This window comes from Mytilus trossulus, chromosome 2 (genome assembly GCF_036588685.1).
Source record: "Mytilus trossulus isolate FHL-02 chromosome 2, PNRI_Mtr1.1.1.hap1, whole genome shotgun sequence".
Classification (NCBI taxonomy): Eukaryota; Metazoa; Mollusca; class Bivalvia; order Mytilida; family Mytilidae; genus Mytilus; species Mytilus trossulus.
In genome coordinates, this window is record NC_086374.1 from 73,839,366 (window position 1) to 73,911,454 (window position 72,089).

The 72,089-nt window shown below is 32.8% G+C and overlaps 5 protein-coding genes across 5 annotated transcripts in view; 4 read left to right on the plus strand and 1 right to left on the minus strand.

Annotated features, from left to right (window-relative positions):
* The window catches only part of LOC134705999 (uncharacterized PPE family protein PPE12-like), a 3,570-nt gene extending 2,125 nt beyond the window's left edge, over nt 1-1,445 (plus strand). Inside the window, exon 2 of the mRNA XM_063564712.1 lies at nt 1-1,445. This exon is cut by the window's left edge and continues 922 nt beyond it. Coding sequence (XP_063420782.1) covers nt 1-1,445 — 1,445 coding nt within the window.
* Nucleotides 1,446-10,799: 9,354 nt separating this feature from the next.
* Nucleotides 10,800-27,281, plus strand: LOC134707989 (outer dynein arm-docking complex subunit 3-like). The gene is made up of 14 exons (XM_063568195.1): nt 10,800-10,908; nt 12,555-12,650; nt 12,812-12,933; nt 14,612-14,689; nt 15,277-15,441; nt 17,299-17,403; nt 18,257-18,379; nt 18,911-19,033; nt 19,474-19,507; nt 23,474-23,586; nt 24,278-24,438; nt 25,008-25,170; nt 25,682-25,819; nt 27,015-27,281. Exons 1-14 carry the CDS (start codon nt 10,815-10,817, stop codon nt 27,228-27,230), a joined length of 1,731 nt encoding a protein of 576 aa, XP_063424265.1. The 5' UTR covers nt 10,800-10,814; the 3' UTR covers nt 27,231-27,281.
* Nucleotides 27,282-29,044: 1,763 nt separating this feature from the next.
* On the plus strand, nt 29,045-30,152 carry LOC134707991 (transmembrane protein 45B-like). The gene has a single exon (XM_063568196.1). It carries the CDS (start codon nt 29,219-29,221, stop codon nt 30,011-30,013), a length of 795 nt encoding a protein of 264 aa, XP_063424266.1. The 5' UTR covers nt 29,045-29,218; the 3' UTR covers nt 30,014-30,152.
* Nucleotides 30,153-36,672: 6,520 nt separating this feature from the next.
* On the minus strand, nt 36,673-46,277 carry LOC134707992 (probable serine/threonine-protein kinase DDB_G0282963). Its single transcript, XM_063568197.1, has 2 exons — nt 46,141-46,277; nt 36,673-41,801 (listed from the first exon to the last, which is right to left on the minus strand). Exons 1-2 carry the CDS (start codon nt 46,199-46,201, stop codon nt 37,909-37,911), a joined length of 3,954 nt encoding a protein of 1,317 aa, XP_063424267.1. The 5' UTR covers nt 46,202-46,277; the 3' UTR covers nt 36,673-37,908.
* A 17,293-nt stretch (nt 46,278-63,570) lies between these two features.
* LOC134707993 (prostaglandin E synthase 2-like) overlaps nt 63,571-72,089 on the plus strand; it is a 10,993-nt gene continuing 2,474 nt past the window's right edge. The window contains exons 1-4 of the mRNA XM_063568198.1: nt 63,571-63,861; nt 66,955-67,170; nt 70,336-70,541; nt 71,101-71,313. Coding sequence (XP_063424268.1) covers nt 63,583-63,861; nt 66,955-67,170; nt 70,336-70,541; nt 71,101-71,313 — 914 coding nt within the window. The 5' untranslated portion in view covers nt 63,571-63,582. The remainder of the gene's footprint in view (nt 63,862-66,954; nt 67,171-70,335; nt 70,542-71,100; nt 71,314-72,089) is intronic.

Genomic DNA, 72,089 nt, shown 5'->3' on the forward strand with positions numbered 1-72,089 from the left:
ATACTGGTAATCTTAAAGGGGAAATCACTAGTCCTGGTAATACTGGAAATCTTAAAGAGGATATCACTAGAACTAGTAATACTGGTAATCTTAAAGAGGATATCACTAGTACTGGTAATCTTAAAGAGGAAATCACTAGTACTGGTAATACTGGAAATCTTAAAGAGGATATCATTAATACTGGTAACACTGGTAATCTTAAAGAGGGTATCACTAGTACTAGTAATACTGGTAATCTTAAAGGGGAAATCACTAATACTAGTAATACTGGTAATCTTAAAGGGGAAATCACTAATACTAGTAATACTGGTAATCTTAAAGAGGATATCACTAATACTGGTAATACTGGTAATCTTAAAGGGGAAATCACTAGTCCTGGTAATACTGGAAATCTTAAAGAGGATATCACTAGAACTAGTAATACTGGTAATCTTAAAGAGGATATCACTAGTACTGGTAATCTTAAAGAGGAAATCACTAATACTGGTAATACTGGTAATCTTAAAGGGGATATCATTAATACTGGTAACACTGGTAATCTTAAAGAGGGTATCACTAATACTGGTAATACTGGTAATCTTAAAGGGGAAATCACTAGTCCTGGTAATACTGGAAATCTTAAAGAGGATATCACTAGAACTAGTAATACTGGTAATCTTAAAGAGGATATCACTAGTACTGGTAATCTTAAAGAGGAAATCACTAGTACTGGTAATACTGGAAATCTTAAAGAGGATATCATTAATACTGGTAACACTGGTAATCTTAAAGAGGGTATCACTAGTACTAGTAATACTGGTAATCTTAAAGGGGAAATCACTAATACTAGTAATACTGGTAATCTTAAAGGGGAAATCACTAATACTAGTAATACTGGTAATCTTAAAGAGGATATCACTAATACTGGTAATACTGGTAATCTTAAAGGGGAAATCACTAGTCCTGGTAATACTGGAAATCTTAAAGAGGATATCACTAGAACTAGTAATACTGGTAATCTTAAAGAGGATATCACTAGTACTGGTAATCTTAAAGAGGAAATCACTAATACTGGTAATACTGGTAATCTTAAAGAGGATATCACTAATACTGGTAATACTGGTAATCTTAAAGAGGATATCACTAGAACTAGTAATACTGGTAATCTTAAAGAGGATATCACTAGTACTGGTAATCTTAAAGAGGAAATCACTAATACTGGTAATACTGGTAATCTTAAAGAGGATATCACTAATACTGGTAATACTGGTAATCTTAAAGAGGATATCACTAGTACTGACAATCTTAAAGAGGAAATCACTAATAATGGTAATACTGGTAATCTTAAAGAGGATATCACTAATACTGGTAATACTGGTAATCTTAAAGAGGATATCACTAGTACTAGTAATACTGGTAATCTTAAAGAGGATAGATCTAAGATGATGTGGTTTGAGTGCCAATGAGACAACTCTCCACCCAAGTCACAATTTGTAAAAAGTAAACCATTATAGGTCAAAGTACTGCTTCCAACACAGATACTGTACACATCTATACTTCCCAAAATTGTACATAAAGTACATCAAATTGGTATTATATATAAGACATTTCCCCAAAATTCAACTGCTTTGATTTTTATAAAAATAAGTTTGAAGAAAATATTTCGTTCTCTTATAAAATATCTTCAGAATATGTTCAGCTGATTCCACCTTTTAAATTGTGACATGTGAACTAACAGATAGCAAATGGACTGATATGTGTATTTAAAACTTTTTGTCACTGGGACAAAGGGCAAATACTTTCAATCTTGATATAAACTGTCACTTCATAATGTTTACATCTTTGAGGGAAACTAAATCAAACTTGGTTCACTCTCTGACAACAAAAGATGAAAGATTTGATTGACTGAAGAATCGATTACAAGTAAGAAGTTTGAAAGTACTAAAGCTGGTAACACAGAAATCCCTTGTCATGCGCGTAGCTACGTTTACGTCAAAACGCCCGGGCGTACACTTGATTTTTGGTTAAAAAAATATTTTAATCTCAATAATTCAAAACGATCTGGTTTAAAGCACATCAGTCTTGTAAATCTTTCTTCAAAATCTTGTAACTGCGAACAAAAGGTGACGAAATTTACTTTTCAATCAGATGGTACCGTATTATATTATGTTTTTACTTTCTGTCAGTCAAAGTCTTAATCTACTTGGAATTCTTCTGACTTTCCTTTTGTTTAAAGCAATTAATAATCAGCTGAGATTCGATGAATGCTTTGAATTTTATCCAAGCCTGTGACATCTATTCTATGTCGCGAAATCAAGAAATAGCGATCCTAGATTTTGTAGATGGCGTCAACATTAAGGTTCAGTATGTGGTCAACTTTTTTTAAAAAACATCATGAAATGTATCCAGAACATAATGATGAATTCATATTTTTAATTTCCCCCCCTATTTTAATGATAAAAAGAATTTATCGGTAATTCGTATATTTTCCCTTTGGTTTTATTTTCGAGTATCAACGTACTGGCTGTATCACTGAAAATATTATACAAATATAGCCTTTGTATGAGGTCGATACAAGGATATATTGACCTGAAAGAAGTATATTGACTGAGGACGAAGTCCGAGGTCGATATACTTCTTTGGGTCGATATATCCTGTATTGACCTCATACAAAGGCTATATTTGTTATATTATTAATTTCCGACCATATTTGTATCAAAATCGTCATTTAGGTTTGTTGGAATTTTATAGATATTACATTTTCTCCTTGACAATAACAACATATTAGTTGTTATTTCATTTACTTTTTTTTATATATCTTATGTATTCGAAGATTTTTTTCGTCAAATAATCGATCACAGATATTATGTGTTTCAAAACGTTAAACGATTTCCTGAAATTCATTACATGACGTCACAAAGTATATCGGTTTTTAGATATTCTAAAAATAACCGTGCGATATGCTTTTTGCCGGTCAATATGCTTTTTGCTATACGCCGTTTTCACTCTACCTTCAAAAATATAGTTTAACATGTGACTATCCATGAACGAATCAAATTTGTTAAATTATACGAATTAATAATATTAGGCAATACATTGTGAGACGTCATAACTACCGATAAACAAAATAATAGGTAGTTTCGTTTTTGATACTGACTATATCATATGGAATATCTCAACTCGCCCTAACGGGCTCGTCTAGATATTCCACATGATATAGTCAGTATCAAAAACGAAACTACCTATTATTCTATATTTCTTTTTGCAGTTAACAAGTAGATACATTATGTGGTTAAAGTTTGTTACACTTCAATTATTTTGTCAAAACTTTATCGATTTTTAGCTCACCTGGCCCAAAGGGCCAAGTGAGCTTTTCTCATCACTTGGCGTCCGGCGTCCGTCGTCCGTCGTCCGTCGTCCGTCGTCGTCCGGCGTTAGCTTTTACAAAAATCTGCTCCTCTGAAACTACTGGGCCAAATCAAACCAAACTTGGCCACAATCATCATTGGGGTATCTAGTTTAAAAAATGTGTGGCGTGACCCGGTCATCCAACCAAGATGGCCGCCACGGCTAAAAATAGAACATAGGGGTAAAATGCAGTTTTTGGCTTATAACTCAAAAACCAAAGCATTTAAAGGAAATCTGACATGGGGTAAAAATGTTTATCAGGTCAATATCTATCTGCCCTGAAATTTTCAGATGAATCGTTTAACCTGTTGTTGGGTTGCTGCCCCTGAATTGGTAATTTTGAGGAAATTTTGCTGTTTTTGGTTATTATCTTGAATATTATTATAGATAGAGATAAACTGTAAACAGTAATAATGTTCAGCAAAGTTAGATTTACAAATAAGTCAACATGACCGAAATGGTCAGTTGACCCCTTTAGGAGTTATTGCCCTTTATAGTCAATTTTTAACCATTTTTCATAAATCTAAGTAATCTTTTACAAAAATCTTCTCCTCTGAAACTACTGAGCCAAATTAATCCAAACTTGGCCACAATCATCTTTGGGGTATTTAGTTTAAAAAATGTGTGGCGTGACCCGGTCAACCAACCAAGATGGCCGCCACGGCTAAAAATAGAACATAGGGGTAAAATGCAGTTTTTGGCTTATAACTCAAAAACCAAAGCATTTTGAGGAACTTTGACATGGGATAAAAATGTTTATCAGGTCAATATCTATCTGCCCTGAAATTTTCAGATGAATTGGACAATCGGTTGTTGGCTTGCTGCCCTCCAATTGGTAATTTTTAAAGAAATTTTGCCGTTTTTGGTTATTATCTTGAATACTATTATAGATAGAGATAAACTGTAAACAGCAATAATGTTCAGCAAAGTAAGATCTACAAATAAGTCAACATGACCTAAATGGTCAATTGACCCCTTAAGGAGTTATTGCCCTTTATAGTCAATTTTTAACAATTTTCATTAATTCGGTAATTTTATGTAAATTTTTACCAAATATTTTTCTCTGTAACTAATGGGCAAGGTTCATTATAGATATAATTGTAAGAAGCAAGAATGTTCAGTAAAGTAAGAACTTCAAACACATCACCATCACCAAAATACAATTTTGTCATGAATCCATTTGTGTCCTTTGTTTAATATGCACATAGACCAAGGTGAGCGACACAGGCTCTTTAGAGCCTCTAGTTATGAAATCTGGTTGAATCGTTTTTGTGATAAATTTATGCAAAATATTGAAAGTACATTTTTTTAATTTGGCATACGGACTTGTCCTTTGGCAATTCACAGGTGGCCTCACGCCCTGTTGTTAATATTTTCTAAATGATTAGTTTAAAAACCTTCAGATATTGACGTGAAATTAAGACAGAGGTTAATATTCAAGATCAAGAAAAAAAAATCTGAAGAAAATATTTGTTTATTTAAAATCCTGTAATGGACTCATAAACGGACTAAAATGAAGCGGTAATCCCAGCCTCGAGAACCACGGTTAATCGGAACTCTTTACGAATTTTCATAATGCACCTTATTATCTGTTCCGAGAACACAGTTACATGTATATCGTAGTGTAATTCTTTTAGATAATGAACGAAAATAAAAAAAAATCCAACCTGCCCTTGTGCGCTTTCTCAATATTTTTTTTACAGAGTGTAGTACAATTTTTGGACAAATTATATCCAAAATCATAATAACCTTCGTCGGCTCTAATTAAAAATATGCTTGAAATCTTTTGACAGCTTCCGAAATGATAATTTTTAACCTTTTTTAGCTGGACCAAATCACTACTTTACTTTGAATTACATGAAACAATTTGTTTTACAGTGTAATTTCATCCCCCTTCTTGTTATTTAGTCATAAAACATGAAGAAATAAATTTGAAAGTAGTATAAAAAGATTGTCAAGTAACAAGGAAACACATTGTTCTCACTATGGTCTATTTTCAAAGTACGATAACTGTGTTCCCGGACCAATAGTCTATGTTCAACTTGCTATTGACTAATTTGTAATGACTGAAATAGCCCCCATCTCGAACCCACTAGGTTTTATAATCTGGATCCGATTGAGGCCTTCAACCAACTCTCCGAGGTAAGGGCGTACACTGAAAAATAATCTAGCTACGCCACTGTTGAGGCTGTGAATCCCACATCTGGCAGGTGCGTTTGACTCCAATCTTAATTGGATATGTGTTGAAGGCTACACTTTGACCTATATTGATCAGAATTGTCTTTTCTTACCAAATGTTGATGGTTCTCTCCAGGCACTCTTGCATCCTCCACCATTAAAAACTGACCACCACAAAATTTCACAAAAGTGCTCTAAATGGTGTTAAACACCAACCAATTTATATCAGTCTTAGTTGCAGTCATGATCAATTGCATTCAGGAATAACAGTCTATAAAGAACAATTTACAGTGCCAATAAAAGGAATTCAAATTTTATAGAGGAATAGTTCCTAGTCATTGCCTGGAAAATATTGTTATTCTCAATTTTATCATCATGTTATTGTAATTAATTATGTTACTAATTTCTGTGGAAACGAAACTTATTTATTGATTGATTTTCATCTGGTATACTTGAGATTAAAAGTTGGAAAGCCAACATGATAAACTGTTTTAGAGGATACAAATTTTTTTTTTTTTTTAATTGTAAAATGATAATATATAAGTAAAAAGCTGCTACTCAATGATCTCCATCTGATTCTTTGGTATTTTTAAAAGTATGAATTTATGTTATAAATAACATTTAAGCATCTTGAAAGTAATGAACGGATGTATGCATGATCAACAATATGACCATTTTCTATAATACTCAAATTTTACAGGAAATGTTAATACATAGTATTGAGTCCATGCATTGTTAATTGTTTATCTTTTAAAAAAAAAATCTCATCACTTGGCGTCCATAGTCGTCATCCGTCGTCGTTTACTTTTACAAAAATCTTCTCCTCTGAAACTCTTGGGCCAAATTTAACCATACTTGGCCACAATCATCATTGGGGTATTTAGTTTAAAAAATGTGTCCAGTGACCTGGACAAATTTAAATTTTGGCTTATATCTCTGAAACCAGAGCATTTAGAGCAAATCTGACATGGGTTAATTTGTCAGGTCAAAATCTATCTGCCTTGAAACTTTCAGATGAACTGGACAACCGGTTGTTGGGTTGCTACCCCTGAATACCCCTAAATTGGTAATTTTAAGGAAATTTTGCCGTTTTTGGTTATTATCTTGAATATATTTATAGATAGAGATAAACTGTAAAGTAAGATCTAAGAAAAAGTCAACATGACCATCATGGTCAGTTGACCTCTAAACGAGTAACTTCCCTTTTAAATATTTTTTTTCAATTTTTCGTAAATTTTTGTAATCTTTTACAAAAAATCTTCTCCTAAAACTACTGAGACAAATTTAACCAAAATTTTCCACAATCGTCATTAGGGTATCTAGTTTAAAAAAATGAGTCTGATGACCCTGCTTGTGAACCAAGATGGACGATTAGGCTAAAAATAGTACATAGGGTAAAATGCAATTTTTGGCTTAAATCTCAGAAACCAAAGCATTTAGAGCAAATCTGACAGGAAAAAATGTTTGTTAGGTCAAGGTTTATCCACCCTGAAATTTTCAGACCAATCAGGCAACCCATTGTTGGGTTGCTGCCCATGAATTAGAAATTTTAAGAACATTTTTGCAGCTTTTGGTTATTATCTTGAATATTATTATAGATTGAAATAAACTGTAGACAGCAATAATATACAGCAAAGTAAAACATACAAATAAGTCAGCATAATTAAAATGGTCAATTGACCTCTGAAAGAGTTATTGCCTTTTATAGCCAATTTTTAACAATTTTCATATTTTTTTTTGTAAACTTTTTAAATTTTTACAAAAGATTTTAACTACTGGGATAGATTCATAGGTTCTTTAGATAGAGATAATTGTAAGCAGCAAGAATGTTCAGTAAGGTAAGATCTACAAAAACATCAACATTACCAAAACACATGTTTGTAATGAATCTATCTGTGTTCTTTGTTTAATGCGCACCGACCATGATGGAGCCTCTAGTTTAAGTGGTTTTAGCTATTAAATTAAATTCTCTTATATGATTTTTTACAAATCAAAATAAGTCTGAAATAAACCATTAACAATACATGGACTTAATAATATGTATCAACATTTTGAGTGTATTTTTGTCTAGACGTCATCTAATTAAACATTTAGATGACCTCTGAAGACTACATATGACATGTTCTAAATTATAAGCAATACAAACATATGTATGCGATCATGTGAAACTTTTTCTCCATACACTCAAATGAGGTCGAATTAGTAACTTGCAAGTATATCATATTTCAGCGATGTTTTTGCGCTTATTTTTAGAATTGGGACAAATTAACTGCTTTTAAAGAAATATTATTTCAGAATTCTGCTTTTATGAATACTTAAAACAAAACAAAAATCGAATTTCAAATGTTTGTCTAAATCATAACTTAATCCCCTTTAAAACATCTCTATTTAGATATGGGTTGTAAGATATTTTCTCTCCACTTAAAAAGATCGATTCATACCTCAGAAGATAAGTAATAAGTTTAATAATTTTACAAACATATCAATAATCATTATACAAGAGATGTTTTAACTTGTCATTTGTTATCCCATCATATGATCTACTTGATATCCTGTTTCTTTATGACAAACAGCACTTCACCCTGTGTTATCTTGACATGTAAAGCTTTGTTATTGTTATTTCAAAACTCACTACCAATACTAGTACTTGAATTGAATTCAAAATGTTTGTTATGAGAACTTGATTAGTCAAAAGATTTTTAAAATATTCAAACCATTCTTTAGTTTGTATATTTGAACTTAGGTCATTGCATTCTTTCTTTTTTTAATTTTATCAGGTTTACAAAAATGTCAGCCTGAATTGATTCTAAGAGCTTAGCCATAGTTTTATTTCTGTTCTGTGCGTTCGTTCGTTCGTACGTCCGTTTGTCTCGCTTTAGGTTCAAGTTTTTGGTCAATGTAGTTGTTGATGAAGTTGAAGTCCAATCAACCTGAAACTTAGTACAAAAGTTCCCTATGATAATTATGATCTTTCTAATTTTAGTGACCCCAATTTAACGGTCCACTGAACATAGAAAATGATAGTGCGAATGTACTATGGATTCAATAGTTTATTAAAGTCTCACCACATACATACAAGTATAAACACAATATAATATCAAGTACACAATATATTATCAAGTACACAATATAATATCAGGTACACAATATAATATCAAGTACACAATATAATATCAATTACACAATATAATATCAAGTACACAATATAATATCAGGTACACAATATAATATCAAGTACACAATATATTATCAAGTACACAATATAATATCAGGTACACAATATAATATCAAGTACACAATATATTATCAAGTACACAATATAATATCAAGTACACAATATAATATCAAGTACACAATATAATATCAGGTACACAATATAATATCAAGTACACAATATATTATCAAGTACACAATATAATATCAAGTACACAATATAATATCAAGTACACAATATAATATCAAGTACACAATATAATAATTTAGAATGCATGTTCCATTCTTAAAAGAACTATGAGAGACTTATATACAATCATAAAACAACAGAATTAAAACATAGTTTTGTTATTTAAACAAAACATAAAAATATGGACACATTCTTGTTCATTATAAAATTATCTACCTTTATTGATATCCAGCCATTTAAAAAGGGGGTAGAACAGAGTGTGTGTGTGGGGTGGGGGGTTCAACTATATGTCCCCAATCAAATGCATTTATCGGCCTAAAAGGGGGGTAACCCCTCCCCCTGGATCCGCCAATGGTCTCATTATTCGCATTAATAAAGTCCTCCGCAATAATATCCAGGAGTTGAACTTCTATAATTTAATATAAAAGTGTTCACACATTCTTTAAAAGTTCTTCCTTAAAAGGGAGTCTGGCTGAGGTTTACAGAATCGAGATTAATGAGCAAAAAGAACAGAACAAAGGATTAAAAAACAAAATGAAGGATAGAGAATAAAAACAGAAAGAAAACAAATTGAAAATTGATCTTAACAATTAAAGAATATCCCAATTCATGGACACCCAATCCAGACCCTCGTAAAACTCGACGACGACGAGAGTGTTATTTTACGACCTTGACTTCGCATGAAGGTCTTGCTCGGTCGGTAAGATGAGAAGAATAAAAAATCAGGTAAACGATATCAGAATTGTTTCTCTCTCTGATTAATTATAGTAGAGAAAATGAAATTTGTATGAATGGAACGTTCAACTTATGCAGTTAATTCTCCAAGCAGCGTTATATAATTCGTGGATTTAAAAATGGAAACTACTAGCATTATGTTCATTCTTTTGCCTGGAAACTCAGAGGAACTGTACCATCATAGTTTTGCTTAGCTTATGAAGTTAGTGAGGACCGAAATTTTTTAACCACCCGATTGATGTTCGTGTTGACTTTGGAGAAAGAGTCTTTTACAAAAAAATGTATTTACAAAGTCGCCCTCTTGACGTTTGTCATTTTCATCTGACACAGGGATAATAGCAAAAGATTACGTCTCTTAAGGGCATACGATACAGTTACAGGGAAGGTAATGACGTTGCTAACGTAATTTGTTATTTTCGCGACGTCAAACTGTGACATATCGGGAAAAGATGCATTTTTCGACTGATTTTTATCATTCAAACTGATTTAATTTGAAAACGAGTTCATGGACTCCTATTTTTCAAAACGGCATTTTGTTTCATATTGCAGGGAGATTATGTGACCCAAATTTTATTAAACTGTAAATAGAGGATTTTTTAAAATTTTGATAAACATGCAGAAATTACCGATTATTTAACAAAAAAATGTTGTGTTTATCTTTTATAACAAAAAAAATATGTCTTTCTTTCGAAAAAGAAATTACGGCCACAAATCTGAATTTTGAGCAAATTCACAAAATTTGGACCTCTTTTAACTCAAAAAGTAGCACATGAAGGTATATTTTTTATTACATATTTGATTTAATCAGGTAAAAAATAGCCTATATGCACATTTTCACTAACTTGTAAATACAGGATCAAAACTGTATCGTATGCCCTTAATTAGCTGCTGTACTGAGGCCTACATAAATATATAAGAGCGTTGTGGTTCTTTTTTTTCTTTTAATTCAGTGATTTATGAAATTATAACAATGAGAATCGAACTATTATTTTAATAAAGATCAAAATTTATGTCCATTTAAAGTATGATAAAGACCCCTAAATGTCCCAGAATTTGTTTCTTTCTCCTTTCATTCATTATTCTTCCGTCATGCTTCCATTCTATATTCATTATGACGTTTGTTATACCGGCATTATTACACCACTTCCTTGCCGACGTCGTTTTATCGTTGTTGTCGCTGCATCGACGGGAGAAGCCAAGAGACGGTAAGTTTCCTCCTCTTTTACGCTATTTTTCAAAATTTTTGTAATAATTTGTTTCATAAAATGACTTATAAAATGGTATGTATAACGTTTTTGGTAAGTGTTTGTTAAGTAAGACTCCCTTTCACTTTAGGAGTCCCTTTTCTTTAGAGTTATGCATATGTTAGGTGATGCTCTAGATTGTTTAGGGTTAGGTATGGATAACGGCAGTTTATGGCAAAGAATTTTTGTATAGCTCTTAATGGGTTGGAAGCCCGAAGAAGAAGAAGAAGGCCATATTTGTTGTGTAGGAAATTTGATATTAACTTGATCAGGAAATTGTAAATAACAGAATTGAAATTACAATAAAATTATTTTTTCAATTTACATTTAGGATAAGAAGAAAATATTTTACATTTTTTCAAATAGGGTTAAATTCCTGTTCATTAGGGTTATGATTTGTTTATGGTTAAAATTATGTCAGAGTTGTTCAAGGTGGGTTTTTGGGGATCTGATCACATCAACATATAATTAAAATAACATAAAATAAAATGGCAAAATAAATTACATTTCCCGCTTAGATATCTTTTGTAATAACTTTTTGAAACAAATTCAAAATTTACCTGCTAGAGCCTCCAACGCTGGAGCTTATCTACTTTTAGGTCAATTACCTATTATTGCACTTCTACACAAAAAGATTCTGATAACGTTTGGTACCATTGCCAGAAGTGACTCTGTCGAAAATGATCTTGCTAAGCGTCAACTGTCTACAAAAGGAAAAAACTCTAAGAGCTGGTTTATTAGGGCTGACAAGATTTTGAAACAATATAACTTACCGTGCGCCTCAGAAGTTTTACTTAAACCAGAGACAAAATACAAGTGGAAAATGAAAGTAAAAAAGTGTGTTGATAACTTTTGGTCCGAAAAACTGTTTACTGAAGCCAAATCAAAACCGTCATTACGGTACTTAAATATCAAAAACTGTAAAATTGGTGTTGTTAATTCTATATGGAAAAGTGCTGGTTCAGAACAAATGTGTATACGTAAAGCCTGTTATAAGATCAAAATGCTATTGGATACATATATTCTACAGTACCACCGTTCAAAATTTTCAAATGGTCAAAAAACTTCAATTTGTCCGCTATGTGAGGAAGGAACTGAACATTTAGAACATTTTCTTGTCGTATGCTCTGCCTTAACAAGTATTAGAGACATTTTTATCTCAAAGCTTTATACAGTTGTTGTACCAAAGATTGGAACCGTTGCATGGACTGACATTTGCGTTAGTAACTCGAAAATGATACAATTAATCTTGGACTGTAGTCGTTTCGAGTGGTATCATATGTTAGAGAAAAATGACATAAATTTGGTGGAATCAATCACTAGAAGCCTGTGTTACTCGCTCCATGAAAAGCGTAGTGTGCTCCTTGAAAGTAAATAAACATTTAAAAGTTGTAAGGTTTACCAAACTCATAGGCTGTAAATAGATAAAATTGTTTAAAGATAATGTATAGTGACTGGAAACAGATGTAAATATAAGGCAACAAAATTTTACTGGATGAACTCCAGGTTCTCCTGATAGAGGAGGGATTTACAGAAGGTAACAGGTAACAGGTAACAGGTACCTATATCAATCGAAGCTGTAAACCTCTTTCATTTTCTTTTATTAGCGATGCCGAGACCGGATATCAGAAATTCTGTGGTTATGTCTGCGTGGACACAACAGGAGCAGATAGATGAACTTCGTGGAAAACTACATCTAAAAGGTAAATTTGATCCTTCGTCAAGAGGTATACAAGTATTTCAAATATAAAAGAAGAAAATCTGTGGAAGTTTTTCGAGTCAATTTCTTTGAAATCTAACATCAACATCTTTTGCGTTTAAAATACAAACTTAAAGTCTAATTATAATGTACTTTTCATTTCAGAGAGAGATGCGCGTGCGTTTTTCGAAAGCTCAGAAGAGAAGAAAATTAAAAATGAGCGATTAATTGCGTCACTAAGAGCAGAAAATAAGAAAAAGCGTGTAACTCTTGCAAAGAGTATAAATGTAAGTTAGAATTAATGAAAGCAAGATTCAAAACTATCAGCATTAGAGAAATTGTTAAACACCAAATAAAACATACCCATGTTTGTTTGTTTTTTTAAATAGAAAGATTCAAAAACAGGGGGGAAATGCGCAACCTGGCTGGATTTCCTTCCAAATTCTCAGACTACCCCCCTATTTTATTAAATGATACCTACTTAACGATGATAAGGATAAAGCAAATGCATTTAATCGTTATTTTTGTGATCCCCTGGCTCTGTTGTTCAATAAGTCACTTTAATTATAATTATGCATTCATCCGTATGAATGGAAAATAGCAAATGTAATACGAGTTTTCAAGAGTGGTTCTCGAGAAATTTTATCAAACTATAGACCAATCTCTCTGTTATCTATTATTGGTAAAACGATGGAAAAATGTGTTTTTAAATATTTATTAAATTTTCTTTCTTGTTATAAAATAATAACAAACTTGCAATCAGGTTTTATGCCTGGAGATAGTACTGTTAATCAACTTATTTACATTATAAACGATATCGCTAAAGCCCTTGCTTTTTGAAAGGAAATAAGAGTTGTGTTTTGCGATATCAGTAAAGCGTTTGACTGGGTCTGGCATGAAGGCCTCTTTCATAAACTAGAAAAATATGGAATTTTTAGCCATGGCGGCCATCTTGGTTGGTTGGCCGGGTCACCGGACACATTCGTTAAACTAGATATCCAAATGATGATTGTGGCCAAGTCTGGATAAATTTGGCCTAGTAGTTTCAGAGGAGAAGATTTTTTTTAAAGTTAACGACGACGGACGACAGACGACGGACGCCAAGTGATGAGATGGCCAGGTGAGCTAAAAATTAAAAAAAAAAATCTCTTCAATCTTGTAAATATCTCTGGCAAATTTTAAACAAAGTATGTAAAACATTTATAATGCTTAGATCAGTATCTCAAAAAGCTTACAGTCCATATACACATATATAAACTATGCACACAACATGAAAAACAAATGCAATTCGCAATAGTCGCAATTCAAGTACATGTACATGTAACTCACTCAAACAGATTGTACGACATATCACTAAAAAATCGCTATATACACGAGAGAAAGTCATGAATAGAAAATGTAATTGAAATAGGAATAGGTTGTCAGGTAGTTCAAGAATTATAAATTTAAGTCGATCAAATTAATAAAAATTATGAACTATTCAGATAAATGATTAGAAGAATGACCATACGAATAAAGTATTCTGAAAGAAAAACATTTCAATAGTAGAAATTATACATTACAAGCAAGAGAAATTGAAATGGACTAGCTAGGTCAAATGTTAAATTCACTAAACCAATGAGACAAAACATGTATCATTATCGTGCATGCTGATTAACTGGACCAACATTAAGAAATAGTAAATGAAAACAAATAAAAGATAATTGAATATCAATTATGCATGTTTAGAATAAATTTCTTACTATAACTACATGAAAATAAACAAACGAAAAAAATAATAGTATAATATATCAAGCTGAATGACAATATAGACCAATCGTTCTTAATAAATGTTAGTGAATGTTTCTCATTAGACTTTTGTTTGTGTATCTTTTTTTGCCATTGGTAGTACTTTTTGGTGCTATAGAAATAGTCAAGCGCGAGTGGCAAGTTGTAACAACGGAAACTATACATATGTGTTTGCAGGGCGATGAAAAAGTTATCCACTCTGTGTTCCAAAATCGGAAAGAAGAACTTCTATCGATGCAGCGATATACCGTCGATGTAAGTTAAACTATATAACCGTAAAACAAGAAGGAAATAAACCCCAACCAAACTAGCAAGGATATATAAGCTGATATATTGGAGAATTGTGTACTACCACTATACCAGTAGTACAACTTGAAAGTAATGAAGTTAAAATGTGTTTGAAATAATGGACGCTTGTCGAATCAATATTTAAAAAAATGAAGTCCATAGTATAATTTTTTTAATAAAAATTCCATTTTACGTAATAAAATTGAGAATGGAAATGGTGAATGTGTCAAAGAGACAACAACCTGACCGTAGAAAAAAAAACAACAGCAGAAGGTCACCAACAGGTCTTCAATGTAGCGAGAAATTCCCGCCCCGGAGGCGTCCTTCAGTTGGCCCCTATACAAATATATACTAGTTCAGTGATAATCTTACGTAATGTATGTTAAATTACTTTTTTATTTATTCCCCTTTTCCTTTATTTTTTTTCATATTATAACATTTTTTTTCAAATGATCTCAACAAAACTAATGTAGAGTATTACAGAAAAAATACAAACAGAGAAACCCCAATAAGGTTTTTAGTACAATAATTTAGTCGTCTATGTGGTTTTCCAGGGTGCTGTAAAAACAATGGACCAGAAAGTGTGTGAGGCCAGTAAACGCCGTAATACTATCAAACATGAGGCTGACATCAAAAGAGATCGGCTAAAGGAACTACAATCAACTCTCAGACAGATGAGGCTTGTAAATACACAAGAGTTTGATCTAGAAAGAAAACAGGTGAATTAAGCTTAGTAAAAATTACCAGTGCTCGTGATTACCAAATCTAAAATAAGGGAATACTGATATATGATTTATCATATATGAGACAGCAATCTATCAAGTAGAACACAATGGGCAAAGCATGAGACTTATATCTCCTTTAGTTCTCAATTGCGGTCAAATTTCAGCAGTGAGATTGAAAACGATTTTGATCAATACAAAAAATAGAATGCTTTCACTTTAGTTTCAAGAGCAGAGATCAAGTTAAATAGTCGGAGTCTTTTTTTATATATATAATTTCCTAAACCATAAATAAGTGTTTGACGTTCAGTACCAAATATTTTATGCGTAGTCGAGACGATTACAAATTAACAATAAATCCAATAGGCAGGTTTTGTAAAGTTGTTAGAAGAGACTAGAAAAAAAAACACCATTCTTACATACGTGAATCTCGACATTCTTAATTTTGTCGAGCCTGCGAATTTTGTCGCAGAAAACTCGACATAGAAATAGTTATACGGAGGCGGCGATGGCGGTGTTAACTGACTTCGTATAAGTTTTATATTTTAGAAGGTTGAAGACCTTGGTGCTTCATACTTTGTATGTAGATGCCTTATGTTACGAAGTTTCTGTCTGTCACATGTCCATTGTCCTTGACCTCATTTTTATGGTTTAGTGACTACTTGAAAAAAAGTTAAGAGTTTTTGTAATTGTAATTTCTCTCTTATTATGAATAATATGATAACTATATTAGGTATAGCGCCTGTTGCCAAATCCATAGTATATAGTATATCATTTTTATTCTGGTATCACCTAAGTTGAACAAAGGTATACAGAAAAACATATTAATTTACATTACATTGCATTGTACATTTGTTGAGGAAGCATATAGGCTGAGTTATTTTACAACGGTATGATCAGTATAGCCGACAGGTTAACATCAGAGACAATCCAGTTTGTCATTTATAATTCTAATCAATTGGCCCATTTTTTGAAGTTTAGATTTCTGTTTTTGGTGCATAATACATTAAATTTTTAAGCAAAAGGTCTAGTATATTTGGCGTATGAAAGGATTGTATGGTGAACATGTCCAACTGGCAGATGTCATCTGACCTTGAACTCATTTTCATGGTTCAGAGGTTATAGTTAAATTTTGTGTTTGGTCTGTTTTTTTCTAATACTATATACTGTGCAATAGGTATACTATATTTGGTGTATTGAATTATTGTGTGGCATGTCTAGCTGACAGGTTTCATCTAATCTTGACCTCATTTTTCATGGTTCAGTGGTCAAAGTTAAGTTTGGGTTTGTTTTTCTTCTTATACTATATGCAATAGGTAAACTATAGTTGGTATATGGAAATATTGTTTTGAACTTAACCTTATTTTCATGGTTCATTACTCAGTGTAATTAAGTATTTGTGTTTTGGTCTGATTTTCTTAAACTATAAGCAATAGGTCAACTATATTTGTTGTATGGAAGGATTGCAAGTTGTAAATGTCTGCCTGGTATGGTCCAACTTTTGGTTCAATGGTTTATTGGTCAATGTATAGTTTTCTTGGTTAAGTCTGTTTCTTAGAAACTTTAAGCAATGGGCCAACTATATTTAGTGTAATGCATGATTGTAAGGTGTACATGTATTTCTTGTTTGGTATATATGACCTTGACTTCATTTTCCTTGGATTATGTTAAGTTTATGTGATAGTTGTAGTAAAGCTTTATATTTAGGACTATCAACATAATATCAATAGTTAGTAAAGAAGGCGAGACATTTAAGTGTGTGCTGACTCTTGTTTTACTACATATGAAACTTTTTATTTTTATTTTTGTTTATTGTTCAAAAACAATTTTCTGAATTTGTCATTGCCACTCCAGGTTATCAGACGATTACAGAATGAGATGGATAAAGCTGGTATAAAATATGAGGCTGCCAGAAACATAACAAGGCGGTACGAGGAAATAATGACGCACATGCAAGAGGTAAAACGTTATTCTAAGCATTGATTGTACAAATAGGGAGATACTGTATGATTTCCACGTATTAAGCAAAATTCAAATGGAGTGGCTTTAAGAAAGGACGACCGTCAACAGTGAAAAAACAAAACAATACCGTAAAAGTCAGCTTTTATTAAAGGCCCCGACATGACTATTGTAAAAAATTAAACAAGAAAGCTAACGGCATAATTTATAACAATACAATTTTCGAAAGAAAAAAATATGACAAAACACGCACCAACGATAGCCACTGACTTATAGCTACAGACTACCGACTTGGGACAAGCACATACAGCATCTGGCCGAGTTAAACATGTGTGTCAGAGTTAACAGTGGTGTAACAGCACAACATAAGAACAAACTGTAGAAATCAGTTGTAACCTGAAAGCTCGGTACGAAAACAACAAGCATAAAAACAATTACACAAGGAATCCAAACAAAAGAACTCGTGTGAACGGAACCATGTTGGTAACGTACATTTTTTTTCAAAGTCAGCGCTGGAATGCAAAATCTAGCGCTATAGATCTAAAATCAAGCGCTGTATATGTCAAGTCCATCACTGTAAATGTACAGTCCTGCGCTAAATATTTTAACTCCAGCGCTGCAAATAAAAAGTCAAACGCTGTAGATATATTCAAAATCTAGCATTGAAGATGTAATGTCGCGCTGATATTAAGTCCATCACAGTGCTGTAGATTTAAAATTTAAAAAAAATGTAAAATCCAGCGCTGTTCATCTGAAAAATCAGCGCTGTAGAAGGGATGTGCGGCGCTTTGGATGATAAGCAAATAATCAATTGCAAACCGATGGCTAACGTTATATTTTACTTTACGTTTAGGAATGTAGATTGTATCCGGCGAGACTAAATGTACTAGAAGAGATCTTTCGTGATGCTAGTACAGAATTAGATGTACTCAAACTCATGAACGAGAAGGCGGTTAAAAGTAGTGATGACACAAGAGTAAGTTATGTATATTAGTAATGTAAAATAACTAATTTCCACTTGATAACAATATAAATGAACGTGGAGTATAGTTCCAGCATTCACAACCAATCCCAAATGTGTGCGTTAAACTACATTCCAACGTACGATCAATTCATCAGCTCAAGTTGTTGAGGTAAATGTCTCTGTTTTGATGATGAAAGTTGCATGAGGTGTTGTAAAGTTCTAAAATTGGCACCAGCTTTTAGCATGACATATTGAACCGTAAAATATGCTCAAAGGCACAACACAGTAATATGTAGAAATGTACACCAATCCAAGGAATAGTTTTATATGTAGTTGGGGTTCATAAATACCGACTTATACACGAAATCTATCTCCTGTTTTGTTGCATCGAAATAGTGGTTATTGCAAAGCATTGGTGACATACTTGTTTCACCAGGATGAGATCGTAAATTGAATGCTCAGTCGTGAAAAAACAGACTTGAAGTTGATTTAAACTTTGGTTAATAATAGACTCCCTTTAATTGTATATCTAACATTTTACAGAGAGATTTAATGAAAATGGAGAGAGAAATGTATCAAGCGAGGAGAGCTCGAGATCAACAGCTCACTGTGACCAAAAAGGAAGTAGAACGACGTAAGGAGCCCACTGACAGGCAAGAAAGGAGGGTGAGTATAATAATCTGGTCGACAATTATTAGAATAAAATGTTTTAATCTTTTGGAGCATCCGAGTGACATCAGGATCTAACTAGGAGTTTGTTAAAGTCTATCTTTAATGGTGCGTTCTTGTTTTATTTTTGTCCAATGTTATTTTTTTTCTGTAAGATTTGATTATTGCCCGTCACTTTAAAGGATCTCTACGACCAATAATACATTTACAGGAACAAGCCTTGTAATTATCAAGACATCACAATGTTTAAATGAATTAAAAAAAATGGAATGTTGAAAAATTATGCCAAAAAAAATAACTACTACAAAGCAGATTTAATCAATTAAATGAAAAAATTAAACGAATGAAACAAACGATACGACGTAGACAATTGCTTAATGTAAGCACAGGATTGGTGAGAGTATAAATATATTTTTTACCACAATTTATTTTTACAGGCAAAGGTTGCTTACGTCACAGACACTGCAGGTGGTAAGTTTTGTATTTATGTTTTTCATAAATATTTCCTGTTGTTAATTTATTTTGAGGGTTTAATGTCGACTGTAGTCCAATTTTTACAAGACAAACTTTTGTAGTGTCCTTTGCAAATCATAAACATCCTAGATCTTTGAAATTCCTTTGGATGAAAACCATGGTAATCAGAGAGACAATTGTTGCTTCTGATTGGTCCGTTTTAAAATGTTTTCTCCGCTGAAACTTTGCGATAAAACCCATTTTGTAATGGCGATTAAGCGACATCAATTTGAATGTAGAGTGATTAAATTGATGAACTTGTAAAGCAGTTAATGCTTTTTAAAAGTAGTTTGATGCGAAATAGGCATGGAATACATGTTTTAACATAAACACATCAACACACGAACAACTTGGCATGTACATGTATCTGTCAAAATACATTGTTGAATGATGACAATTTAGTAATTTTTAGAAGTTAAGGTTCTATTTAGATTTGATAATGGTAATTTGATGCAAAGAGGATACGAACATCATAAATAAATCAAAACGTGACCTTTTTTAATATGTTTGTCAGAATTGTTGTATATTTTATACCTTTAACCTCGTGATAATTAATCCGAATTTGCAAAAATTAGAAGACTTGTCTGTCTGTTAACAAGGAAAAGGAAGAAATAATGAAATGGGCCTGTTGGAAATTCAAATATATTTAAAAACGGTATCAATAATTAACTAATTCTTAGTCGAAAAGATTCCTAATGGACAGAAAATTTCGAGGAATTAGCCAAAAAAATACCATAATTTGAATGACTAAATAAGAAAGAAAAAAAACACCAGTAAAAAAACACTTAACAATATTATAACAAAATAAAATAAGGAAAAACAACTTTAAAAATGAACAACATAAACCCAACCAAAAACTGAAAATGATCTCATGTGCTTCGGAATGATAAGGAGATTATGCTACATGCTATTGACGCCCGTCGTGTTTCCGTAAGAATTAACTCGGCGATGAGTCGCTAACGGTCGTGTCACAATTGAGGAAAACAAGGAATTGGTGGATGCCCTGGCGATTGGAACATATATTGATAAAGGAAGATGTGGTGTGAGTGCCAATGACAATGAGACAACTCTCCATCCAAATAACAATTTAAAAAAGTAAACCATTATAGGTCAATGTACGGTCTTCAACACGGAGCCTTTGGCTCACACCGAACAGCAAGCTATAAAGGGCCCAAAAATTACTAGTGTAAAACCATTCAAACGGGGAAAACAATGGTCTAATCTATATAGCGAAACGAGAAACACGTATAAATTACATAAACAAACGACAACTACTGTACATCAGATTTCTGACTTACATTGACTTGGGACAGGTGCAAACATTTGCGGCGGGATTAAACGTTTTAATGCCGTACCAAACCTTCTCCCTTTTACTGAAACAATAGCATAAAATCACAACATACAAAAAAACGATAAGATATCAATTGGCAGGCTTAACTCAATAAAAAAACGTCAATTAATACACTATGAACGATTAAATTTGATTTCCGATATCTGAATGCAAATGACAATATGTACAGATATTTCTCTATAACGGTTAACTGAATCAAATTGGCGTCCTTAAAGCATTTTCAACCGAATTAATTAAATTTTAACGGTTAAATGTCTTCCTTGTGAATGTAACATAGGTCCCAGGAATAAACTGGAAAATTTGGACAACTGCAAACTTTAATAAATTAACTTTATATTATATTTTAACTATATTCCTAATGCGCCTCCAATTGAGGAAAAGGTTGTGAAAACAAAAGTCTGGGTGTAGTGATATTTGACATGTTTCTTTTTTAACAAGTGACTAAGCTTAACTATTTGTGTTGATTTGGAAAGTAGAGGACCATAGAATAAATGTGTAAACTATGGAGTTTTTAAATGTATTCAAAGTATTCAATTTTCAAAGAACTTATTGTGAAAAGAAAGATTTTTAAGAGCGCCGCGTCACGGAAGGATTTTTTGCGTAGTCTTATTTACGGGAAAATGAATCACACTTCGTACCACAAACATTTAACCACAAAGTGAAAATATCTCAACTTCAAAACGAGCCATCATAAATATCACAAGTTTACGATATGGTACAAGCTACAGAAGAAAACTTTACTATTATAGCCTATGGAGAAACAATTGCTTATATTGGGCAATTTGTTTAACATGGTTAATGATATATTAAGATGACAATTTGTTTAACCGTCTATCTATTAACCTTTTACATTTCTATGACGATACACTAATTGTACAATGTGTGTCGTATTGCAAACCACTTTGACAATAACAAGTTAATCATTTGGACATTGATCCTTTTCCAATATTGATCGCTTTTAATTTAATAAATATACTTGGATGGAGAAGTTATCAGACTTTCATTTCTCATAGCAATTTCTTTCAAATTTTCGATAAGCTATAATGTTTAAACATTTTAACATTTGTATCGTTCTATATTTCTATGATAAAGTGCTTGTGCATAATTAATCGGACTTAGCCTTCTCGAAATCCCATCTAGTTGGTGAGTAGGGGGGCTTATATATTTAATAAATTAACATGCAGTTTTATTGTAAATATGTACATGTATGTTTTTACAGTGTCTCATAAGTCAACTGTTTGGCTGGACATTGATTGAATTTTATGATATTACTTGAATTTATTTGTATATATGTACTGTATCAATCAATGTGTGACACTCAAATAAAATATTTAGAGATTAATACATGGCCTTTTCCATATCGGCCCGGGTATCATCCCGAGACGTAGTCGAGGTGCTGATACGGGTCGAGGGATGATACCCGGACGGATATGGAAAAGGCCATGTATTAATATCTTTATCATACGCTTCCGTAAATACAGAATATTAACACCGGAAGCTGATATACATTTTCTTCCCGGGCCGATACGGCCATATCAGCCTGGGTAGTGACGTCCTTGAGCTGATACGGGGTTATCAGACCGGGTGTGCAAATACGGTTTTTTTCTACAGGTCGTTACACATATATGTAAAAAGCACTGTATTAGGCATGAAGTATATGATAAATATTTATAATTTATTTATTTATATACTTACAGAAGGGGCACTTGCGCTTGTTGGTTATTGAATAAATTAATAAATAAATAAGTATAAGCTGTGTCTACCTGAGTTTACCTGGCAAATATATGAGCGCAAACGTAACCAAAACGGCTGCGCGCAAATGTAATGGTAATGAGAGCAAACGTAATGCAACGGTTATTATTGGTGCTTTACTTTCGGTCAATAATATTAAAAAAAAACATTTCGAAAGCATAATTGAACTTATTCCCGCTAACATGTTTAACCCCGCCACATTATTTATGTACAAATGTATGTGCCTGTATTCACTGGTTTTCGTTTGCTTATGTGTAAGTTACATATTTGTTTTGCGTTCATTTGTTTTGTAAAATAAGGCCGTTAGTTTTCTCGTTTGATTGTTTTACATTGTCTTATCAGGGCCTTTTATAGCTGACTATGCGGTATGGGCTTGCTCATTGTTGAAGGCCGTATGGTGACCTACAGTTGTTATGCCGTCCAAAACGACATTCATACCCATTGCCCGAATAAAAAGTAAATTTGAACTTGTAGGTCTGTTAATAGGACCATTTCAAAATTTAAATGTCACTTTTTAGACAATTTCTCGTGGGGTAACTGATTTTGTAGGAGTTCAACTCCACGTACAACAGTAAATGATACATGTTAAGGTTAAAGTATTCACCACAGCATAGCATTCTCCGATTTTCAATATTTTGATCTGTTAAATAGGAAACTTGCGATTTAGAAATGCACATACCTTTTGAAGCGGTGACAATTACTCCACTCAAGCACAACCGGACGATCCTCTCACGGTTTTCATTGCAGAACCAAATGTTCTGCGTGTGTAGATTACCAGCCGTTATATATTGATATTGATTAGCCGTATATTTTTCTGATAGATACAAAGGCAATGAAATTACAACAAGAAAAGGAAGACCGCCAGGAAAAGATACTAACCTTAGAAGATGCATTTGAAAGGATAAAGTCAGCCATCCACGTGTCCAATATGGATGTGAGTATTTGCAGATTTAATAAACTGATTTCTTCCATATTGATAGAAATATATGGATTTTGAATAATCCTCCCGAAAAAAATTCTAAAATTATTATTGTAAAGTGGTATGTACAATTGGATTTAGTAAATTATTGTCATTTCATTCATTTTTTTTTTAGAATGGATTAACATTATGACTGTCTTTTGTTTCAAAGAACAAGCATTTTATTTGTCGAGAACCTAACAAATATATTAAGCACGAGGAAAGAATTGTCAAAACTTTAAAGTTCTGGAAGGAAAAGGGAGAGGTTAAAAAAATAGCATTATCTACTGATAAACCTCTGCAGTATTAGTTCTGCTAAAAGAGAGTCGGATAGCGGTTATTTGAACCGAAGAATAAAATAACTTGTGATATATCAGGATGAGTAGTAAATACTAGTAATGTACAAGCTTACATATTGTACACGTGCAATAAAAGAGAAATATTTAAAATGTCGATCAAAATAACCCTAATAATGTTTCACCATAAAGCTTGTGCTATTACACGTTTTAGTTTGTTCGTCGTGAAAGGTCTAATAAATACATTTTAAAAACTTTGCTTCCTACCTTCAACTACTGCATATCTTTTAAAGTTGCCATTAGTTTGAGACGTAATTTTCAGGATTTTCAGTATCTTACTTTTAACCATCTTTATCCATTTATCTTTTTAGGACATAGTGTACCGAGTAACTAATCAAGACAATACACGCCATCGAATCTTACAACAAGAGCAAGAGAATTTAGATGCAAAAGAAAGATTAATGGAAGAAAAAACCTCGTTGCGAGTCATTTTTGAGGACCTTAAATTTACAAGTCAGCGGCAGATAGCTAAGTAAGCTTTAAGATAAATAAGTTCACCATAAATTATGGAAATTCATGTGTGTTACTGGATTAAGAGGAACATAAAGAGTGATTTCGATGGAGAGAAATTGCTAATCCTAACGGAGCACGGGATTTTTTCTCTCACACATTCTGGTGAAGTTTGCATTCTGAAATTTAATTTGTCTGTGTAGTGTTTGTTGTCCGTCGTTTATCTGTTCGTTTTTCTCTCCCTTTCTTTTCCCGACGGATGGTTTTATACCTTCCTCTCTTTATTGCGGCACTACTAGTAACTAAATGCGGATCGACTTTACTATTATTTGTAGTATGTCACCCTTCCAAAGTCTGATATAATTCGTGGTTTTTGTTTAGTTCCTCTTGACCAATCATAATTTTTCAGGTCTATTTATATTCCATGCGCGTGTAAAAGTTACTATTTCTTTTTGTATCTTTTTCCGATTAATTTACATTGTATCATTCCCTTCGTCACTAATGAAATTCATTCCTGCATTTAATGAATTATTAAGTATAGCGCATTAAGTGTTTGTATATGTATATTTATCTGTTGATTACTAAATGTAGAGGAAGAAAAATGGTGGAAGATGTACAAGAATATGTAAAGAAAGAAGAGACGTCAAGAGATGATTGTCTGACCGAAATGGCCGTCAACGAAAAGCTTCTTCTCGATCTACAATCTGGTATCGCTACATTGTATGAGAAACTCAAAGAAATAAGGCTGAAACCAGTAAGTATACAAATAAAAAAATCACTCATGCGCATAAATGATCATCACTGTTCATTTCTCTTTCGGAAAAGTTTGCAAAAGCTATTTTGAAATTCTTTTTAAAATAAGCCTTTAAAATCTGTACAACGAAGAGTATTACAGCCATTATATAGCCATTACATTTGAAGTTTAAATGTCCAAGTTGAGATTTATTTTACAGAAATGGCTTTTAATAATTGATAGTGTCAGTCTCAAATGATGTTACGGTATGTTTACCAAATTGTCCAAGTGATTCATCAAATTCTTCAAATCAAAACCCTTTCCTGAATTTGTCTCTGTCAAGAGTGTTAAACAGTTACTCCCCCCAAAAAATCGTCGTCCGGTCGACAGGACACACAAAACATTGACTGTGTGAATTTCAATATCTTTTTGCATTAAAAACAATTACGAACTGAGAATGAAAAAAAAATGAAATGACTACATGGTACTCGTACGAAATTACTGAAATAATTATGCTTTTCTTCTATTTTAGCCTTACCACAATTTTTCGAAATCTGATCCAGTTGAAGATCTTGCTAATTGTCAGAGAAAGCTAGAGGTGTTGCTTACAGGGTTAGGACTGTGGAAGAAAACACCCGAGTTGTCTCCCGTGAATTTAAATGAACACAAGGTAAGGTATAGGAAGAAGTAAATACTGGTTGTATAAAAAGCAATAATTAACATAAAATCTTTCACCAAATGATTTCTATATGAAATATTCGAAATTGGAAATTTAAGTACCTGAAATTTATATGTATACTGAACTTAATTATTTGATAGGTGGTATATGATCGTCTAAGAAAAGTCGATATTGTCTTATTATGTTCGTATACGCCATTTTCTATATGTATCCTTCGTTTACAAACTTTTAAACTTGTATATACACGCATTTCAGTCCATCAGTCTTTACGTGTATATGTTCAACGGCTAAATACTTTCAACCCGGATTTAACAAAGGAGAAACGAGAGGGGATGTATATATTGTTTTCCTAAACAAATATGCTGATCCCCATTTTGATGAAAAAATAAAGTTGTCAAGATAATGACAAAAAAATATTCTGAATCCAGATGTTCCCCATATCTTGTAGTGTTAAATTTTGAAATAAAATGAATGTTCCTTTGCTGTTTTCAAGGGCAGGGTGCAGATAACAAAGTAGAGTTGCAACCATTTGTAAATGAGAGAAAATATAAAAGTTTAAAAAATATATATCAACCGACTGTGATAAAATGCGACAGGAATCGTCTGTGGTGCAGACCGACTATTCTATTGATTTCATTGGTACTCACTGACAAATAAGGTTATACACATACGAGACCTTTTTTAAATTAATACTGGAAACTTCTAATATTCTTATGGACTACACTACAAACACAGGACATGCATGACTGAAAGATATCGAGTGCATCCAAACACAGCCTGGATATTGTTACTAAGTACCAATTAATATCCGGGTGCGATTCTTGAATCTTTAATAATATTATAATATCCTTTTGAAAGTATGTTTGTCGAAATGATGTCATACAATATATTAAACATCGCGCTAGAATTTATTTTGTCAGGTTTATTAGAAACCAAAACTATATCCTGGTTTCAATTTTGTATGGAACCTTACTATCATTTTAATACAGGTTCGGCAACTCAAAACTATAACGATTTTCTATCTATTTCTTGTAGTTCATGATTTATATATATGTTTCAAGTCGAGCGGTTTTGTTTTGTTAGTTTTTGTTGACTAACAATGGCAAGCAAGGTGTACCAAGAAGTTTTTTTATGATGAAAAAAAAATGTTCCTAACTTACAATACTGTTTTATATATTATTTGTAGCTTCACACATATCTAGAAAACAAACTTCCGGCTGACAATGTCCGTATCCGGTTAGAGACAGATGATGGGAGCGACATCGATGATTTCCATTTCGACCACGATCAAGATAATGACGGTCTGCTATCTAGAGATGACATTAAACGTCAGGGAATGGATTTCCTCAATTCCAAACTCAAACCCAAGAAGAAAAAAGGCAGAAAAGTCAGAACAAAATAGCTCTGTAGAAAATAAATGTATACAAATATATAACCTTAAATTGTTTCTGTAGTTATTGTCCTTGATTCAGACCATCTAGGTCTATTTTGTGTTGTATTCTGGCGTTTTGCTCCAAAATAACAATTTGACCAATTTGAACATTTACGTCAATTTATATAAAAAAAAGCTGTTATTGATAGACTGAAATGATATGAGCAATTTACGAGCGAATGTCGTCGGTTCTCAACGGGTACTTCGGCTCCCTCCGCCATTAAAACTGAATGCCGAGTACTAGTACAAAATTGACGGAAGTGGCGTTAAACATCAATCAATCAAAAAACAATCAATCTATGCAGCTAAATCGATCAGTATCATAAGATCTTCACAATACCAATGTGACTGCCGAAGCTATTCATTTGTTTCTAATGACTTTTATTGTTTTATCCAATTTAGCCTTTTGTGCCACGTGTGTGTGCACATATCTTGCAACCTTAAATGTACATAGGGAATTGGAATGAATCAAAAGAATAGATACAAACTCCAACTTACAAAGTGACAAAATGACAAAAAAATGCCACAAAAAACAACCCAACAGTATACAAAACACAACATAGAAAGACTAAGTAAAACTAATTGTAAACAGCATAAATGATTAGCAATCCAATATCTTTGGCAAAACTTTAAATTGACTGTCTTTAAATGACACCTTGTATCTATAATTTGCATTTTTTCTATACTATTTTCACTTCTAATGCAACTGAAAGAATTTAATCAAAATTAACACAAATGATTCTACTAATTTGCGTTTTTATAATGCCGACCCAAGTGGCCCATTTTAGGGATTTTAGTCGGCATCATAAAAACGCAAATTAGTAGAGGACCTCCCTTGTTTATAATCGGTGTTTGTTGAAATGTATGTAGATTATTTATTTTTTTAATATTTCAAAATAAACTCAATGAAACATATATTCATTATTAACTTCAACGAAGCCAAAAAATATTTGCAGTTTTTAGTTTTCTGCATTTCGTGTTTCAGGAAATTTATTTTGGCCAAGGATTTGTGCAAAGTTATTTATTTTTTTAAGATCTTACCAAGCAAGTAATTCATCTCCAAATTGGTTTCCCCTTTTGGAATACAATTTGACTTAGAACCATTTGAGAAATACAAAATACAAACAGCTTTTTCAAAACCATGCATCTAACACGTTGAAACCTACTAAAATTTATGAAATTAATAATACTATAGCGGTAGCCAATATGCAAATATATACTTTTACTGACATTTTGGCAAACAAAATATTGATATGAAAGAGGTTCTGAACTATTAAGATATACTTGTATTTTATTGTTTTCTGTATTAATTTTCCGGATTTTTAAATTTGTTTCTGTTACTTAATTCAACCTGTCACGTTCATGAGTTTGCCCCTACCACCCCGTCCCCCTGTTCACTCTACTCCTACGCCACAGATAGTATTTTGTTCACAGTTGGTTAACCTGTAGTAATTTCAACATGTTTAAGCTGATCTTAGTTTGTGGTCTTTGTCCTTGGTTTAAAGTAATGCGATGTCAACAGTTAATATGATTTGATTTTTGATTGCAACAGTTAGATAAGTTAATCAATTGAGACCAACACGTGACTTAAACTTTGAATGTTTCAAAAGGAATGCCATTTAAAGGTTTTAAATTTAGTTGTAAATCAATTGGTTTTTGTAATAAACAAACTCGATATATATACACTTTGCCGAGGCCATGTAATGGGGGAATAAATTATATTAATATTTATATTTTATCTTAATCAAACAATTCACCGTAACTTTTATCACGTTTTTACGTTTATTCTTCATTTAAATGGAAAACTCATTACATTTCATTTGTATACCTTTATTATAATATTCGATTGCGAATCAAATACCTCACCGTATGATTAAAGTATGAACAGCATATATCACAAGATTAGTTCACATTTAAATCCTAAGTCGTAGGAGCAGTGTTGTCAATATTTAGACCGAATGGGTACATTTAGTGGACATGCTATACCAGGATCGTTTTTTATTGTTTTTGCCGTCTGGTGGACAGTATGCCAGTTTGACCGGTACTATACTTGCCTTAAACGTAATGCACAATTTACATCAACACTCACGTTTCCTCTTTCTTGTGGGAAATTTAAGATTCAGTTATTTGAACCAATTATGAAAATAACTCTGGCAAGTATTGGAATATGTGGAGAAATTTTTACCGGATTTGATGAAGGTAATGAGCATTTTATTTTTCCTGGAAATGCACAACATTCAACAATGTTTTGTGTGTTTGGAATAGGTGCAGTGTTGGATATATTAATTCATTACAAATGTCTAATACCCAAAGACATTGACTACACGGTTTTTATTCTGTCAGTGGGTGTTGAAGGAATTTTATTCAATTTTCATCTGCATGGGAGAAATGCATTAGATACAAGACTACATACTCTGTTAATTTACGCCATTGTGTTCACTGTTATCGCAGTCATTTTGGAAATGAAATATCGACATAATGTGTTGGCTGCTTTGACTAAGTCATACTTCTTTTTCGTACAAGGAATGTGGTTTTGGCAAATAGGGTTTATATTATATAGTCCTTATTCTGACGCACCGCCATTGAACCCGGAAGACGATTTTCAGTTAATGATGATTCCTTTATATTTTACATGGCATTGTGTCATAGTACTATTTATAATGCTTGGAATAGGATTTTTTGTGGCTTGTTACCATAGACATTTATATCATAAAAATGAAGAGGATAAGTCCAGTTTGCAAAGTCTTTTGTAAAATAATAACCGGTGAAAAGTTTTAAAACTATTGAAATTTGCAAATATATTATATTCATAATTTATGTTTTAAAATTAGTTAAAAAAAACATGGATATTATATATCTAAAGTATTAAATAAAGAAAATATCTTTGTTAAATTATGTTTCGACTCCGGAACCACACAATATGCCGATGTGTATCAGTATCTTCTTTACATGAAAAGTATGGTTTGTTTAAGACCACCCTGTCCTTGTAAGCCAGTTAATATGGAATAAATGCCGAGATAATTGCTGATGTTACAAAAACAAAGAGATTGCAAATATCAAACAGTACAATCAAAATCGTAAGTCGAAATAAAAGCGACAACACCCACAGAGCTACAAAAAAGAAATAAAAAGAGGAAGAGAAAAACATGTCTACAAAACACGACACCAAAAGTATACAAGTGACATACTCGTATACACATTAGAGGGTATTTAGCGAGCCATGTCTGTGGATAAGTAACGTGGTCAGTCACCTTGCTCACTAAATGGAATGTAAGGCAACCAACTGTAATGCCTATATTGCATCTAATGTAACCAGGATCTTTAATTAAGTTCACTTGTTGTATACATAAGGTCTCCATATTGACGTAATCAAGTCTAAGACTAGATCCTGTTGTAGATTGCATACATTCAAGTTCCGATCCAATTTTAAATAAGCATTTTCAATATACCGCTGCTTTTCAAATTATTCCAAAGGGTCAAAAACTTGTGACAATTTGTTTTTGTGCATCTGCCAAATTTTTCCATTGGCAATTGCGAAAGAAAAGACGTAGAATACTATTTCAATTCATCAGTTTTGAAGGCCGTTACATCTTATGTCAAATGAATATACAATATATATGTACAGTGTTGGCACATATAAAATTTATCAGAAGGGACGACGATCCTTACAGCAGGATATATAAACCAGGGGTGGTGTTCTCGAAGCTATCTTAGGATAAGGACGTGTCCTAAGACCATCTTATGACAAGTTTGTGTTCTAAGTCGTGTTATCGAAGCTCTCTTAACTTGGGATATATCACATTTTCCGTCCTAACTTTAGGACACCTAAGTAGGTGGCTTAAGATCATCATATCTCCATCCTAACTTTGTGCATGTTTTTTTCTCTCTCTCATTTTTTAAGTGAATACGTGTAGACGTATCTGCTGGACGTATGCCTTTGTGTTATCTGCATTTACACTTGTATTTATATAGGATTGCAGGATAAAAGTTGACAAATACTTGTCATTCTTTACATGTCAAATAATATTACTGTCCATAGAGACAAACAATGCATTCTTTTTATGTGGGAATCCTATCTATTTAAATTGTAATGATACTGATTGACAAGTTAAACTTACTTAAGAGGGAATCATTATATCGGATATATATCTATAGTATGTAAATACCAACACATGTTACTTTCCCTTACAAGTGATATTCGTTTAAAATATTCAATAATTTGAAACTGTGTTGGTACATGTTTGCCTTCACTTCGTATATAAACATGATAAATAGATGACGCGGTATATAATAACATATTATGTTTAAATATTTTATCACCTGAAAACTAAGACTAATTGACACGAAATTAACTTCTATAAATACCACCTTTGTACTTTTATATAAACACTACCATTTGGAAACTAAACCGTTAGAATAATAAGAAATGCATTATTAAATCTCAGGTACACAGGTACCACTGTAAACTGAAGTAAACATACACATATATCTTATTTTTTCCCGATAAACTCACGACGAATTACTTTTATTATATTTACATATATTTATGACCAGAGCTTTGATTTTTTTTAATTTTTTTTTTTTAAATATGTAGTATTTATTCAAACCAATGATTTATAAAGTAATAACTATAAAAGTTCTTTTTAAAACACCACACAAATACCGATTAAAAGAGACGGACCATTTTGTACTTATATACTAGATAGAAATCTTGTTCACGGCAATACCCTGTTATAATTGTTTCATGGCATATAACAAGAACATTGTGATTTTGTGTCAAAACAAGCAGAAATTTTAAAATAAAATTCGCAGAATTTATATTAAAGAGATTTTCGTTACTTCATTTTTAACACTTGTCAAAACGAAATTGTGGGCAAATATGATCTATTCAACAAGTTAATTTTACCAGTAAAATATGAAGATCGAATTTCAATTTCCTCCAATTTACTTGATATATAAATTGCATGTATACTAATGTGAATTCTGTAAAATGCTCCATGTAAAATCTTACTCGTTCAAATAGTCTATTTGTCTACTTTGTTATTAACCCTGTTACCAGAGGTCTGACTATTTGTCTACTTCATTATTAACCCTGAAACCAGAGGTCTATTTGTACCAGTTGTGTTCCTAAGGAGAGACAGAAAAATGGAACTACACAGAAGGCTTTTAATTAATCTATTAACTTTTCATTCTAATCAATGCTATGGAGAATAGAGATATGGTCATTCTAGTCTTCTTGTGACCTCCTAAGTTGGGTGTCCGTTTGACTGTACGGAATGGACAAGTACACAGCCACGTCCGATCCGAATGAGGACAATGCCTCGTGTAGCGGGAGTGCCACGTCCGCTCTCTGCACGTTAATAACTTTGTGAGGAGTCTGTAGGTAGTCTGTTGCGTCACTTACAAGGCAACATGTCTATCCCTTCCAGTATATTCTTATTTTATATTGGTTGTCCAAATATCACAGGACGTTAAACAACAACAATCAATTTTATCAATCAATCAAAATGTGTCGCAGGACGTTAAACAACATCAATCAATCAATCAATCAATCAATATGTGTCACAGGACGTTAAACAACATCAATCAATCAATCAATCAATCAATATGTGTCACAGGACGTTAAACAACATCAATCAATCAATCAATCAATCAATATGTGTCACAGGACGTTAAACAACATCAATCAATCAATCAATATGTGTCACAGGACGTTAAACAACAACAATCAATCAATCAATCAATCAATCAATATGTGTCACAGGACGTTAAACAACATCAATCAATCAATCAATCATTCAATCAATCAATCAAGCAATCAAAGTTAACAAGAATGATTTTAAACTTAACTTCCGGATAACAGTTAAACTATCTTTTTTAATGTTGTGTGGAATCATATGTTGGCTTTATATATTTAGAATTTTGACAATGTTTGTGTTGCTCAGTCATCAATTTTCTTCAGACTTGTATACTATTACAAGATTGAATTGAAAAAAATTGATAAGCACAACACGACTAACACTAAGTCTGCCATGTGGTTGAACAGGTAAACACGTGTGTCCTCTATTTAACTAATCATTTCCGTCAATAACCTTTATATCAAACAGTCGAAAATAAAAGTTTGGAATGCTAAAAAAGAGGCAAAGCATACCGGATGGACATTCAAACTCATAATTAGTGACCAGTCGAAATCTAACTTAAAGCCATAACTTGCAGGAAAAATAGACAAACAGATAATCAGGAGCCTGTTGTTCAATGGTTGTCGTTTGTTTGTTTAGTTCATAAATCTTTCTCGTTTTTTTTTTTTTAGATAAATTTAAGATTAGACCGTTGATTTTTCTGTATGAATTGTTTTACACTAGTGATTTTGGGGCCAGTTATAACTTGTTATTCAACGGACGACATTATGAATTGATTGACCGTTTACAATAATAATTCAAAGATGGCCATTGGAACCATGGAATGTACTTTCGTGGAGCAGTAACTGAATCTTTTTTGGGCATACTTTGGTTTTTGATAGTTTGCGTTGCGTAAACTTCAATTGTCTGGACACAGATAAAAATGAAAACAGTTAAAAAAAAAAGCATGACACGACTATCACTTAGGCAATGACATTGTTACACACTGGTATGCATCTGTTGTCCTTTAAACATACAAGCGTTCTTTGGCTATGTCTCCATTCAAGATTTTAATGTTAACTACTAGTATGTAGAAGGTAAACATATCAACTCAAAGGCAAACAGAGGTATATTCATATTTTAAATCTCGGTCTTTTTCTGAAACTAGTTCTATCAAAACTTTTGATTTTTCAACCCTGATACCACCGTTCACCATGTAAAATTGAAAAATCGCCTGAAAGAAATAATTCGAAATGCCTTTCAACATGAAAATAGTAGACTACGCTATAAAATATTTCTTTAGGATATCATAAGGAATATTTTGTTAAAATTGAACAAAAGGGTAAACATGCTACACAGAGAAACCAGTGATCAAATGATGGAGTTCTTACCTACTACATATTTGTTAAATTTGGAAGTATACTTTTTCAACAAATTGTCGGCATTCCTATGGAAACGAACTACGCGCCTCTCCTTGCCGACCTTTTCTTATTTTCATATAGACACTTGTCAAAAACAAGAAGATCAAGGAAGCCAGATTATTCAATTTCACTTTCAGATATATTGATGATATTCTTTCCATTAACAGTCCGAACTTTTTTAATTGGGTACCATTAATATATCAGCAGAAACTAGAAATTAAAGAAACAACAAACATGGCTTCCTCCGCCTCAATTTTAGACTTATACCTAAAACTTGACATAGGAAGTCATCTGAGTACCAGAATCTATGACAAACGAGACGATTATAATTTTGAAATTATCAATTTTCCCCACCTTAGTAGCAATATACCAACTTCACTGCATGTGGTACATACATTTCCCAATTTATTCCATATCCAAGAGCTTGCAGCTCATACTCAGACTTTGTAAAACGTCACCAGTGTCTGAGCAGAAAGTTGACGAACCTAGGGTATGTCAAAGAACGTCTTGTCCTTTTTCTAAAAAAGTTCATAGGTAGGTACCAAGACCTTGTTGATACATATTCCGTATTAACTTCATAAATAATACATGATGGTCTTGATATATAGATTTTGCGTACTTACATCGTTTATCATCTTAACAATGTGTTATATTGTTTTTCATTTGTCTTTGTTCTATTATTAATATTACTTTTACTGTTTGGTCTGTTTACTGTGATATCCATTTGATGTGGCTAGGTACTCATCGATATTTTATTTTATCATTTCATTGTTATCAAGTCAGGAATATGGCCATTGTTATATTATAGTTCGTTTCTGTGTGTGTTGCATTTTAACGTTGTGTTTCCGTTGCGTCGTTTGTTTTCTCTTATTTTTGAGTTTGAATTCACATTGCTATACAATGTGTCACGGTACTTATCTATCCTTGGTTCATGTATTTGGTTTTGGTGTTGTGTTTGTTATTCTCATGGGATTTTGTCTAATGCTTAGTCCGTTTCTGTGTGTATTACATTTAAATGTTGTGTCGTTTTTCTTCTGTTATATTTAATGCGTTTCCCTCAGTTTTAGTTTGTTACCCCGATTTTGTTTTTTGGTTATGGATCTATGATTTTTGAACAGCGGTATTCTACTGTTGCCTTTTTATATAACACAGATCATTGTAATCATTGTATGAAATTTAAAACCCGCGAGGGTATATAATTGGATTATTAAAAGTGTTCTTATTCTTATTCTTATACATCCCGTCAATGTGTTTGTATTATCTTTCATTTTTGCTGGTGTGTTTTGTATGTGCGACTTTTTGTGTTTCTTAGGTTCATTTGACGTGACTCTGTACTTTTAAAGTTCCCACCAATGTGTTATTGTTCTATTATATGTCATTATGTTATTGTTCTATTATATGTCAATATGTTATTGTTCTATTATATGTCATTATGTTATTGTTCTATTATATGTCATTATTTTATTGTTCTATTATATGTCATTATGTTATTGTTCTATTTTAAAGTTGAAAATACTTTGAACGACAAAATTATTTTACTCGCGTAGTGGTATTAACCATATGTGGATTCTCAAAAATTCTAAAGAACTTCTGGATAATTTTATATGTCGGTCTGTTTCTGCAATAAGTTCTAACATACTTTTGATTTTTTAACCCTGTGTACGACAATTTCCGATGTGATTTTTTTTTGAAAATACTTTGAACGACAAAATTATATCACATTTCTTCCTATGGAACGTTTAAATTTTATAACTTCAAACACACGGAGCAAGGCATGTGGTTTTTAAATTAGATAGATTTTTTTGTGCTTTTTGTTAAATATATTTTTATTTTGAGATTGTGACACAGTGATGGCTGCTGTACCCATATTTGACTAGTTTACATATTATGTCTGTTGTGTTCACGCACCGTTGTAAATAAAATAGAATCTTATGCGACTGTCTTGCAAGTGAGAGGTTTAGCGCTGTAAAACCAGGTTCAATCTACCATTTTCTACATTTTAAAATGCCTGTACCAAGTCAGGAATATGCCAGTTGTTGTTCATTTGTTTGATGCGTGTTATCATTTTATTTTTGCTATTTGATTAGGGACTTTTTATTTTGAATTTTCCTCGGTGTTCAGTATTTTTGTGATTTTTTTTTTATCTTCCATACATGTTTAGACCATTCAAGGTTAAGATCCTGGCAATGGATTGGACAACATGGTGTTGGTACTAACAAAGCTACCGATAACATGGCGTCATTGATGGAATACCTGTTTGCAAGCAGTAATTATTTACCTGAATGTTGTTCAAAAGTGGCCTAGGATATTTCGTAGTCTAATTTCATTCTGGTTTATTTATCAGTGACAATACATATAATACATTTTTGGCAAAACCAAAAGACCAAACGCATCAAAAGAATGGATAACAACTGTCATATTCCTGACTTGGTACAATTAGCACTGTAAAAGTAAAATAACAAAAATATTGAACTCCGAGGAAAATTTTAAATGGAAAGTCCATAAGCAAATGGGAAAATCAAACGAAATGATAACAACTGTCATTTTCTTGACTTGAAAGTTAGTCTAGTTAAAAAAATTCGTTTGTGTCTCTCCAGTGACAGTGTTTATTACTTTACCTTAATTACACGCTATTAATGTTAAATGCAATGTAATTAATTATGTGTTTGTCAGCTATCTTATAATGTTATGTGCATCAAGTACATCAACGGTTTTGTGAGTCTTATGTAGACGAAACGCGAGTCTGGCTTACTAAATTATTATCCTGGTACCTTTGATAACCTTTGATAACTATTGTATCATAATATTCCTAGTCAATGAATCCTCAAGTAGATTTTTCCTCATTCTAGGCTTTTCAGATATATTTATAGAGAAAACATGGTGTAAGTTGTCAAGTCAAAAGAAAAGTGTGCAGTAGTTTGGTCAAAATTGTCGCACGCTATCGATTTGTAAAAGTAGGCAATGAAGTACGTTTCTCAGTTATGATTTTAACATCAACTGATTGAGACAGACTTTCCACTTTTACTTGAAAAATGTTTTAATACTGAAAACCAGAAAAAAATCACAATGTATTAAACACAATTTTTAAACTTGCGACGACCTCACGGCATTTGCAGTTTTGTATACCTTTTCTCGATTGACACTCTGTATTAAACGACAGTTTTAAAAAGATTAATGAAAAATAAATGGGCTATGTTACAGATTTGCTTAAATTTTGCATACAATTTTGGCTCGTGTAAAGTATAACTGAAAATCGAAAACATTATGCAATTATGAAATTTTACTGATTGATTTTTTTTCAGAGTATGATAACATTTGTAATGAAACCACATAATAATCGGCAACAATCCTTCTTAAATTTGTCGTAAACTCATTAATCTCTGATTTCTACGTCAAATGTTTTTCTTTAGAACTATATATTGTAGAAAAATGCATCTTTTTCGATGTTCAACAAGCCAAGATTGTATGCAAAATTATAGCAGAATAAGTTGTGTAGCCCATTTACATCTCCCTTGATCTTAAAATAATAGAAGCTTAAACTTTGCGTGTCAAAATACTAATGATATCACTTTTCTAAAAAAAAAAAACACTTTTCCTATGAATAAACTTTCAGTCATCATAATATTCCCAATTACTTGAGTCTGAATAATACTCCTGATAATCAGCACTATAAGATCCATCGCTATAATTGTTGTCGTAACTCAAATTCTCGTAAAAATCGTCACTGCTGTCTTCATAAGGATTCACTTTTCGATTTAAAACATCTATATCTGTTTGCTTTTTATGCATTACTCTGACATCCTTGATGCCTTTAGAACCATGACCATCCGATGAATCATAATCGTAGTACTCCTTACTGTCCCATGTATAATCATTATTATCAGTATATTCATACGTGGCATAATCTTCTGGTTCCTTGTTAACTGTTTTAATTGTCTTTTGTTTAATTACTACTTTACGCACTGGTTGTGAAATACGAATATTTTCAGAAGAAGCAGAGTCTGAGGTAACATAGGTTTCAGAACTATAACCGCATTCACTGCTATCTGACGAATCACAATCAGCACTGTCTTCATAAGTCGATTCATCAGAGTAGTCTACCCCTTTTGTAAAGGATTTCCCCTCAGTTTTGTTTTGCTTTGTATTATTTGTTTTCATTTGATATGGTATACGGTTAGGTAATTTTAGCTTTGACAATATTACATTACTTTTCGATTTCCTATTTTGTTCAGATGTTAAATCTTCATCACTTTCCCAATGACCCTTGTCTGAACTTTCCCAATCGCTACTGTCGGAATCAAAATGAGACCACTTTTTCAATTGAAGTGGTGTTTTAATTGCGTTCAATTGTGAAACTTTGTGATTATTTCGTTTACTTGCACTTAACTGTGTAGCTGTAGAACTAGTTTCTTTAGTTGCGCTTAACTGTGTATCTGTAGTATTATTTGGGTTAGTTGCGCTATTGAACTGGGGGCGGCGTTTCGATTTCAATGCCGCTTTTCTTAGTATGTTAGGTCTTAATTGCCTCGCGTCTGAATCGTCTTCCTCATGATTATTTTGTCTAGTTGTCATTCTCCGCCGATGTAGTATTGATGTAATAGGGCTAAAATCTACCTCTTCCGTATTGTCCTGTTCACCACCTGTATCCTTCTGCTCAGTGTTCCCACTTGTTTTTGCATTTGCACTTTCACTTAAAAATTCAACTTTATTTTCCATTTGATCAGTTCTATCGATATCATTATCTGTACCCGTCAGCATAGTATTTCCACTTGTTCTCTCATTTGCACTTTCATCTAAAAACTCAAATCTATTTTCCATTTGATCAGTTCTAACATTACCACTATCTGTACCCGTCAGCACAGCATTATTACTTGTTCTTTCATTTGTACTTTCACCTAAAAATTCAACTCTATTTTTCAATTGATCAGTCAAATCGATACCAAAATCATTCTCTTCATTTCCGTCAGATTTTGTTATTTGATTATCATTATTCGTTAAAGGGCTCTCTCGTGGTGATTCTATCTGTACCACAGCGGCAGTATTCGAAAAAGATTTAGACACATCTGGAATTTGCGATTCAGACAACTTATTAAATACTGCCTTATTATCATTATTGTTATTATTATTATCATTGCTTACGGAACTCCCTCCACTTAGTACAATGTTTAATGCATTGTTTTTCGAACTCCCGGCGTTTGGTACAATGTTTAATGCATTGTTTATAATATTACCTCCATTTGGTACAATATTTAATGCATTGTTTACTGGACTAGCTCTAGTTGTTATAGGATTTGCTGCACTTTTAACGGTATTAACCATCTCTGATAAAATATATACTGCCTTGTTTGCATCATTACCGCTGTTTGGTATAATTTTTACTGCATTGTTTCCGGGATTACCACTAACAGTTATAGTATTATCTGCACTGAGAAGGGAATTTCTTGTCTTTGATACAGTTTTTACTGCATTTTCTACAGGACTGCCACTTACTTTTACAGGGTTTGCTGCACGGTTAATGGAAGTTATCTTCTCTGATACAATGTTTACTACCTTGTTGACGGTTCTACCTCTGTTTGGAACAATCTTTACTGCATTGTTTCTGGGACTGCCCCTAACTGTTACAGTATTTATTGGTCTGTTTACGGTATTTCTGGTCTTTGATGCAATTTTTACTGCATTGTTTCCGACACTACCACTAACGGCTATAGTTTTAACTGCACTGCGTACGGAATTTCTCGTATTTGATGCAGTTTTTACTGCATTGTTTACAGGACTACCACTTACTTTTACAGGGTTTGTTGCACGGTTAAAGGAACTTCCCTTCTCAGATACAATGTTTACTACCTTGTTGACGGTTCTACCTCTGTTTGGAATAATCTTTACTGCATTGTTTTCAGGACTACCACTAACTGCAATAGTATTTACTGCTCTGTTTACGGAATTCCCAGTCTTTGATGGAGTTATGACTTCATTGTTTACACGAATTCGCCTTACTGTTACAGTATTTACTGCTCTGTTTACGGAATTTCCCGTCGGTGATGGAGTTATGACTTCATTGTTTACACGATTACGCCTCACTGTAACAGTATTTACTGCTCTGTTTACGGAATTTGCCGTCTTCGATGGAGTTATGACTTTATTGTTTACACGATTACGCCTTACTGTAACAGTATTTACTGCTCTGTTTACGGAATTTGACGTCTTTGATGGAGTTATCACTTTATTGTTTACACGACTTCGCCTTACTGTTACAGTATTTACTGCTCTGTTCACGGAATTTCCCGTCGGTGATGGAGTTATGACTTCATTGTTTACACGATTACGCCTTACTGTAACAGTATTTACTGCTCTGTTTAAGGAATTTGCCGTCTTTGATGGAGTTATGACTTTATTGTTTACACGACTTCGCCTTACCGTTACAGTATTTACTGCTCTGTGTACGGAATTTCCCGCCGTTGATGGAGGTTTGACTTCATTGTTTACACGATAACGCCTTACTGTAACAGTATTTACTGTTCTGTTTACGGAATTTCCCGTTGTTGATGGAGTTATGACTTCATTGTTTACACGATTACGCTTTACTGTAACAGTATTTACTGTTCTGTTTACGGAATTTCCCGTCGTTGATGGAGTTATGACTTCATTGTTTACACGACTACGCCTTACTGTTACAGTTTTTGATGGAGTTTTGACTTCATTGCTTACGGGACTTCCCCTAACTGTTACAGTATTTACTGCTCTGTTTACGGAATTTCTCGTCGTAGATGGTGTTTTGCCTTCATTATTTACACGACTACTCCTTACTGTTACAGTATTTACTGCTCTGTTCACGATATTTTTCGTCGTAGATGGTGTTTTGACTTCATTATTAACACGACTATGCATAATTGTTACATTATTTACTGCTCTGTTAACGGAACTTCCTGTCTTTGATGCAGTGTTAACTGCATTGTTTACGGGCGTACCTCTAGTTGTAACAGGATTTAATGCTCTGTTTATAAAACTTTTTCTGTTTAAAATTGCATTGTTTATGGAACTACCTTTAATTGAAACAGAAAGAGTGTTTACTGAATTGTTTAGGACACTTTCTCTCTTTGGTACAATCATTACTGCATTGCTTACGGAATTTCCTCTGTCTGACACAGTCTTAAATGCTTTGTTAACAACGGTAGGAGATATCAGCCCATTTGATTTGCTTGATTCAGATACTCGATGGAACATTTCCATATTTTTATTATTAGCACCATTTAAAAGCAATTTTCCATTTGATGCAGGAAATAATTCATTCTTTTTACTTTTCATTTCATTGATATCATCTATTATTATTCCGTTCGCATTTTTGATACCGTTTCTGATTCTTAGTTTCTTTGCAGTGCGTACACGTGGTCGAAACTGTCTTTTGCTCAGTTCGTTTTGAGACTTCAGAATTTTTTCTAAATTTCCAGGTTTGCGCTCTATAAATGGCCTTCTCGTTGCACGTCTAGTATTATTGCGTACTGGAACTAAAATAGAAAAAAAACTCAATTCTCATATGTTGTTATGCCAGTCATTCCAGTACTTAAAACTTTTTACTTGACTGTTACCACTGATTTTTTTTTGTGAATTCCATTTGACGTGAATCTGTAATTATGCCTTTCGTCATATATTGACCGACAACATAATTTATTTCTACCTGTGTGACGACCAACGCGCGATTCTACGTCAAAGAGAATGTTAATCTAACCATGTGTTTGTAAGGTTAAGGATTCGGTCCCTGTACTTAAAATCTTTCCATCCTTTAGAGGTGGATTTACATATATAAATAAAATCGTAAAATAACAAAGCAAAACGAGGTTGTTCAATTTGATGTATGCCTTTTTGTACTTCTTTGTTACATTAGTTTGTTTTTATTTGGAGTAAGATTATAACACAATGTTGACTGCTGTACCTCTATTTTTGACATATTTACCTATTGTGTCTGTTTTGTTCACGCATTTTTGTCAATATAATGGAATTTATTGCGACCGTCATACAACTGAGAGGTTTAGCTTGCTATAAAACCAGGTTCAATTCACCATTTTCTACATAAGAAAATGCCTGTACCAAGTTAGGAATATGACAGTTGTTATCCATTTGTTTGATGTGTTTGATGTGTTTGAGGTTTTGAATTTTGACTTAAGACTTTTCTTTTGAATTTTACTCGGAGTTCAGTATTTTTGTGATTTTACTTTTCATAATACCGATTAGAATTGTACGTAGATAACTTACGAACTATATTGATTTTATGTACAAAAATATTTGAAGAACAAACTTCCAATTACAGAAAATATGTCTTATCATAAACACCATTATTCCTCACGTTATCACAAAACCCCATGATTAATGTGCGAAATTCATGAAAAAAAACGATGAATTTCACAATTCCCTGAATAATAAAGGGGTTTTGCATTAATATCATGAAAATAGATCCGAGCAGATTTTTTTTTATTGCATGAGCATATCTAATGATACTGGAATTAAAGAGAGAAATAAAAATGCTCAGACACTAGACCTGAATCTGTTTTGGAAGGAAATGCGTGAGTACGGCACATTCACGGTATCACAATAATCTAACGAAAAAGATAAATATGCTAATACTTACTGGAGGTGTGTCGAGATAATTTAATAGTTAAAGCCGATTTTTCGTTCCCTATTGTTAACTTGTTACTTTTTTATGAAGGGGAAGTTCTCTTGCACAATTGTACGTTGTTTATATATCACAACTTACCACATATTCATTAAAACCTTTATTAAATTCTTCTATAGATATAGCGATTGGGTTTGCAAGTTTTGTTGTACCGTTACACTGGGGAATATAATGAATAAAACAAAAGAAATTTACCTCTTTTAAAAAGAGTCGAGAAAAAGAACATATGACTTGTATGCAGCGATTTCCTATGTCATCAAAATCATGCACCTCCATACCAGAACCTAATCTTTTAATATTAGCACTAATTACGTCGTACAATAGGCACCCATTGCGTAACGAGACAAGAAGAAAACGTTCAAAATACAGTAAGCTAAATCTTCTCATTGGAGAATGTCGAAAAATTCGTAAACGTTTTTGTTTGATACAATATGGCGTTATCAAATTGTCATTCATATTTCAGAAAATTATATTTTAAGAGATTATAATTTTATTATTTTCTAATCCGGCTAGTATTCATTCATATTCATTCATGTTGATATTGGCTTTAACCTAGCATTCATTAACTGTGAGTATTCTCAGATCTGTACTGTTTATTTTCAATGTTCATGTGTGTGATTTGTTGTTCTGTACTTTGTATCAATCGGATAAGATAGGCCCTTTCCAACTAGATTTATCTTTTTCTTATGTTTTACTGTTACACCACTGTCCAAGATTCAAAACCAATGTATCATTTCACCGGAATTTGAATAGCAACGAAGCGCTGAAGGAAAAAGAGAAAAAATAAACAAGGTATGCATCCTTCAATCTAAACAGTTTCTACTGTTCTGATTATGTGAACGTCCGTGAAACTATTTTGGATAGATAGAGCTTTACTTTTTTATATCAACAAGTAGCATACAAAAACAAGGTTTTGTGGAACACGTCAAAACTGTCAATCGCCCTCCGACGTACCGCTGGTCAGATATTCAACTGTTTTTCATTCTTTTTCATGACTAATATTATGATAGTATGACATCATATTTACTGAAATTTTCTTCCAAAAATATGTTTTATAAAGAATATCGATGAAAGCCTAATACGTCTAGGGTACGCTAACTTGCTCGTGTGTACAACAATTTACAGTACGACAACTGTCCAACTGTATAGCAACGTAATTGTTAAAAAAGAAATCAAAAAGCCGTCCTCTTCTTCTAGAATTAGTATCAAATGCCTATTTACCCATTCTATTTCTAATACATTCGAGTTGAAATCCGTATGAGATAATGTAATGTAGTCAATTTTAAAACATTTGACATATGAAAAAACAGTTTATGTTTTCTCCCTGTCATAACATTTTGACATTAATTTTTTTTAGAATAAATTAAGCGTTTTCAATTTTAATACGATACATAAAAAAGGCGAAAATGTTTTGACTATATCTTTTATACTTTTGCTGTGTCTTTGACAGGTTAAATGACAGCTGTCATTTACAAAAAGATTCAAACGATATTTTACATACACGTTTTATGATAACTACGACTTATTTGAACTACTCTAACCTTGTGAGAAAATCTTTTTATACACACTTAAGAATAACCCGCCTTACACTTTGATTATCCCTGTATCATCGTAATGGTTACGCGGAAAAAAGTCTGTTCCCCATTAGCCCTCTTTAAACAGGACTTGTATTCAGTTTGACGTCAGTGACTTATAGTATAGTTAATCCGCTTCATTCGGACTCTGTTGGTTATCATATCACATCTCCTTATCTTATAAATATTATTGACTAATTTTTAAAGGCAACTACAACCAGCATGTTAGTTCAACGAACATTTCTAACAAAAAACAACAACATTCTTCTCTATTAAAAAAAACTAGGTAAAAACGCGCGACTTATGATCAAGTCGAGTGACAGACAGTTCGTGGTTCTGTTGTGCTTTTTTTGTGTGCTGTCCTTTTTTTACGTTTTCGTTTGTAGTCTGTGGTTAGCATGTCGAAATGTACTATTGTATTGTTTATTTGTGTACTGCTCTGTCCTGAATGTTCTTGCATTTGTTTGTTCTGTATTCCTGTCACGTAGTGTTGTTATTTTAGTGTTATATTTAACATTTCCATAAATGCGCCAGGTTTGGATAGCTAACAAAACCCAGGTTCAACCCACCATCTTTTTCCAAATCAGAAAAATGGCAGTTGTTATCTTATATTTCGTTTCTATTTGTTTTGTCTTATTGTTGATGTGTTTCCATCGGTTTTAGTGTGTAACCCTCAATCGATTTATTACTTTCGAACAGCGGTGCTTTCATTTATACTGATTGGAGTTTTTGAAATAATATTGCTATAAAACATCTTGATTTTCACACTATGCTTAAGATGTTTTGTGCCTCCTCACGATGATTTTGATTATTCATACACGTTCGTTCTCATACAAGAAAATGTTAACGGATGCAGAAATTGGAACCGTTTTACATAACACGTTTCTTTGATTAATTGTCTATAAAAAAGATGTGGTGTTAGTGCCAATGAAACAACTGTACATTCAAGTCACAATTTTTTTTTTATATCTGATGACAAATTGTCCGATGGCTGTGATAGTTATATAATCCAAATTACACATTTAAAAGCTTGCGATAGATTTGCTAAAGTTAAACTACAATTTGAGTTCAAAAACTTTCAATGGTTTGTTATTTTCTACTTGCCCGTTACTCATCTTTAAATTCAAACTTGTTTCTGAATCTACAAAACTATCAAAATGTCATTGTGCAAAAACTGATAATAATGTCACTTCAATAGGGGATGGATGGATTTTCATTTTTAGTACGTTTTTAACATATTGCACAAGATTGCGTACGCTTGTGACCAATAATGCTAAAAAATCGAGTTACCTCCAACTGCTATGTCGTGATCTTAAAGGTTTCCGAATCGCTCCTTTATGGAGTTCAATTACAAGACTTCGACTCCATTATAACATGAAATGTACATAACAAATTGCTTTAATTCCGTACACAAAATATGTGTATAGTTTGTTTGCTACGTTTAAAATGAATAATAGAAATTTAGGAATGTTATGACATATTATAAAATATGTGAATATATAATTTTTCATGAAATTATATTAATTTGTATGAATTCTACGTGATTAAAGTGAATATGATGCACAAGATAATATTGATTCCACAATGAAAAAATAGACTTACGTTCATGACTTATTTGAATTAAAATCACAGACAAGTAACACAAATAAATCCAAATGTCCATTGTTTAAAGTAGGTAAAAGCAAGGTATTTAATTGCTTATAATAATTAAGATGATGAACATTTAGTCAAGACTTATAAATTCAATTCACGTACTAGCTACATGTACTACAACATGTGTGTAATTAATTTTAATCAAATATCTAGTGTAGCTATACAATTAGCAAATAGACATCTATATTTTACATAATTTAAAGTATTCAAATTATATGTGAAAACTGCAGCAGTTTCGTGATTAGCTGTCAAATTCATGTTCACCAAAATGATCCAAATTAACCTATCTGATTTATGACTAACTTAGATGTATTACTCAAATTACCAAAAAAGTAAAATATACAACAAAATAAAAATAAACAATACACAAATTCGCTATAGTATTTCAGTGTTTCGTGCGTATTTTATAATTAATGTAGACGCCATCTAATTATCTATCGCGATCACATCTGAAGACTATCGTTGGTCATATATAACCCAATATAAACATAAATGAACATATACATTGAAAGACAATTAACAACGTGAAATCGTATGATGATGTTTGTTCATGGTCTGTTTGATTATATGTATATGTAAATCATTGTTTTATCTGTATAAGAATGATCTTTTGTGAGCTATATCAGACAACAAAATTGTTACTCCTAACGTAACCATTTGTTTCATTTGGACATGCTTTTGTTTTTAATGTGTAGCGGGGTTGCTTCCCCTCAATACAGGTAGAACATATAAAACCAGTCTTAATCAACTGAGCTTGGGAATCGATTCTTTGGCTCAGTGGGTTAATGCACTAACTGTCATGCAGACGACCGGGGTTCGAATTCCGGTGGTGACGATATGAATTGTAGAGTAGATACGTGCTCTCCGGTTACATTTGGCGCCCGACTAAAAAACCCACGATGGTTATCTAGAGTATAGCCAGGGTTTGTGTTGTTTAGAGTCATATGTAAAGATATGATACTCTTGTGGTGGGGGAATAGTGTAGTGTGGTTGCTTCCCCTCAGTACAATTAGAACATATAAAGCCAGTCTTAATCAACTGAGTAGGGAATCGATTATTTGGCTCAGTGGGTTAATGCACTGACTGTCATGCAGACGACCGAGTTCGAATCCCGGTGGTGACGATATGAATTTGTAGAGTAGATACGAGCTCTCCGGTTACAAATGAATAAAATACTTACCACATGCTGTCAGAACACATGCGCAACGCATCTCATTAAATAAAAAGTAAAGGTGACATGGATGCGGATTCGATTTGGTTATATTATCAAATGTCAAGCCAGAACTACATTAGCAATCTTTTTTAGCTTATAGATGACATTTTAACCAAAATGACGGCTTATAGCTACTTATCATAATATACTGAACGACTTTAAAAACGCAACACTCATTCTGTTGATTTTTTTTTTACTAAATCTTGTTCGATTCTATTACAACAACTTTTCATGCTCATCATACTTCTTTCTCTTTACAAAAAATCAAAATCTGACTTACCTGTGGTTATCGAACATACCGAATTTTTGAAGTCGCACGAATTACTTAAAGCGAAATTTTGGACACATGAAAGATTGTTTCAGTTTGTTTTGCTGTGTAAATCAGTTCTTTCATTCATTTGCCTCACTTAAATCAGTTGAAAAATGTTACATCGCCATATTGCCAAGACTGAGAAATAAAAAACTGAATAAGCCCTTACGAATACTGCTAACACGAAAACATAAACGTGCTGCAACAATACTGTATGACGCCAGAAACTCGTCTTACTGTCCTTCCGATAACGATACAAGTAGACAAGATTTGTTACTGGCCATCGATGAACAGATCAACGTGTAGTGACAATGAAACGTCAACAGAATTTGATTATGCAATGTCATGTGCCAGACATGTTTACGGCCGCAACGTCAACTGCTAATCAAATTGCCGTGTGCAATTGCGTACAGATTCATGTCATAAATGTTTCCTATCAACTGAATTGCAAAAAAATCGACTGAAGGAAAACTTGTAACGCACTCAAGTTCCAACCGCTTAATTGCTAAAACCAATTAATGGGTTGAACAAATGCAAAATCAGAAGGTGTAAAACGGATACCAAAACATGTCAGACAGAATTTGTTGACCTTTTTGACAATCATTTTGGCGTATTTAACAGGCAGTTATTGCTTTTGACGGTGACACATTCATTCAAAAATAACCAAAAACTAATCCAGTGTTGTGTTTCTAAAGTCGTTTAGTATATTACGCGTTCATAAACGTTTGGAAGACCTTACTTTTTTGTCGTATTCGACCCTAATGTCCCTTAAGCATCGTGTAAAGAAAAAACATTTTCATTTTTTTCTCTCGATTGTCACCTCTGAACATACTTATTCTTCAAATAACCTTTTTGGTGGGATTATAAAAATCATAATTAAAATACATTCCTATAATATTTTATGAATGGAAAAGTGTAAATGGTTTTCTTATACCAGGCAAAGATTACGTTAGTCGTATTTGGTACAATTTTTTGGATTTTCGGGTCATCAATCCTTTTCTTTATACTTGTTTGGCTTTCTAACAATTTAGATCTGATCATCACTGTCGAGTCTAATGTAGACGAAATTTTTCAAATTTGAAGCATCGTCCCTTTGATAACTATAAGGCATACTTTAAAAATATTTGTGTATTGAAGCAATATACAATGACCAATTTTAACAAATAGATAAACTATTTCTCTCATTGTAAATGAAAAGAACACCTATAAATTGCGTGCATCCGAATCATTGAGAAAGTGACATTTATTGCTGTGGATGACATTCATCCTTTAATTCATAATTTTGTTTTGTAGATTAATGTACGATCAACAATGCATTTATGCACATTCATTTTTATAAAATATAATCATTGCCTTGTCTATAATATAATGTTAATTTATTTTGTATACATTTTGATGGTGGAAAAATGCAATCTGAAAGGATAAAGCCTATCTTGTTTCATCAAATAAAGAGGTATTAATCAGCTGAATTTGTAAATTTGGTGTATAATATTGGCAAAAGATGCCGAGGGACATTCAAACTCATGAGTACAAAATAAACTGGCAACGTCATGGTTAAACAAATAGAAAGAGTAACTGTACACAAATCACAACATAGAAAACTGAGACTTAGCAACACGACCACCACGTAAAAGCGATCTCAGATGCTCCGGAAGGGTAATCGGATCCTGCTCCACAAATATCACCCGTGATGTTGTGCATATAAGAAGACACCCTGTAACAAGAAGGTCACATTCACAGAAAAGTGGATAGGATTTTAGTAATATCATTTTGTACATATCTAAGGTTATCTGTAAAACAGATACCGGTATTCTATATTGGTCAACCAACTCGTGATAGCTACCGTCATATTCACGAAGGGAGGAACTCAACTCTGCCACTTATAACTCTTGATTTTAAATCATCAACTCTCCATCATGGTATTTATGAAAGGAAATGCAATCCCTGGAATATCGTATCAACTGGTATATATGGAGTGTCAAGAACTCGTTGGAAGTACTTGATAAATTGCATGCTTATATTGGTGATTTTGAATCTGTTCAGTTTTGATTTTTCTATCCTGTATACCATATTGCCTCACATTCTCATTAAGAAAAAATTCACACACCTAATTAAATGGGCATTCAAAAAATCAGAATGTGAATATATATGTTCAAACTCTTTTATGTGATTTTTAGTAGCAATAAAAAAAAAACTATGTTAATTGTACATGCTTTGATACTATATATGCCCTTGAATTTTTACTAGATAACATTTTTGTTCGCTTTGGGGATTCCGTATATCGTCAGATTATCGGAATTACAATAAGGACTAACTGTGCACCACTTATTGCGGACCTCTTTTTGTATTGTTATGAGTTACAATTTATGACAAAAATAAGCAAAGACCCATCAAAACACCATATGATAAACAAATTTAATAATTCTTTTAGATATTTGGATGATATTTTGGCTCTCAATAATGACGACTTCAGTATGTATATTAATGAAATTTTTATCCTGCTGAACTTACTTTAAATAAAGCTAATAATAACAATGACCACTGCCCTTTCCTCGATCTTGATATCTATATCACTAACGGAAAGCTGAATACTAATATTTATGATAAAAGGGATGATTTTTTTAATTCCTTTCATTAATTATCCGTTTTTAGATGGTGACGTTCCCTTGTCACCATCTTACGGTGTTCATATATATCAACTTGTACGATTCGTTCGTGTATGTAACAATGTTTTAGATTTTAACGAGAGAAATTTATGTATTACTGAAAAATTATTACACCAGGGTTTTCGATATCACAAACTAGTCAAAACATTTACTAAATTTTATCATCGGTATAAAGACATCATTCGTAAATATAGCTCAACATGCATACATCTTATACGTTCAGGTATTTCACATCCAATTTTTTAAGGAAATATTTTCTATAAAGCACAAATATTGAGTCACTGATAAGGTCTTTGCGTCGGAACTAAACACATTTATTCTAAAAACAGTTGTTGGCATGACACGGGTTATGTTCTTCTCATATATGTTATGATGGTATGATACTAAACCCCTAACGGGAAGGATTGTGCCTGATGTTCATATGATGAAATCATAATCTTTCAGTCAGTTTAATTGAACTCTGGAGCTGGCATGTCAGTTAACTGCTAGAAGTCTGTTGCTATTTATGTATTATTGTCATTTTGTTTATTTTCTTTGGTTACATCTTCTGACATCAGACTCGGACTTCTCTTGAACTGAATTTTAATGTGCGTATTGTTATGCGTTTACTTTTCTACACTTGTTAGAGGTATAGGGGTACTAGTAGGGTTGAGATCTCACAAATATGTTTAACCCCGCCGCATTTTTGCGCCTGTCCCAAGTCAGGAGCCTCTGGCCTTTGTTAGTCTTGTATTATTTTAATTTTAGTTTCTTGTGTACAATTTGGAAATTAGTATGGCGTTCATTATCACTGAACTAGTATATATTTGTTTAGGGGCCAGCTGAAGGACGCCTCCGGGTGCGGGAATTTCTCGCTACATTGAAGACCTGTTGGTGACCTTCCTTCTGCTGTTGTTTTTTTTATTTGGTAGGTTGTTGTCTCTTTGACACATTCCCCATTTCCATTCTCAATTTTATTATACAAGTCCAAATAGAAAACTACGTTCAAAACTATGATTGTGTTGGATAAAAACCGCAATTTTTATACGTGTGCATGTCAAACAAATTTCGTTGTAGAAGGGTCTAAATACAGCACAAACAACATTTTCCAAAAGACCAAAAAAGTGAAAAAGTATATTTAAACAAAACGCATTTGACTAACAGGTCAAACAACTGATGTTCTTAACCCTGCTGACTGCCATTGGCGATTGCCACATAAAATTGATCACAACATGTAACAAAATGGATTTTAATATAAATTTAATACTCAACAGAAAACAATTAACTTGTGGCCACGATGTTATGCTACAAACATAAGGTGTCAATATTTTTTTGTACACCAGATCCCGATGTCGACAATAAATGTCTCTTCAGTGATGTCAGGGATCGAAACGGTATTTGAAAGGCCATATAAAATGTACCCTCCTTTTTAGATAGACTCTTGAATTTTAAGAGTCAATAAAGGATGAACGGATCATATTAACCAGAGGGAAAATATGAAACAATCACAAACGAAAAAATATAAACAATTCTAAATTTAAAACTACGTTCAAACCTATGATTGCGTTGGATAAAAGCCGCAATTTTTATACGTGTGCATGTAGAACAAATTTCGTTGTAGAAGGGTCTAAATACAGCACAAACAACATTTTCCAAAAGACCAAAAAAGTGAAAAAGTATATTTAAACAAAACGCATTTGACTAAAAGGTCGAACAACTGATGTTCTCAAACCCTGCTGACTACCATTGGCGATTGCCAAATAAAATTTATCACAAGATGTAACAAAATGAATCTTACTATAAATTGAATACTAAACAGAAGTTGTCCACCAGATTTGGATTTTGACAATAAATGTCTCTTCAGTGATGTTAGGGATCGAAACGGTATTTGGAAGGCCATATACAATTTACCCTAATTTTTAGATAGTCTCTTGAATTATAAGAGTCAATAGGATGAATGGATGATATAAACCGGAGGGAAAACTGGAATATATATACAACGTATTTTTTTTACATGCACACGTATAAAAATTGCGGTTTTTATCCAACGCAATCATAGGTTTGAACGTAGTTTTCAATTAAGACTTGTTTATATTTTTTCGTTTGGGCTTGTTTCATATTTTCCCTCCAGTTTATATGATCCGTTCATCCTTTATTGACTCATCAAATTCAAGATAAAATTGAGAAAGGAAATGGTGAATATGTCAAAGCGACAACCACTCGACCATAGAGCAGATAACAGCCGAAGGCAACCAATGGGTCTTCAATGTAGCGAGAATTCCCGCACCCGTAGGTGTCCTTCAGCTGGCCCCTAAAAATATGCATAATAATACAGTGATAATGGACGTCATACTAAACTCCGAATTATACACAAGAAACTAAAATTTAAAATCATACAAGACTAACAAAGGCCAGAGGCTCCTGACTTGGGACAGGCGCAACATTGCGGCGGGGTTAAACATGTTTATATGATCTCAACCCTCCCCTATACCTCTAGCCAATGTAGAAAAGTAAAAGAATAACAATACGCACATTAAAATTCAGTTCAAGAGAAGTCCGAGTCCGATGTCAAAAGATGTAACAAAAGAAAATAAATAAAATGACAATAATACATAAATAACAACAGACTACTAGCAGTTAACTGACATGCCAGCTCCAGACCTCAATTAAACTGATTGAAAGATTATGTCTTCATCATATGAATATCAGGCACAATCCCTCTCCCATTAGGGGTTTAGTATCATACTATCATAAAATATATGAGAAGAACATAACCCGTGTCATGCCAACAACTGTTTTTTTTAGAAATTAATGTGTTTAGTTCCGATGCAAAGACCCTATCAGTGAATCAATATTAAAGCCAAAATATGCAATCTTTAATGACCTGACAACAGTATCGTAACTATATCCCCTTCTAATAAGTCTATTTAAAGGTTTTGTTAGTTTCTGAGGAGAATACTGACATTTTTGTGCTTTATAAAGAATATTTCCATAAAAAAATTGGATGTGAAATACTATCTATGTGAAGAGTCTATCTAAAAATGAGGGTAAATTTTATATGGCCTTTCAAATACTGTTTCGATCCCTGACATCACTGAAGAGACATTTATTGTCGAAATCCGGATCTGGTGTACAAAAAAAATATTGACACCTTATGTTTGTGTCATAACATCGTGGCCACAAGTTAATTGTTTTCCGTTTGGTTTTATATTTATAGTAAGATCCCAAGGAGACACCAATACATTTTCTGCAATATACGACTAGTCAGTATTATTTGTGATGTAGCTCTTTTCCGTCTTAATTTTCAAACCAGTAAGATTGGAAGCTTTACATGAGGAAAAGGGGAAATTCCTTCCTGCTGATTTTGCCAAAAGAGGAATTGATGCAATCAATATCTGCAACCTACTACATAATTTTTTAGTGTAAATTCATATTGCGATAAGACGTGCCACGCTACTTGTCTATCCCAAATTCATGTATTTGGTTTTGATGTTATATTTGTTAATCTCGTGGGATTTTGTCTGATGCTTGGTCCGTTTCTGTGTGTGCTACATTTTTGTGTTGTGTAGTTGTTCTCCTCTTATATTTGATGCGTTTCCTTCGGTTTTAGTTTGTTGCCCCGATTTAGTTTTTTGTCCATGGATTTATGAGTTTTGAACAGCGGTATACTACTGTTGCCTTTACTTTACATAACAAGGAGGTAACATCTAAAATTCCTATTTATTTTCAAAATCAGTCTGTTCCTATTGTATCCCACAGTTACACCAAAACCATTGTACCGAAAATATTTAACTATAAATAAGCATTGCAGGACCTTGACTTAGAACAATACCGAAAAATACCTACGACATGTGACTGTTCCCACTCGCCTTATAGTTACAGCCCATCTGGTCATATTATAACTTGGTATCTTAACATAATTCAACATGAAAATCTCCGAAAGAACCCCAACACATCAATTGGAACCATAACTTCAAAATAATTATGGATTCCATTGAGGACTACGCCAGAGCATGTGCTATGTGAGAAGAAGTTGAACTGGACACTTTGTCAGAATGGGTAAAAACTATCAGGTCTCTGATAAAACGTCCCATTCACAAGTTGAAAAACTGTGTGAACGATCGACCAAAGTCCGTTTTCAGAGACAAAGAGGCCATAAAATGTCTATCAACTCTTCATGATAAGTATGTTGTTGTTCCTGTGGACAAAGCTTCAAATAATATTGTCTTTGTATGTAAATCGTACTACTACGAATTTCTTGTAAAAGAATTGGGTATAAAGGAGCACTCAGGTAATCCCACATACAAAGACATATCATTTGACATGGATGAGATTTTAGCAAATCATAAGTCCTTCATGGCTTCGATAAACATTACATTGAACACCAAATCGGAGGACTTACCTTGTTTTTATTGGATACCAAAGCCTCATAAAATTCCGTACAAACAACGGTTTATTGCTGGCTCATCTTCGTGTTCAACTAAAGAATTGTCCATTAGATTGACTAAAATTCTGTCCGCAGTGAAAGAGGGTCTTCATAAATACTGTGAAACTGGTTACTCCCGTAGATGTATTAACTTTATGTAAAAAATGTATCCGAAATGTAACATCTTGCGTCAGTTAAGGAGTACAATTGGTACAACTTCAGTCATGTCTTAAAAAATAGCTAAATTGTATGATAGCATTTGAAATGTTATTTTGTGAATTTTTGTAAAATTTTTAAATGATGAATTATATACATAAGTATAAAGAAAGGTCGGAAAAGACGAAGACAAAACAACTGCTGTACTTCAATTTTTGAAGGTATATTTGTTTGGTGCAAACGCCGTTGTCAATATAATGGAATTTTATGCGACTCCCATCAGGTTAAAAAAAATGAAAACATTGTTATGGCACATTTTGACCAATTCAACAGATAATTAATGGACACAGAATAAATATCTATACATCATACTCAGTCTGTTATTGAAAATATCTTCAGCATAACGACGGTGCAATAGGTGCAGACACTGCTAATTACTCTTCACGAACTACTAATGCACAACTAATTTTTGTTGTGTTTTATCCTAGTCAATACTAAGTGCGGTTTGTAAGAATAATGCAGGTTTTTATTCTTTTGTCATGGTTTTGTCGGTATTTCTGCAGGTTATAATTTTACTTTTTTGTATTTTCCTGGATTAGTTGATCGGTTATCGTAATTGTACTGATTCTATTATATAAAAGAGTGTTAAATATAAGGACGGCATTTACAATTGCAAACACTAAGCATTGCTAAGTGTTTGTTATTCGTCTTTCTTCTCATACATTACTCACAAAGTAATAAAAATCATGTCTAAAACATAATGTATTAAGACTTTCCAAAATACAAAAAAAATCTTAATTTCTGAGAGAAAACGAGAAAAAATCATCCATTTAAACATTAAACAGATAACCAAATATTGAGATGCACGAATCAACTTGAAACCTGAGGTTATAGTAATCTCATTATAAACCAAGTGATCGCAGTTGCTCGGGAAGAGCGTGGTATTCGTCTATTTGATCATTACAAGTACAAATTTACTGAACTTACTGCGAGTATTTCAATGGTGTCATTTATGATCGGTGATCAAGGTAGCGACGATTGTGACATTTTCGTGGTAATTTGATATAAAAAAAAAGAGTTTACCTCAAAATAGTGCTTCCTGGTGGTTACTGCTTAAATATTTCAGTCTTTTGATATACCGATGTAGCCTGCTATTAATTGCTGATTGCTTTTTCAGTTGGCCAGGTGTTTAACACACTGTTTTTTTTAACTAACTTCACAAGATTGTTTTACATTTCGTCATCTCGATGGTATTGGGGTCTTTCGTTTTCCTCATGATTGTTGACATGATGCCCTTACATTGACCTAACCATGCTAACATTGAAGTTGGTTTTCGGAAGGCTTGTACCAGGAATATATATAAGGTACATCTCAGTTCGTTGTTTTTGTTTTTATTGTTCATTTTTGGCTGTCGGTCGATTGGTACTGCTTGATGTCACGGGTTTGTTCGCACGAGGATAATTCTGTCGCTAGGATAGGACCAGAAATCCCACCGAGGATAGGACCAGAAATCCCACTGATATAAAGCATATTAATACCGTTTACCTACGCGAAAAAAAATAGTTCAAGAAGTGAAAGTAGGGGTCAGGAAATGTGACAATCCCTTGAATATCATGGAATGCACTACATGAAAGCACGGAACATATTAAATGTATATATGTCAACAGTGTCATTTACATGAAACATATGGTATTTTGTTAGTTAAAGCTTACCACAGTATATAAATAGAAAATTGCTTTATAAAATAACAGTTTGGTTATCCAAGATCCAAGTAGATAGTGTGCTTTTGCTCCATGTTGGAGGTCTTAATGTGACTGAGATGAAGAAAAGCAATTAAATACCTGTTTATAATTAAATGAAATTACCCCTGCTCCTATCTGGGGCTCCTATATATTAAAACACACATACAGTCAATCACATGACATTGGGTTACCCCTGGTCCCCAATAGAAATTTACATACAAATAAAACATTGGGTTACCCTTGGTCCCTATATCAACTTACATATAGACATAACATTGGGTTACCCAAAAACTTACATATAGACATAATTTACATATAGACATTGTATGGGTTACCGCTTGGTCACCTATCAAAACTTAAATAAAGACATAACATTCGGTTATTGACCCCTTGTCCTCTATAGAACCTGCATATAGAAATAACGATGGGCTATCCCTGGTCCTCTATAGAACATGCATACAGAAATAATATTGGAATACCCCTGGTCCCCTAGAGCAACATACAGAACAAACATTTAGTAACCTCTGGTCCCCCCAAAAAACATACATAAAGAAATAACATTGGGTTACCCCTGGTCCCCTTTAAACATACATAAGTTGTATAGACATAACATTGGGTAACTCCTTGATCCACTATAGAACATGCATATAGAAATAAATAACATTGGGCTATCCCTCTTCCACTATGAACCATGTATATAGAAATAACATTGGGGTACCCCCTGGTCCCCTATAGAAACATACAAAGATCATATAGATGTCACATGGGGTTAACCTTGGTCCCCTTAAAAACATACATAAGTCGTAAAGTCATAACATTGGGTTTCCCCTGGTCCCCTACAAAAACTAACATATAGGCATAACATTGCGTTACCCCTGGTCCGTAATCATAATGGAATTACATAACATTTAGTTTCCCTGGTCTTCTTTCAAAAATTACATAAGTCGTATCTATAGACTTAACATTGGGTTACCCCTGGTCCCTATAGAAACTAACATAAAAGCATAACATTGCGTTACCCCTGGTCCCCTATAGAAACTAACATATAGGCATAACATTGCGTTACCTCTGGACCGTAATCATAATGGAATTTCATAATCCTAATTCGGATCTGTATCAAGCTTGAATGTAGTGTCCTTAAATATTGGATGGGGGTATTCTTAGTTAGTTTACTCATATTTTTATGTAAATCTCTCATAATGCTAAATACTATCCATACTGGTCTGTGTCCACTCTTGTTATACACCTTGTCCCCATATACACAGTTATAACATTCGGTTACCCCTTGTTCCCCATATAAACTTACATGCAGTAATAACATTCAGTTTACCCTGCCCCCCCCCCCCCCCCCATATAAACCTACATACTGTTATAACAGTTGGTTACCCCTGGTCCCCCATATAAACTTACACAGTTTTAACAGTTGGTTACCCTGGTCCCCCATATAAACTTACACACAGTTATAACAGTTGGTTATCCCTGGTCCCCCATATAAACTTACATACAGTTATAACAGTTGCTTACCCCTGGTCCCCCATATAAACTTACACACAGTTATAACAGTTGGTTAGCCCTGGTCCCCCATATAAACTTACACACAGTTATAACAGCTGGTTACCCCTGGTCCCCCATATAAACTTACATACAGTTATAACAGTTGGTTACCCCTGGTCCCCCATATAAACTTACATATGATACAGTTACAACAGTTGGTTACCCCTGGTCCCCCATATAAACTTACTTACAGTTATAACAGTTGGTTACCCCTGTTCCCCCATATAAACTTACATACAGTAATAACATTCGGTTACCCCTGGTTCCCAAAAGATACTTACATACAGAAATTACATTGGGTTACCCCTGGCCCCAAAAATATATTTACATACAGTAATAATATTGGGTTACCCCTGGTCCCCCAAATAAAATTACTGACAGTAATAACATTTGGTTACGCCTGGTCCCCCATATAAACTTACATGTATTAATTACATTCGGTTACCCCTGGTCCCCTATAGAAACTAATATTTTGGCATAACATTGTGTTACCGCTGTTTCTAAATAGAAACTTTCATATATTTAGTAGACAGAACATTGGGTTTTTCCTGGTCCCTTTAAAACTTACATGTTGACATAACATTGGGTTACCCCTTGGTCCACTATAGAACATGCATATAAACTCAGAAACTAACAAAACCTTTAAATAGACTTATTAAAAGGGGATATTGTTACGATACTGTTGTCAGGTCATTACAGATTGCATATTTTGGCTTTAACATTGATTCACTGATAGGGTCTTTGCATCGGAACTAAACACATTTATTTCTAAAAAAACAGTTGTTGGCATGACACGGGTTATGTTCTTCTCATATATTTTATGATAGTATGATACTAAACCCCTAACGGGAGGGATTGTACCTGATATTCATTTGATGAAGACATAATCTTTCAATCAGTTTAATTGAGGTCTGGAGCTGGCATGTCAGTTAACTGCTAGTAGTCTGTTGTTACTTATGTATTATTGTCATTTTATTTATTTTCTTTTGTTACATCTTTTGACATCGGACTCGGACTTCTCTTGAACTGAATTTTAATGTGCGTATTGTTATTCTTTTACTTTTCTACATTGGCTAGAGGTATAGGGGGAGGGTTGAGATCTCATAAACATGTTTAACCCCGCCGCAATTTTGCGACTGTCCCAAGTCAGGAGCCTCTGGCCTTTGTTAGTCTTGTATGATTTTAAATTTTAGTTTCTTGTGTATAATTCGGAGTTTAGTATGACGTCCATTATCACTGTACTATTATGCATATTTTAGGGGCCAGCTGAAGGACACCTACGGGTGCGGGAATTCTCGCTACATTGAAGACCCATTGGTTGCCTTCGGCTGTTGTTTGCTCTATGGTCGTGTGTTTGTCGCTTTGACATATTCACCATTTCCTTTCTCAACTTTATATAGAAATAACGTTGGGCTATCATCGATCCTGTATAGAAAATGCTTATAGAAATAATTAGGGTATCCCTGGTCCCCTTGCCTCCAAAAGAAACATATAAGTCATAAAGACGTATTATTTGGTTACGCCTGGTCCCCAAGAAATACTTACATATAAGCTTTCATACAGAATTATCATTCAGTTAACCTTAGTCCCCAATAGATACTTACTTACAGTAATAACATTCGGTTACCCCTGGTTCCCAATATAAACTTACAATATACAGTTATACCATTTTGTTACACCTGCCAATATTTACTTATATACAGTAATAACATTGTTTTACCCCTTTTCTCACATTTCAACCAAATATACAGTAATAAATTGTTTAACCCCTGGTCCCCCATATAAGCTTACAGACAGTAATACAATTGTTTTACACCTGGTCTCTCATAAAAACTTGCATACAGTAATAACATTGTTTTACCCTAGTCATCCATATAAACTTACATACAGTAATAGCAGTCGGTTACCCCTGGTCCCCCATATAAACTTACATACACCAATAACATTTGGTAACCCCTGGTCCCCCATATATACTTACATACAGTAATACCATTGGGTTACCCCTGGTCCCCTATATAAACATACATACAGTAATAACATTCGGTTACCCCTGGTCCCCATATAAACTCACATACAATAATAACATTCGGTTACCCCTGGTCCCCCATATAAACTTACATACAGCAATAACATTGGGTAACCCCTGGTCCCCCATATAAACTTACATATAGTAATACCATTGGGTTACCTCTGGTCCCCCATATAAACATACATACAGTAATAACATTCGGTTACCCCTGGTCCGATATTAACTTACATACTGCAATAACATTTGGTTACCCCAGGTCCCCTCTAGAAACTAATATTTTGGCATAACATTGCGTTACCGCTGTTTTTAAATAGAAACTTTCATATATAGACAGAAATTTTGGTTTTTTCTGGTCCCTTTAAAAACTTACATATTGACATAACATTGGGTTACCCCTTGGTCCACTATAGAACATGCATATAGTAATAACGTTAGGCTATCCCCGATCCTGTATAGAAAATGCATATACAAATAATTAGGGTATTCCTGGTCCCATTGGCTCCTAGAGACATATATAAGTCATAAAGACGTATTATTTGGTTACGCCTGGTCCCCAATAGATACTTACATATAAGTTTTCAAACAGTATGAACATTCAGTTAACCTCGGTCCCCAATTGATACTTACTTACAGTAATAACATTCGGTTAATTCTGGTCTCCAATATAAACTTACATACAGTAATAACATTCGGTTACCCGTGGTCCCCCATCATAAACTTACATACATTAATGACATTCGGTTACCCCTGGTCCCCATCTGAACGTACACACAGTTATAACATTGTTTTACCTCTGGTCCCCCATATAAACTTACATACAGACAAGGCATTGGGTTAACTCTGGTCCCCTAGAAAATATGCATATAGAAAAAACATTGGGATACCCCTGGTCCTATGAAGAAACATATATTAGTCATAAAGATGTAACATCAGGTTATCCCTGGTCCTATAGAGAAACATTTGGTTATGGGTTACGTTCCCCTTGTCCCCTATATAAACTTACATAAATGCATTGGGTAACCCTTGGTTCACTATAGAACATAAATATAGAAATAACATTGGGATATCCCTGGTCTCTATATATATTATATTTGATTACCCCTGTTCCCCTATAAAAAACTTATATAATATAGATATTTTATTGAGTTACCCCTAGTCCCCTATAGAAATTTACATATATAGACTTTGCATTGGGTTACCTCTTGTCCCCTAGAGAAATAAGCATATAGAAATAACATTGCACAATGTATTACCGTTGGCCCCTATAGGAACATGCATGCAGAAATAATTTCAGTACTATTTCAGATCCAAAGTAATGTTTTTATTCATATTTTTTTCTTTTTTAACGATATCTCAATACTTAATTTGGAAATGATCACATGGATGATATACAAGGTACATATTATTCAAATATGTTGAGATTTTAAAAGTATTTCCTTATATTCCTTTCTTTTGTATGTTTGTAATCTTTCTTCATATTATACAAATTATTTAAGAAGGATATCAGTAAGGGTGAGGTGAGTGCGTTCATCAACAATGAATTTCATTACAACAAATCTTATTACATAGAGTTATTTAAACCAAATCAAATAAATTTCTTTGCTAAGGGGACTAACATATAAACTCATACGCATTACCATCATTCATTGAAAAATTAATGACAATGTTCAGCCTATGAAATATAGTGTTAAAATGAATATTGAAAATATCATTGTATGATTTATTTCATGTGTATGACTAAATAAATGTCTCTCTCATCGAGCAGGATGCTGACGATCAAAATAATTGTAAATCTAACTGAATGGGTTTCTTTACAATTCAATTCAATTCAATTCAATATTTTATTAAAGTTTCATCTCTCAACAAGTATATCACAGTTATAAATTTAAAACAATGCAGTACAAAGATACATTCCACCCGATTGAGAAGCAATCTTAACACATTTTATGTTTGTTGTACTCTTAGTTTTACTTATTTGCATTTTCATTTAACATCATATACATTTTCATTTGATAGATATTTTAGATTGCAATGACTTGCATTCATTGTCATCAGAGGAGAAGACAGAACTATGGAAGTTGCTCTTTTTTATATTTACATACAGTAATAACATTCGGTTACCCCTGGTCCTCCATATAGACTTACATACAGCAATAACATTGGGTAACCCCTGGTCCCCCATATAAACTTACATACAGTAATACCATTGGGTTACCCGTGGTCCACAATATAGACATACATACAGTAATAACATTCGGTTACCCCTGGTCCCCATATAAACTTACATACAGTAATAGCATTCAGTTACCCCTGGTCCCCCATATTAACTTACATACAGCAATAACATTGGGTAACCCCTGGTCCCCCATATAAACTTGCATACAGTAATACCATTGGGTTACCCCTGGTCCCCCATATAAACATGAATGATTACTACGCATTTGCCGGTACCATTTCTGCGGGATTTCTGGTCCTATCCTAGCGACAGAATTATCCTCGTGCGGTTTGTTCACAGGCACTTGTCCGTATGGAAAAATATCATTTTTACCGTATTTTTTTTCCGGAGACAAGTGTCTCTAAAGTGACTCTGAAAAAAAACTTTAAGCACCTGAACTTTTCTCTGAAAATGAAACTCCTATATAGAATAATACTGTTAGGTATAGAGAAATTTTTTTTTTTTATAACACAATTCTGTTTTTTAGCAATGGCGTTGTCAGTTGTTTTCAATCAGGCTATGAGTTTGAGTGTCCCCCTGGTATCTTTCTCCTCTTTTTTACAATATAATTTAAAGTGTTTTGAACATTTATAGACTACATATTGTTTTGAGGGTTGATATTGTGTTATAGTAGTCTCAGGTTTGTTGAACTGATGAAGCGATGATATCCCAGCATATTTTTTTTTAACTTTTGCTTTTATCTTTTGCATTTATTTTGCCTGACTTAACGCAGGGAACAGTATATCTGTTAGTTAATCGGAACAAATACTTTCCCTTCTCTTCATCGTATCACTATGTTATACTGACTATACTGAATTGTTCATGACTTGAAGCGTTTTTACTTTTGTTTTGGTGAAGTGTAACACGGAAATTTAACTTATCCTTTCGGTAATTGCTTCAAAATGAATGATGTGAAGTCCTTCATAAAATTAAAAAAAAGAATAATTCATTTTGATGAAATAAATATTATAAAAATAATAAAAAGATGTATTTTGTTTTTCAGAGTTTGTTTTTTTCTGATTGAAATAGGTAAATTTATTTATTGCATCCTATTTTTTTTTTTATTATTACCGAGAGCATCAGGCATTTTATATAACAAAAATGGCTGCGCCCATGCGAAAAACTTTTCACAGAAAATTTCACAGTTTATTGAAGGATAAATCGCAAATTTGGCAAACTGATAGAGATAATTTTTCAAAGATACAAAACAGATCATTTCAAACAAGATCAAAATTTTTTCCAATCAGAATATCATTAAAAGGTGGAATATTTGGCACTCTAACGGTTGCTGGAGCCGTCACCTTGGGTAACTTGGCACAGAAAAGTATAAGGGTATATGCAGCTGTCAATGAGAGACTTCAATTGAAACCTTCAAGAGAAGTATGTAAACATTTCACACACTTTCTCGTGTTCTCTGCACATTGCTGCACATTGACATGAATCCAAACACTAGTGTCTAGTGAGAAGGGTTAACAACAACAACAACAATACTTTATTTTAAGAGGGTTACACAGTTAGCTATATAACTAATCTTCCCTGAGGCCCTCGTAATGAAAAATCAAACAAAACACAAACATATACTAGTACATTGCATACATACATTAGCATAAAAAGTCAAGTGTGATAATAATGTTCAATACAACTTGATAAAATGTGATGAAAAAATAAACATGATGACATGATCAGTTTTTTTATATTATTTATACAGCTAGGTTGATTTCAATAAATGATCTGTTATTTTGTATTTGAAAGAATTAATATTTGTAATATTTCTTAAAGGTATTGGCAAATTATTCCACAAGAATGGTCCAGAATACATAAAAGATTTTTTGAATAATTCTGTTTTTGGTTTAGGGAGTATGAGGTTTCCTTGAACAGCATTTCTCAAGGGGTACGGATTTCTGTCTGAAACATAATGAAACTTGTTAGTAAGATATGATGGGGCATCATTATTAATACACTTAAATGTCATCACTAACTTATGATATTTTATTCTCTGTTCAACTGTCATCCAGTTTAAGTGTTTGAATAAGGGTGCAGAAGGAGCGAATGGGTCTGTTTCTAGTATTAATCTAGCAGCCCTCTTTTGTAATTTTAATATCCTTTTTAAACCCTCACTGCTACAACTACTCCACACTATACAACAAGTTACCGTTACTCTGTTAATGAGTTGAAAACTTATAGACTAAGCCTCTATGATTTAGGTCCATTTGCCCTGATGCCTGTTCACCCAGGGTCCATTCACTCTGATTTTCATTTGTTTTCTTGTTGTTGTCTAGTTCCATAATGTTTATTACATGTACTGTGTAATATGAGGCAGGCATAACCTGTGAATGGGGACAAAGTCTGTATGCATTATTTTTTTTAATTCAATCATGTTGATAAAAGAAACCGAAATACCGTACGTAATGTTCCCGATTTTGGTTCTGTTGTTAGGGAATTAGCTGTGACGTTCTTTAAGTTATGACGTCATATTCGATGTAAACAAAAGAAACGTTTTCATCAGGTAACGTTTTTTTTCATATCAAACAATTATTAAAATTGAATTTGTATTGAGATCCAATCTTATATTTTACTAGACTGATAAATAAAAAAAAATTCAAAGTCTCATGCAAACAAGACAGATATCTGCGCAAATTCGATGAAAACCGGAACAGGAAGTAGATCTGAAAAAAAAGTTAACGATTTTGAGTTCATTAGTAGAATGAAAAATTCGGGAAATTTTCCCGATTTTTTATTTTTTTATTTTTTTATTGATTTTTCTACCGTAATTGGGAACTTCGTCCCCATATTATACATGAAATCAAACAGTGAAGTACAAATTTGGCGGTTGTGTTGTTCGCCGAACAATAGAGGTTGTTATGAAGACGTTATAGATATAAATAGAAAGTGAAAGTAAAATAAGAATCTAGTATAATTAAAAGAGAAAGTTAGTCAATAAAGTTATTCAATTATATGATATTTGTTAACTAAACATAATAATTCTGTTTAGCTGATTCATGCTGTTTTACTGACAGATACAGATAAACTTAAAAATCCTTTTCATGATTTACAAATCGTACATTCATTGACAATATTGTTTTTATCAGTTCCAAGATGGTACAATGAAGCCTTTTTAGTGTAATAGTGATGCATTTGTTTGATAATGTTTGAGGCATGGAATTAAGTCCAAATTTATCTTCTAACACAGGCGCTGGCTTTTAATAAACAAACAATAGCTGTAAAGTTATAGCTGTAAAGGGAAAGTTGATATTATTAATTTTAAAGTCTTCAACTTAATTTCGAAACCTTGTGTTGTTTATATCTTTCAGATCATCCTATTTGTTTAAAAGCAAAATTATTTCATCTGGCAAGGAATATGACAGAAAAATATGATAAATTGTGAATATTATTTGTTTTCCTCAAACAAACACATATCTTTATCATATACTTAGACTAAATAACATATGATTTTTACCGTATGATAATAGCATTAAATTAAAGTATTTTCCATATTTTTTCAAATCGGCGCTTAGCGGGCTGATATGAAAAGTTTATCACATGCCTTTCCTTAATGTTATCACATGGCATTCCGGTAAAACTCGGCAAATTCTGGAAAATACACCTCAATGCTACGTTTTCAGTGAAAAACATTACACAGTAGTGTACAAAACAATTATTTGAATACTGGAAAGTATATTGTGTAAAATAATCAAATCAAATTAAATAAAAAATAAAAAAATATATTAAATAAATGCATTATTTAAGTTTTTCTGGAACATAATTTAGAAAGCTACTTTAAAAAAGTTGACTTTCCCAAACAATGTTCATTATATATATTGTTGAATTATCTTTTTGTCGATTCGTCCATATAAAATGTGGGTTTTTTTTCTCTCTCTGTTGAGGCATATGATAGAAAGATTTCATGTTGAATGTATCAAATTTAGGGTCCGACGTCCGTGAACTTTTTACTCTTTCAACTTCTTTTCAGGAACCATGTAAAAGAATCAATATATGAATCTGTTATTTTTCTCTACTGTTGAAGCATATGATAAAAAGATCATAACATGTCATTTTTCATATCGCATGTACTATCAGCCCTCGAGCCATGCGGCTCTTGGGCTGATATTGAACCTAGGGCTGATAATACATGCGATAATGAAAAATGCCATGTAATAATCTGATATTATTTCTCAACAAACCAAATTACATTGATTAACAAATGATCCTTAAATTATTGATAATCCCTGAAATCATGTAGGGAATTTGTAGAATAAGTATTAAAATGTTCAGTGTCAAATCAGTGATTATGTAAAATCACTGATCATTTTCAGGGATTATATATAACATGTACATGTATAATTAGTAATGATTTTAGTGATTCTACTTATTCCTTGAAAAATCAGTGATTCTACATAATCCATGGTTATACAAATTCGCTGTAACATACATGTATATACACATGATATATAAGTAAATGTTTCTCTTCTACAGGTTAGAGTTCCAGAAGCAGACTATGGGTTGAAGCTTACAATGTATCAATTTACAAGCTGTCCATTCTGTTGTAAACTGAGGTCAGTTCTGGATTACTATGGATTTTCCTATGACATCATTGAAGTTAACTCTGTGAATAAAAAGCAGATAAAATGGTCAGATTACAAGAAAGTACCAATCCTTGTATGTGAGGATGTTGGAAAGAATGGCTGTTTAGTAAGTTTTGGAATTAATGTTATATTATTTTTATACGACCGCAAATTTTGAAAAAATTTTCGTCGTATATTGCTATCATACTGGCGTCGTCGTCGTCGTCGTCGTCGTCGTCCGAATACTTTTAGTTTTCGCACTCTAACTTTAGTAAAAGTGAATAGAAATCTATGAAATTTTAACACAAGGTTTATGACCACAAAAGGAAGGTTGGTATTGATTTTGGGAGTTTTGGTCCCAACATTTTAGGAATTAGGGGCCAAAAAGGGCCCAAATAAGCATTTTCTTGGTTTTCGCACTATAACTTTAGTTTAAGCTAATAGAAATCTATGAAATTTTGACACAAGGTTTATGACCACAAAAGAAAGGTTGGGATTGATTTTGGGAGTTTTGGTTTCAACAGTTTAGGAATTAGGGGCCAAAAAAGGGCCCAAATAAGCATTTTTCTTGGTTTTTGCACCATAACGTTAGTATAAGTAAATAGAAATCTATGAAATTTTAATACAAGGTTTATGACCATAAAAGGAAGGTTGGTATTGATTTTGGGAGATTTGGTCCCAACAGTTTAGAAATAAGGGGCCCAAAGGGTCGAAAATTAAACTGTGTTTGATTTCATAAAAATTGAATAATTGGGGTTCTTTGATATGCTGAATCTAACTGTCTATTTAAATTCTTAACTTTTGGTCCCGTTTTCAAATTGGTTTACATTTAGGTCCAAAGGGTCCAAAATTAAACTTAGTTTGATTTTGACAAAAAATGAATCGGTTGGGTTCTTTGATATGCTGAATCTAAAAATGTACTTAGATTCTTGATTATTGGCCCCGTTTTCAAGTTGGTTCAAATCGGGGTCCAAAATTAAACTTTGTTTGATTTCATCAAAAATTGAATATAAGGGGTTCTTTGATATGCCAAATCTAACTGTGTATGTAGATTCTTCATTTTTGGTCCTGTTTTCAAATTGGTCTACATTAAAGTCCAAAGGGTCCAAAATGAAACTTAGTTTGATTTTAACAAAAATTGAAATCTTGGGGTTCTTTGATATGCTGAATCCAAACATGTTCTTAGATTTTTGATTATGGGCCCAGTTTTCAAGTTGGTCCAAATCAGGATCTAAAATTATTATATTAAGTATTGTGCAATAGCAAGTCTTTTCAATTGCACAGTATTGCGCAATGGCAAGAAATATTTAATTGCACAATATTGTGAAATAGCAAATTCTTTTTTAATTAGAGTTATCTTTCTTTGTCCAGAATAGTTTGCAAGAAATATCTAATTTCACAATATTGTGCAATAGCAAGATTTTTTTTTAATTGGAGTTATCTTTCTTTGTCCAGAATCAACAAAAAATATCTAATTTCACAATATTGTGCAATAGCAAGATTTTTTTTTAATTGGAGTTATCTTTCTTTGTCCAGAATCAACAAGAAATATCTAATTTCACAATATTGAGCAATAGCAAGAATATTTTTTAATTGGAGTTATCTTTCTTTGTCCAGAATCAACTTAAATCTTTGTTATATACAATATACAATGTATATTCACTTTTTACTACCAACTGATAAATTAAAATAATCTTTACCATTCAGTGATAACAAGCAGTTTTTTTTACATCTTAATATATTATGATGTATTTAAATGAGTAGTTATAGTTAGGGGCCAAAATTAAACTTTGTTTGATTTCATCAAAAATTGAATTATTGGGGTTCTTTGATATGCGGAATCGAACCATGTATTTAAATTCTTAATTAATGGTTTCGTTTGCAAATAATTAATTGGTCTATATTAAGGTCTAAAAGGTCCAAAATTAAACTTAGTTTAGTTTTAACAAAAAAATCAATTCTTGGAGTTCTTTGATATGCTGAATCTAAACATGTACATTTACTTAGATTTTTTATTATGGGCCCAGTTTTCAAGTTGGTCTAAATCGGGTTCCAAAATTAAACTTTTTTTTGTTTTGATTTCAACAAAAATTGAATATATAGGGTTCTTAGATATGCTGAATCTAACCATGTGTTTAGATTTTTGATATTTGGGCTCCTTTATCAAATAGGTCCACATTGAGTTCTAAAGGGTCCAAAATTGAACTTTATTTGATTTCATCAAAAATTGTATTCTTGGGGTTTTTTGATATCCCGAATCTAACCATGTATTAAGATTTTGGATATTGGACCATAAGGGGTAAATTTCCAATTAAATTTTTTAAGTTTTTAGAGCACATTAATTCTGTGTCAGAAACATAATCTGTGTCAACTATTTAATTACAATCCAAATTCAGAGCTGTATCAAGCTTGAATGGTGTGTCCAGACTTGCCCAAACTGTTCAGGGTTGACCTCTGTGGTCATATCAAGCTGTGCCCTTTGTAGCATTTTTTCCCCTTTTTTGAATAATCTATCAATTATTATTTTTAGGAATAATTATTCAACTTAACTTTACCAAGATATTTGCCATAAAGCATGGCAAATGGAAAAAATAAGTTACTTTATTAATTGTATGCACTCAAAGGACATTTTCTAAATATGCCTTTATTAGTAATGCTAAAAGCCCTAAAATTGCAAAGCTTATGAATATTATGAAGATGTTCATTTTGTTCAAACATGAATACATGTAGGATAAAAAAAACAATATTCAATTCATCTAATGACAACTTTAGGTTTTGCGGGAGGAAGTTTTAACCATGGCCATCCATGTACATTTAATCTAATTATTTCTAAAACATTTATTTTTTTAGAAAAGACTATATTTTTGTACATTTCTCAGTGTTTATATTTCATATAGTGTAAAGTTCATGCATCGGATGATCTGCACATAAGTTATATAACCAAGATTTTCTGCCTTGCAACTGGTCTTAGCTAATATCTTAAGCTTTTTAAATGCATAAATTAATGAATAACAAATTTGATTTGATAAATCACATAAATGACAGCTGGGTATAAAAAAAGATTCGTCCATTCAATCTTCAACTATCTTTCAAAAGAAATTATATTCATTATGAATAACGGGAGTCTTTCCGGGATGTTGGGTATGATCATGTACAAATGTACATGTATATGTAATGAAACTGTATATGTTGATGAGATAGCTACAGATATCCAATCATACAAAAATCAAAAAATACTTCAAAAAGATAACTCTCAATTATATATGCCCTTTTTTTTTTTTAATAATTTCAGCAACTGAATGATTCCACTGTGATAATAAGTATTCTACAATCGTATCTCCTAGACAGATCACAGAGTCTGGAGAAGTTAGCCTCATATTACCCAGCACTGGAAGGACAAGACGAGAAAGGGAAGAAAACTGTTGAGTTTCAGAATAAATATTTTCTCATGTACCAGCAGGCTGAACTTACAGATAACAGAACCAAAGAACAATATGAGTAAGACAATTTTACATTTTCTTAGTTTATATTAATAATGTGTTGGACTAATAAAAACATATATTTATTGTATTTCATTCATATAAATATTATTTGATGACACTGTCAAAAATCCTAGATAGTCTCCACTACAAAACATTTTTACATAGTTACTGCAACATTACAGATTGTTCTTAAATATATCCAATTTTAAAACTGACTTTTTTCAGCAGTAATTTAATGTAATTATTTTATTTTATTTTTGAAATTTTAATTTAGAGGATCTTCAAGAGTTGACCAATATATCCAAGTGAGCTTGAAATGAACGGTTTTAAATGAAGAACATTAAAAGCTTTCTTTTGATCAGTTTTGATATCAATATTAAATATACATGTATAATATAAATTTGGATCATTTTGAGTTATTTGTGAAAGATAACCATAATGTTGATACAAATGTATTAGAAATACTATTGAGCTATGAAAAATTCTTGCAGCTTCTTGTCACATATTTTACATCGTTTATTTTTCATCTGATAAAAAGGAATTAAATTAACAATCTTTTTTTAATTTTTGAACAGGGAGGAAAGGAAGTGGAGAAGATGGACGGATTCTGATCTTGTGCACATGTTGTCTCCTAATGTGTACCGTACCCCCAGCGAATCCTTAGAGACGTTCAGACATTTTGACAAAGTTGGTGAATGGGAGAAGAACTTCAGTAGTTGGGAGAGAACAGTTGTTATCTATGTAGGAGCATCTGTTATGTGGGTGATGGGAAAAATCATCAAAAGAAAGTAAGAACAAACAAATAGTCCTTATGTTACATTACATATTTACAATTTATTTGTCCCTGAATGGTATATTCTTTGCCGGTGTTGTCACAAAATACCTTTGTTTCATTTATATGTGAGCATAATGCACAATGTTTACAACATGGTCCACATCCACTAGTTTGTTTATAAAATAATAAATTATGCTTTTTGTGCCCTAAGATGTCTTTTATGTTGTTATCACGTTTAAATGCTATGATAGGCAGATGGCCAGATAACAAATCTTAACATTTTTTTATTACTAAGTAGAATCTTAAGTGATAAGTCTGTCACCAAATTGAAGAACATTGAATAGTTTACATGAAAATGTATCTCATTAAGTGTATAAGCATGATAAGATTTATATAAATGAAAATGTTTTATATTGTTGAAAGAGCCATGCTGTGATTCATATCATAACATTTGTAATATAGAAATCCTTCTACATTGTACTGTAACAGACAATTCCATTAGCAAAATGGTTGATACCCATGTGCCTAGTTGGATCATTTGTCTATTACATCGTTTTATTTAAGAATCCTACTTTGAATTTATAAAGACAGATTGGTGGGTGCTAGACAGGAAGATTAACTTACTCTCTGATCCTTCCAAAATACCTACTAAACCAGTTTTTGAGATCATGTTCATTCCCTTGAGAACTGCCTCAATGATCTTGGGAATTCCTGCTCAAGATGTTGTTGAGTTTAAAATATGATTGAGTGAAACCAAAGACTTTAGAATTGGTATTAACAACTCTTTAT

Excerpts from the sequence above, each read along its gene's own strand:
- LOC134707989 (XM_063568195.1), top strand. The coding sequence starts at position 10,815 with ATGACGTTTGTTATACCGGCATTATTACACCACTTCCTTGCCGACGTC. Across the intron at positions 19,034-19,473 it reads CTGACAGGCAAGAAAGGAGG|GCAAAGGTTGCTTACGTCAC; the intron begins GTGAGTATAATA and ends TTATTTTTACAG. Across the intron at positions 24,439-25,007 it reads AGTCAGCGGCAGATAGCTAA|AGGAAGAAAAATGGTGGAAG; the intron begins GTAAGCTTTAAG and ends TACTAAATGTAG.
- LOC134707991 (XM_063568196.1), top strand. The coding sequence starts at position 29,219 with ATGGGTACATTTAGTGGACATGCTATACCAGGATCGTTTTTTATTGTT.
- LOC134707992 (XM_063568197.1), bottom strand. The coding sequence starts at position 46,201 with ATGGACATTTGGATTTATTTGTGTTACTTGTCTGTGATTTTAATTCAA. Across the intron at positions 41,802-46,140 it reads AATTCAAATAAGTCATGAAC|TTCCAGTACGCAATAATACT; the intron begins GTAAGTCTATTT and ends TTTCTATTTTAG.